A 72,089-nucleotide genomic window follows, 5' to 3' on the forward strand; every position below is an offset into this window, starting at 1 on the left:
TGAAACCCATCAAAGTCAATTTACACAGCCCACCAAATTACTGCTCACTGATTGTTATTACATTATGACATTCTGCAAACACTTTAAAAATGTCAGTGATTTATTCTTTGTTGTAGTTCGATACAGTGGTTCCAGTATCTTTAAGATTCTTTTGCATTTTTCCTGCCCAATTGGATAAAACAGGCTTGACTTCAGGCTTGACAAAGCCCTGGCTGGGATGATTTAATTGGGAATTGGTCCTGCTTCGAGCAGGGGGTTGGACTAGATGACCTTCTGGGGTCCCTTCCAACCCTGATATTCTATGAAAACAGAGCATGCCTTCTCCTGAGATAAGCCACAAAGGGTAGACTGGAAGCAGTGAAAGCACAAGCAGAAGCCCAGATCCCGTGATCACATTGACCAGACAGGAGGTAAGAGTTTTACTGGCCATTCTTCTTCTGATGTGACTGCTATGCATAGAACAAAACTTTGCAATGGAAACAGTTGTGCCAGAAGAACATTATTACCTTGAGAACTGATTTGCTTCCCCTTTGCTAAAGATGTGTGGCTTGACAAGGAAGCAGCAGCTCATAATAGAAACAAGTGGGGAATCCTCTACTATTAAACTAATGTGTGTTGGGGTTTGGAGTGGGAGCTAGTTAACAACTGGAACATCTGCATAACTAGTCAATGTTGGTGAGACATTGGGGACCTCTTGCTAATCTTTAAGGGCCTGATACTGCAAACTGCTGAGATCTTTCAGTGGGCTTTGAGGGAACCCATCAAAAGCATCTCACAGGATTCGGGGGTCCCTAGTAGACATCCAATCATTTCCAGGTCTCCTTGTTAAACAGATGCACATTCAAGATGCTTGACTGGTTGAAAGATCAAGGGCATGATCCTGTGAGCTGCTGAGCTCCTCGACTCCCGTTGACTTCAGTAGGAGTGGAGGGGTTCTCAGCCCCTCCCATGAGGAGGTCCTGAGTGATCTCTGCTTTTAAAATTAATGGGTTTGTGTGTGAGAATCTGGCCTGGGGATGGTTAATTTTAATTTCCTAGTTTTCGCTCTGCATTTGAAACTGACCCAAATAGTTTTCTTGTCTGTGATACTGGCAGTTCTTGAGTAAGAGCCTTTCCTATTATTGATCTCTCAGAGGACCTTCCCTTAAGCCAGTGGAGTTAGATTAGGCCAGGGATGCTTTAAAAATTTTTTTGCAGATGCATGGAGCAAAAGCCGGAGGCTTCTGACATACTGAAAGTAATTTATAAATTCAGTGAGGAAACTATGTGATGAAAATCTGTTCTCTATTATAACATAAAACGATGTCTTAAAAGTTGATCGAAAACACTCTTTTTATGATGAAGATAATGTAGCTTGATGGGACTAATACATCTGAGAATTCTTTCCCCATGTGATGTTTTCAAATTAATATAGAAGTTTTCCTTTTTGTTCTGGTAACAATTTTGATTCCTATCTCAGCTTCAGAGCAGGTGAAAAATTTTCCTGCCTGGCTTTCAGCCCCCAGATCCTAATGGCATATTTGAAAAAAGTGGTGGCAAAACTGCATGACATTTTATTATCCACACCCCATTTATTGGGATTCAACATTTTGCAATGGTGGAGACATGATAATTTCTCAGACACAAATCTGTCCCTTTGGTAAACAGTATGTTTTGCTGCAGACTGCATCAATATGTGTGTGTGTCTGTACCCGCAGATAGTAGGGGTTTGCGTTGCAATCCAATATGTTCACATTTCACCAACCCTGTGGGTTTGTAAGATTCCTTAAAAGATCAAGGTTGGAATGGGCTACAGAGACTGTACTCCTCCCTTACCCCTCAAGGGGTCCTTCCAGATGAGGGTTGAGGCCCATCGGCTGGGTACATAGGGGGTTCTTGTGCACCTCCACTGCCCCTTGCTGTACCTGATCTCAAAGAATCAATCCTGAAGCACTTGCATGAGAGGAAAGTGATCAGGAACAGCCAGCATGGATTCACCAAGGGAAGGTCATGCCTGACTAATCTAATCGCCTTTTATGATGAGATTACTGGTTCTGTGGATGAAGGGAAAGCAGTGGATGTATTGTTTCTTGACTTTAGCAAAGCTTTTGACACGGTCTCCCACAGTATTCTTGTCAGCAAGTTAAGGAAGTATGGGCTGGATGAATGCACTACAAGGTGGGTAGAAAGCTGGCTAGATTGTCGGGCTCAACGGGTAGTGATCAATGGCTCCATATCTAGTTGGCAGCCGGTATCAAGTGGAGTACCCCAAGGGTCGGTCCTGGGGCCGGTTTTGTTCAATATCTTCATAAATGATCTGGAGGATGGTGTGGATTGCACTCTCAGCAAATTTGCGGATGATACTAAACTGGGAGGAGTGGTAGATATGCTGGAGGGGAGGGATAGGATACAGAAAGACCTAGACAAATTGGAGGATTGGGCCAAAAGAAATCTGATGAGGTTCAATAAGGATAAGTGCAGGGTCCTGCACTTAGGACGGAAGAACCCAATGCACAGCTACAGACTAGGGACCGAATGGCTAGGCAGCAGTTCTGCGGAAAAGGACCTAGGGGTGACAGTGGACGAGAAGCTGGATATGAGTCAGCAGTGTGCCCTTGTTGCCAAGAAGGCCAATGGCATTTTGGGATGTATAAGTAGGGGCATAGCGAGCAGATCGAGGGACGTGATCGTTCCCCTCTATTCGACATTGGTGAGGCCTCATCTGGAGTACTGTGTCCAGTTTTGGGCCCCACACTTCAAGAAGGATGTGGATAAATTGGAGAGAGTCCAGCGAAGGGCAACAAAAATGATTAGGGGACTGGAACACATGAGTTATGAGGAGAGGCTGAGGGAGCTGGGATTGTTTAGCCTGCAGAAGAGAAGAATGAGGGGGGATTTGATAGCTGCTTTCAACTACCTGAAAGGGGGTTCCAAAGAGGATGGCTCTAGACTGTTCTCAATGGTAGCAGATGACAGAACGAGGAGTAATGGTCTCAAGTTGCAGTGGGGGAGGTTTAGATTGGATATTCGGAAAAACTTTTTCACTAAGAGGGTGGTGAAACACTGGAATGCGTTACCTAGGGAGGTGGTAGAATCTCCTTCCTTAGAGGTTTTTAAGGTCAGGCTTGACAAAGCCCTGGCTGGGATGATTTAACTGGGAATTGGTCCTGCTTTGAGCAGGGGGTTGGACTAGATGACCTTCTGGGGTCCCTTCCAACCCTGATATTCTATGATTCTATGATTCTATGATCTGTAGAAAAAAGGATTTCAGTTCCCAAGGCTGTCAAGTTATCACCATCCACCAGCACTCGCCTTTCCTGTTTTTGCATTCTTTGTCCCATGTCATTACTTGACTCCTGTTCTTTTGTAGCTTTTGCCTTCCTTATTTTTTTGTTTGGAGTGGGATGTATTTCTGTTCCTTTTGGATGGAACTCCTTTGGGATCTCAACCCATCCCGACAGGGATCCAATAGGCCGTCTCCTTTCACCAGCCCTGAATTCACAAAATTCAAACTTATATTTACTACCAAGAAAATAAAAAGTTTGACATCTTGTTTCCACTCGCCCAGTTGAAATGTTACTCTCCGTCAAATATCTTATAAAAATAAAATGAGAGAGAATTTTCAGGAGTTAATAATAATTCCCCAGCTGGAGTTATGTCTCATATGTTTACATCCTACATGAATGTCTCGTGAACAGACTCAAACCCAGTTGCTAGATTTCATTTGACAGATGTTGGGGCTCTAACCAAGGTGTTTGTATCTTACTCGCTGTATGTTGTGGGACTCATGGAAACAATCCACTGGGCGACCAGGCAAGTGGATATTTTCCTTAGGTTTAAAAATAATAAATAGGCTCCAGATGGCATCAACCATTAAAACTATCTTGATGTGTAACTTGAAAGGGGATTAAATTAATTTTTTTGGTCTTCCAAATGCTTCAGATTTGGCTGGAAACAGAAGCCATGGTTTGATGTCAATCGTGACTGAACTGGATGATTCAGTTTGAAAGGAAACAAAATCTAATTCACCTTTTACAGTGTGTTGTGTTATGTGGATGATGCACTGGTAAAAGGTGGTGGCTTGACAGCCCTGCCTCTTTTTGATCTCTAGAATGGGAACAGCACAGGCTGCAGTGGTACAGGCTTCCCAATCACTGCCACATTAGAGGTTTTAGAGTAACAGCCGTGTTAGTCTGTATTCGCAAAAAGAAAAGGAGTACTTGTGGCACCTTAGAGACTAACCAATTTATTTAAGCATGAGCTTTCGTGAGCTACAGCTCACTTCATCGGATGCGTACCGTGGAAACTGCAGCAGACTTTATATATACACAGAGAATATGAAACAATACCTCCTCCCACCCCACTGTCCTCAGATGTCAAGAATTATAACATTCATAAACCAGTCGGAGAACACGTCAATCTCTCTGGTCACGCAATCACAGACATGAAGGTCGCTATCTTAAAACAAAAAAACTTCAAATCCAGACTCCAGTGAGAAACTGCTGAATTGGAATTCATTTGCAAATTGGATACTATTAATTTAGGCTTAAATAGAGACTGGGAGTGGCTAAGTCATTATGCAAGGTAGCCTGTTTCCTCTTGTTTTTTCCTACCCCCCCCCCCCCGATGTTCTGGTTTAACTTGGATTTAAACTTGGAGAGTGGTCAGTTTGGATGAGCTATTACCAGGAGGAGAGTGAGTTTGTGTGTGTATGGGGGTGGGGGAGATGTGAGAAAACCTGGATTTGTGCAGGAAATAGCCCAACTTGATTATGTAAAGAGTTGTCACTTTGGATGGGCTATCACCAGCAGGAGAGTGAATTTGTGTGGGGGGGTGGAGGGTGAGAAAACCTGGATTTGTGCTGGAAATGGCCCACCTGTTGATCACTTTAGATAAGCTATTACCAGCAGGACAGTGGGGTGGGAGGAGGTATTGTTTCATATTCTCTGTGTATATATAAAGTCTGCTGCAGTTTCCATGGTATGCATCCGATGAAGTGAGCTGTAGCTCACGAAAGCTCATGCTCAAATAAATTGGTTAGTCTCTAAGGTGCCACAAGTCCTCCTTTTCTTTTTATTAGAGGTTTTGATTCTCTACTGCATTGTGCTCTATGAATGCAGCTGCATCTGGCAGAATCAGGGGCCTGATTCTCCAAGATGTGCTTTGTGTGGTTATTTACACCTGTGCAAAGTGGTTGTAAAATACCGTCAAACCAGACTTCTCCATTCTCTTACCCTAATAGTAATATTTTTTACCCACTTTGCACAAGGGTAAATGACGGCACAGGGTGCAAGACAGTGTATGTACAGGTTCTGTGGGCTTGATCCTACAATCTTTCCTTTGAGTGCTACATGCTCAGACAGGTAATCTAATTAATGAGACTGCTTGCGTAGTGCTACTTAGCATGAGTAAGAGTTGTAGAATCAGCCCCAGGAGCATATCTGACCATGTTACAGTGTTCAGTCTTAGCTATGGACACAAGAACCTATTTTGCTGAGCGAAGGAATATTAGCCAGGATGCTAAGGTGTTTGATAGATGTCCTGGGCACTTTAAATTCCACCTGCAGCAGCCCCTAGAGATGGCCAGAAAGGACCTTGCTGTAACAGCTCAGTCTTAGGATGGCATCTGTAAAGGCTGGTCTGTAGTATGAAATGTTACCATGTTTGAACATGGCTGTGAATAGCTGAGTTAGGTGACAGAATGCTGACCACAACTTTGTGGTTAGTGTACATGGAACAAACCATGTTCAGCAGCTAACTTAATTCTTCACATAGAATCATAGAATATCAGGGTTGGAAGGGACCTCAGGAGGTCATCTAGTCCAACCCCCTTGCTCAAAGCAGGATCAATCCCCAATTTTTGCCCCAGATCCCTAAATGGCACCCTCAAGGATTGAATTCACAACCGTGGGTTTAGCAGGCCAATGCTCAAACCACTGAGCTATCCCTCCCACAGCACTGAAATAATTTAATGTAGTCCTACACTGTCAGTGCAGTGTTGTTCCTGGTACATTACTGCAATGTCTGCATTGGGCTGGAGTCATGCTCAGAGTAATGCTTAGAGAGGAGGAATGGTTTAGTGATCAGGACATTAGGCTAGTACTTGGGAGATGGGGGTCTGAGTTCCTGCTTCATCATGCACTTCCTGTATGAGCCTAGGTAAGATGCTTCGGTTCTCTGTGCCTCAGCTCACAATCTGTAAAATGGGGATCATAGCATTTTCCTACCTCAAAAGGGTGTTGTGAGAAGAAATACATCAAAGACAGCATCTGAGCACCTCACAGTGTAATGGGTAGGGTAGGTAGATGCACGTACAGCATGTGTTGGGGATGCCTTCGCTGTCTGAGCTTTAGGCTTGGAGTAGACAGAACTTCTTTGCTCCAGTCCTCGCGGGGTCAACTCAGCCCTTGGTGCCTCCAAGGCAGATAAATTGCCATCCATTTAGTCTATTGGCTGATCATCCTCAGTAAGCCTTAGCTACTGCACTACTACAAAAGGAGTCCAAAACATGACTGGGACTGATATGATTACAGCAGTCTTGAACGTGGTGTTTCTGTGCCGTTTGTACTTAGAAATGTATCAAGGGGGCTTAATTAGAAATAGCTTTTGCAACACTGGATCTGAGTCTGTCCCCAGTGAAGTGCATTTGCGGGTATGGGTTTAATCCCCAGTGGACATTTATGGCTATTGACATTGATCTAGGATAATACACAGCTCAATTGAGGATCAATAGACAAATTGACCACAAACTTCTAAAAGACTGTTCTTTATATAAAGGTCTCTCTGTACTGGCTGCAGCATGTTATATATTTTTCTGTGCACTCTTTACCGTCATTATGACTTTATAAAGCCTGCTATAACAGCTCAGCCTTGCTGCTGAGAATCAATGTAATGATCTGGAACTGCTTTAAACCATCTTTGCATGGTAATGATGCATCTGTCAGTTGCTGACAGACCTGTGGCCTGTCTGGCACTTCCTGCTATCTTGAAGGTAAGATGTAAAACTGAAGTCTTGACTACTTGTAATCCATAAAGATCCCAGATTTCAGAGTAGCAGCCGCGTTAGTCTGTATCTGCAAAAAGAAAAGGAGGACTTGTGGCACCTTAGAGACTAACCAATTTATTTGAGCATAGGAATTCCTGAGCTACAGCTCACTTCATCGGATGCATAAAGTGGAAAATACAGTGAGGAGATTTATATACACACAGACCATGAAAAAATGGGTGTTTATCATACACATTGTAAGGAGAGTGATCACTTAAGATGAGCTATTACCAGCAGGAGAGTGGGGTGGGGGGAGAGAAAACCTTTTGAAGTGATAATCAAGGTGGGCCATTTCCAGCACATTTCCAGGAGTTAACAAGAACATCATGAAACAATGGGTGATACCATACACACTGTAAGGCGAGTGATCAGGTAAGGTGAGCTATTACCAGCAGGAGAGTGGGAGGGGGGGTGGGGGGGAAGGGAGGAAGACGACGACGACACCTTTTGTAGTGATAATCACGGTGGGCCATTACCAGCAGTTGACAAGAACGTCTGAGGAACAGCGGGGGGGCAGGGAGGAATAAACATGGGGAAATAGTTTTACTTTGTGTAATGACCCATCCACTGCCAGTCTTTATTCAAGCCTAAGTTAATTGTATCCAGTTTGCAAATTAATTCCAATTCAGCAGTCTCTCGTTGGAGTCTGTTTTTGAAGTTTTTTTGTTGAAGAATTGCCACTTTTAGGTCTGTAATCGAGTGACCAGAGAGATTGAAGTGTTCTCCAACTGGTTTTTGAATGTTATAATTCTTGACGTCTGATTTGTGTCCATTTATTCTTTTAAGTAGAGACTGTCCAGTTTGTCCAATGTACATGGCAGAGGGGCATTGCTGGCACATGATGGCATATATCCCATTGGTAAATGTGCAGGTGAACGAGCCTCTGATAGTGTGGCTGATGTGATTAGGCCCTATGATGGTGTCCCCTGAATAGATATGTGGACACAGTTGGCAACGGGCTTTGTTGCAAGGATAGGTTCCAGGGTTAGTGGTTCTGTTTTGTGGTGTGTGGTTGCTGGTCAGTATTTGCTTCAGGTTGGGGGGCTGTCTGTAAGCAAGGACTGGTCTGTCTCCCAAGATCTGTGAGAGTGATGGGTCGTCCTTCAGGATAGGTTGTAGATCCTTGATGATGCGTTGGAGAGGTTTTAGTTGGGGGCTGAAGGTGATGGCTAGTGGCGTTCTGTTATTTTCTTTGTTGGGCCTGTCCTGTAGTAGGTGACTTCTGGGTACTCTTCTGGCTCTGTCAATCTGTTTCTTCACTTCAGCAGGTGGGTATTGTAGTTGTAAGAATGCTTGATAGAGATCTTGTAGGTGTTTGTCTCTGTCTGAGGGGTTGGAGCAAATGCAGTTGTATCGTAGAGCTTGGCTGTAGACAATGGATCGTGTGGTGTGGTCTGGATGAAAGCTGGAGGCATGTAGGTAGGAATAGCGGTCAGTAGGTTTCCGGTATAGGGTGGTGTTTAAGTGGCCATCGCTTATTAGCACGGTAGTGTCCAGAACTGGATCTCTTGTGTGGACTGGTCCAGGCTGGAAATGGCCCACCTTGATTATCACTACAAAAGGTTTTTTTCCCCCTGCTCTCCTGCTGGTAATAGCTCACCTTACCTGATCACTGTCGTTACAGTGTGTATGGTAACACCCATTGTTTCATGTTCTCTGTGTATATAAATCTCCCCATTATATTTTCCACTGAATGCATCCGATGAAGTGAGCTGTAGCTCACGAAAGCTCATGCTCAAATAAATTGGTTCGTCTCTAAGGTGCCACAAAGATCCCAGAGGCATTTATGCAAGAGTAGGAGGGTTAACCTTGCAGAACTTGGGGCAACATTTTCAAAAGTTAAGGTCATAGTAGGTTGAGATGGGAAAGACCTGTTGAGTGGTTGAGACCATGCCTTTGCCAGTGCAGTGAAACACATCCATAGCTATCTAAGACTTCACCTTTGTCGCTATGCTGCAAGCCGTGGCAATTTCAGCGGGGATAGAACCCAGATCTTGTTGCTCAAGTAGCTCAGACCTCTTGTATTTGAATTGAAGGAGAGTTTTCATTAACACTCTGTGTCTAGGCCCTGGTCTGCACTAGGAGTTGAGGTCGAATTTAGCAGCGTTAAATCGATTTAACCCGGCACCAGACGACGAAGCCCTTTTTTCGACTTAAAATCGATTTCCTTACTCTACCCCCAACAAGGGGATTAGCACTGAAATTGGCCTTGCCGGGTCAAATTTGGGGTACTGTGGACACAATTCGACGGTATTGGCCTCCGGGAGCTATCCCAGAGTGCTCCTTTGTGACCGCTCTGGACAGCGCTCTCAACTCAGATGCACTGGCCAGGTAGACAGGAAAAGGCCCGCGAACTTTTGAATTTCAATTTCCTGTTTGGCCAGCGTGGCAAGCTGCAGGTGACCATGCAGAGCTCATCAGCAGAGGTGACCATGATGGAGTCCCAGAATCGCAAAAGAGCTTCAGCACGGACCGAACGGGAGGTACGGGATCTGATCGCTGTATGGGGAGAGGAATCCGTGCTATCAGAACTATGTTCCAGTTTTCGAAATGCCAAAACATTTGTCAAAATCTCCCAGGGCATGAAGGACAGAGGCCATAACAGGAACCCAAAGCAGTGCCGCATGAAACTTAAGGAGCTGAGGCAAGCCTACCAGAAAACCAGAGAGGCGAACGGCCGCTCCGGGTCAGAGCCTCAAACATGCCGCTTCTGTGATGAGCTGCATGCCATTTTAGGGGGTTCAGCCACCACTACCCCAGCCGTGTTGTTTGACCCCTTCAATGAAGATGGAGGCAACACAGAAGCAGGTTTTGGGGACGAGGAAGATGATGATGATGAGGAGGTTGTAGATAGCTCACAGCAAGCAAGCGGAGAAACCAGTTTTCCTGACAGCCAGGAACTGTTTCTCACCCTGGACCTGGAGCCAGTACCCCCCCGAACCCACCCAAGGCTGTCTCCCGGACCCGCCAGGTGGAGAAGGGACCTCTGGTGAGTGTACCTCTTAAAATACTATACATGGTTTAAAAACAAGCATGTTTAATGATTAATTTGCCCTGGCATTCGCGGCTCTCCTGGATGTACTCCCAAAGCCTTTGCAAAAGGTTTCTGGGAGGGCAGCCTTATTCCATCCACCATGGCAGGACACTTTACCACTCCAGGCCAGTAGTACGTACTCGGGAATCATTGTAGAACAAAGCATTGCAGTGTATGTTGGCTGGCGTTCAAACAACATCCATTCTTTATCTCTCTCTGTTATCCTCAGGAGAGTATATCATTCATGGTCACCTGGTTGAAATAGCATGCTTTTCTTAAGGGGACATTCAGAGGTGCCCATTCCTGCTGGGCTGTTTGCCTGTGGCTGAACAGAAATGTTCCCCGCTGTTAGCCATGGGGAGGGGGAGGGGGGAGGTGCTAGCCACGCGCTGGGGGAGGCAAAATGCGACCTTGGAATGAAAGCACATGTGCTATGTATGTAATGTTAAAAGCAAGGTTTACCGTGAAAGAGTGTACCCATTCTTCTATAAAATGTGTCTTTTTAAATACCACTGTCCCTTTTTTTTCTCCACCAGCTGCATGTGTTTCAAGGATCACAGGATCTTCTCCTTCCCAGAGGCTAGCGAAGATCAGAAGGTGAAAAAAACACACTCGCGATGAAACGTTCTCTGAGCTCATGCTGTCCTCCCACACTGATGGAGCACAGACGAATGCGTGGAGGCAGACAATGTCAGAAAAGCACAGAATGACCGGGAGGAGAGGTGGCGGGCTGAAGAGAGTAAGTGGCGGGCTGAAGAAAGGGCTGAAGCTGAAAGGTGGCAGCAGCGGGATGAGAGGAAGCAGGACAGGGGAAAGCAAGTCACAAAGTTCCATGTAAGTGCCCTTACGCATGCAAAAGTTTCGCAGCCACTGGGAATCGTCCCAGACCTGCAACACTATGCGATCCCACCAGTCTGTGCTTGTTTCCCGAGCCCAGAATCGGCGTTCCACCGCATGAACCTGCACCATTAGCACCATGATGCCCCCATTGCCAGGGCCCGTGCTTTGAGAGAAGTCTGTGTTCATGTCCTCATCACTCTCGTCACTGCGCTGACGTCACCTACTCGCCCGGTTTTGCTTTGCCAGGTTCTGGTGCTGTATATATTGCTGGATAATGTGTGTGGTGTTTAATGTGCTCCTAATCGCCAAAGTGATCTGAGCGGGCTCCATGCTTGCCGTGATATGGCGTCTGCACAGAAAAAAGGCACGGAACGATTGTCTGCCCTTGCTTTCATGGAAGGAGGGAGGGAAAGGGGGGCCTGACGATATATACCCAGAACCACCCGCGACAATGTTTTAGCCCCATCAGGCACTGGGATTTCTACCCAGAATTGTATGGAACTTAGACACTGTGGTGATAGGAGGCCACTGCTGGATGGATAGAGGAAGTGGGCAGGGGAGAAGAGGCAAAGCCAATGAGGTTAGCTTGAGAATATTCATGGGAGGTTTAAAGGACAATGGCCAAATTCAGCTAGGGGGCTGGAACAATTTTTATAGTGGGGGGTGCTGTGAGCCATTGAACCAAACTGTAAACTGTGTATATAATAAAAAGAAAAGGAGTACTTGTGGCACCTTAGAGACTAACCAATTTATTTGAGCATAAGCTTTCGTGAGCTACAGCTCACTTCATCGGAGCACTTGCATCCGATGAAGTGAGCTGTAGCTCAGGAAAGCTTATGCTCAAATAAATTGGTTAGTCTCTAAGGTGCCACAAGTCCTCCTTTTCTTTTTGCGAATACAGACTAACACGGCTGTTACTCTGAAACCTGTGTATATAATGGAAATCCCTTCAAGCCTGGGGGTGCAGCACCACCCCCAGCATTCCTAGTTCCAACACCTATGAATTCAGCCCTGATGTAAGTGGCTGAAACTCCATTGGCTTGGATGGAGTTGCACCTGTTTACATCAGGGAGGGTTGTGGTGCAAGGAGGGCAATATTGAACTGATTCCTGAAGTGAGCCAGTGAGATTAGTTCTTGGTTGCAGGCCTGTCAGCACTGCTGTTCATCCAGAGCTGCTCCCTTAGCCATAAATGAACTTTGAAAGTTTCCGGGGTTTAGTTTAGAGAAAATCAGTCAAATGTTTGGATTGCTTCTCCGACTCCAAATGTCTTTGATTAAGGAGTTAGGTTTGGAGTTTTGTGAGTACAGGCTTTCTTGTAAGGAAAACCAGGCCTGAACTAAAACCTCAGATCCAAACACCCTTCATCTTTATGGTGTTTTTTCTCCAGATGTGAACCCTGTAGGTCAGGCCCATCTCCATTCATAAGATTTCCAGTAGATCCTGGTTTTGGATGGGCCAAAACCCCAGTGACAGAATTTCTGTTGAGCCAACTTCAATTCTAGCTAAAGCCAACAAAAGCAGAGGGAGGAGAAAGTGAATCAGCTTTGAACCTCAGAACCATAAGGTGTGGGGTTGTGTTGGGTTTGAATTTCTAGGCAAAGGTTCAGGTTGGTTTTTATTTAACCCCAGCCAGCCTGTTCCATCTTTATTCTTCATTGCATGGCATGCTGATAATTTTAAACTCTCTGAAGCAGTTTTCTGGGGTTTTTTGGCTTTGCCAAGAAAGAGCTGTTGCCTACATCAAAAGCGAACAGAGAAAAGTGAGTAATTTCCTCCTTTTGTGTGGTTGAAAAGCTAAAGGTGCCACCTCCTAATTCTCAGCATCCACTGCTGCAGCTGGCACACAAGTGGCTTTGATCTCACCACTTGTCTTTGAACTACTCCCTATCCCAAAATCCCTTCCCGTCTCCACTGAGTGGTGTCACTTTCAGAGCTTATGCCAATTAGCTGACCCCTGGGACCTAAAAGAACCACAGGTAAACTGCTCATAAGGGTATCTAGTTTCAAAGCTATGGCTCCCCACCCAGTAGCTCTCCCACTTTCCTATTGCATTTCTGTGGTGGAATGTTAACTGCAGGCAATACGGGATGTATGGAGCAGGGGGAATATGGGGTTTACATTGATTCAACAGGTCAGTGTTAAGAGTGGAATCCAACTCTTTTGCAAAGAATTGCAGGCCTTGGTCAGGCATTTCCTGCCCCTCAAGGCTACAGATGAATCCAGGGGCCTGGCCAGCGCTAGGATTTGTCAGTTACCAACAGGTACAGCTCCACCAGTGGTAGCTCTAGGGTAGACACAGGTCCGATGGGCTCAGGCATTTTTACTACAGTTTCGTCTAACTCTGCAGCACATGGGAAACGTGATCTGAGATATTTACCAGAACCTCCAAACCAAGGCTTGACATTCTTGATCTTTCTAAGGTACAAATCAAGCAGAGAACGTTTCCTTGCTGGAGGGGAAAGGAGACACCTCTGAGGCTGCCTTTGTCCATCACAATGATGCAAAAAAAGGCACAATCCCCAGTTAAAAGAAAATCTTTTGCAGGCCACCTTTATCCTTAATGTCCCAGCCAAGTTCTGAGTTTGGTAATAACATTCTGCCTCCATGATCTTGCCCTCTCTTGGAGATTCAGTTGTGTACAGGATTCTTTTTCTCTTCCTGTGTGTGTGGGTGTTGTACTCTGCTAATGGGGACCTGCAGTAGTTTTTCTAGCGACCTTTATGATCTAGTAATGGGACTTGAAAGGATTTATTTTTTTAAATTTTTTCCCTTTCTTATTTTTCCTTAGAAGTATCAGGAACATGAGGTCTGCTCTTCCCTATCTTTTCTGGAGAACGTTTGGGAGCTCAGGGATGTTTTATTGTGAGTCACTAGTTTGCAAGGTAGGGGTGTGTGTGTGTGTGTTCTTTAACAAAGTCTTCCTTTCTCCAGATTGTTAATTAGTCATTGAGGTCAAGTAGGGGTTAAGAAACAAAATGTTTTTAACAGTCTGATTTGCCTTCCCTTTCCCTTTTTACAGATCAGTTGTTACTCTCTTGCCTCTTGTGATGTCACCATTTTGCTAGTTTTTCAGCAATCATAGAATCTTTCAGCCTAGACAGGACCTATATTTCCAATGTGAAAAACAAGCAGAAATCCCTTTGCAGGTGATGTTTAAGCAGCTACCATGTTTTGCGGCTGCATTTCAGTATTGGGTGAAGTGATTCGTATGTATATAAGGGACAAAACCATGGTTAACTTTAGAGCCTGCTCTATACACAGTATTTTGTTTGGGTATCTATGTTGGTAGGGGTGTGATATTTTCTTTTAACCTAACTAGTTATACTGGTCCATCCCAGCTAGTGTGGGCAGAGTTATACCAGTGCAAAGGTGTCTTACACTGCTTAGCTTATTTGCCTTCCCATACTGGCATAAAGCATCCTTACACCAATATAATTGCATCCATACTAGGGGAGGTTGTACTGCTTTATACTGGCATAGATTTAGAGTGTTACACCTTTTGTTTGCAGAAAAGCCCTAAGTGAAGAGAGGAAGAATAGTTCAGTGATTAGGGCACTAGCTCAGGACTAGGGAGACCAACATTCAATTCCCTACTCCACCACAGACTTCCTGTGTGATCTGGGGCAAGTCACTGGGTATTTATCGCTCTGTATGAACAATGGGAATAGCAAGAGGAAGAAGCAACCACATGACTCTTTCCCTCTGGGGCCTGCAGTTCAGCATGGCCAGTTTTGCAAGATTCTGCAGTAAAAGGCAACCTTTCCCAGGCTTCTGTGTTCCAAATGCAATGGCCCTATCACAGCAGTCTGGTGGGCAGTTGCAAAGAAAGGCAAGGAGGGGAATGGTCAGCTTCCTTTCTTCATGCAGTTGGCAGTCTCTAGGAGGTTCAAAACTTCTCCTTGCCCCACTGGGCGCAGCTTCCTGGGGAAAGCAGCCGCTGCCAAAATTAATTTGGGTAACACGCTGCTGCCCATCCCTACTGGAGTTACCATCAATGCCCTTAAGGCTCCATATCTGATCTGGCTCAGGTCTTCTAAGCAGCGGAAGTTCCAAGCCACCATCTGTCAATGTTAACGCTACTCTGCCTCCCTTTTCTTCGGCTGATGCCTTGGTGAGTGAGTAAAAGGAATGTTGTTTGCTTTGGACTCCATCCCTTCTCCAGGTGGAGGAAATGTGCACTGACAAGACAGGAAATTCTCCTGAACCACAAGGACCTGGAACTTGGCTACTAGCTTCCTCTGGGCCTTGTCCAGATCTCAGCCCAGATATTTAACATTTATTAATAGTAATAGTTAAATTAATAGGGGGGTTTCTAACCATCAGGTTATTTCCTCATGCTGGACCGACCAGGTCACGTAGTTGTTTAAAGTGCCTGCAGCAGCCCTGAAAATGTTGATAGGTTGAGGCACAACCTTCCTTTCAAAGAAACTGGAAGCCAGAGGGGATTTTGTCTGGTAGAAGATTCTCACAGCTGGGTTTGGACAGACTCCTGTGAGATATGGAAAGAGTAACTCCCGGCTGGGACAGGCTCAGCACAGCTAAGCTCAGAGTAGGGGTACTTCTCTTGTGGCCTGCCTGTGGGTCAGAAGGATCTCAGAATGATCCTTCGACTAGTGGTGAATGGGATGAATGCACATGTGCGTGTCTAGAGACACAGACACACAGAGCTGGTCTGGCACTGGATGGAAGGCTGGTCTATTTGCTTGGGTCCTCATGGTGGGCACTGCCCTCTTTTGAAAATTCTGGCCATGGTCAGTGGCCTCAGGTTGTCGATGGAGGAGCTAGTTAAAAGAAAGGCCGGAGGCGTGTTGGGTTTCACTAGACTGCTGAAGGAATGTGGTTCTTTCATTGTATGTCGACCCAGCAAAGAAAAACCCACAGTTGGCCCTTGCTAACCGTCTCGGGCTGTGGGACTGTTTCATTGCTGTGTAGGCTTCCAGGCTTGGCCAGGAGCCTGGGTTCTAGAACCCTGCAGGATGGGAGGGTCCCAGAGTCCAAGTTAGCTGGGATGGGCCCGCCAAGGGTTTTTCTGTGCTGTGTAGACATACCCTAATACGGCTTCCCTCATCACCTTTTGGAAGGGAGGAAGGAGTCTTTAGGGAGGATTCCCCCAGCCAGAATCACTATCTTGCTGCACTGGAATCCGGCAACCTGGTAGTAAAAGCCTTTCTAGCCCCCATCCAATCTCCCGAGCCATCCCGTTCTCCTCATTTTCAATGTCTCAGCAATTAGTGCATTAGTTTAATGCTTAAAACCAGGAATGTGTGTGAGAGAGATAGATTGGGGTGGGGAGAAGGACAGATACTGACCACTGCAGGAGGGGCCCGGGCCATTGTCGGAGACAGGCTATCCAATAAGTTGGGGCATTAGTCTGACCCCATGTGGCAATTCCTGCACTGCAGATGGGTGTTGTGGAATTTGTATGGGGTACCTTGGTGACATCTCAGAGGCAGCCCAGATATATATTCTGCCCATCTCTTCTTGGGGAATGAAGGGCCCGATTCCCCAAAGGGCTGAGCTCCTCCTGCAAGATACTGAAGCACCTTGCACATTGCCCCAGCTGGAATTGAGAGTGCACAGCACCTTGCAGAATTGAGCCCTCGCCGACATCTAGGCATTAATCCAGGGTGCTTGGGAGAAAGTGTGTTTTGGCTAGCTGAGTGGTGGAAGGAGCATTTGGAAAGAGCTAGAACTGACTGCCCAGCTTATTGGAAGATTAGAACCATAAAATGAATTGTGTCCTGCCTAAGAAAAGAAGAGATTGAGCATTGGGGCTTCCCCAGAAGATCTGACTATCTTCACCCGGGGAAGATTTAAATGGGGTGTAGGCGTCAGGCTGGCCCTTTATTGGACAGACTTTCCATAGAAACAGGGGCCAGTATTCTACTTTGCTTAATAACAGTTTATTCTGAAGTGTGTTCTCTGTATACAGAGTAACTTTCTTTTGGCAACAGAGCATGTATGGAGCCACTCCTGTTTCTTTTCCTCTACTGTAGTCATTCACACTTAACCCATTGTTCTGGGGATTTTCCCCTTCCCTTTCCCCAAGTGTTAGAACTAAGAATAAGCTTGTCTAGTCATTTTCCTCACTTTAGGATGGGTGTTTGTAATTAGATGGAACAATAACCATACCTGGGAACAAGCCTAACATGACCACCCTGCTTATGTGCTACTGTTACCTCCATGTAGAAGAGTCAAAGACTTTATCCGTAACCTGAGCAACCTAAACAAATTCAGTGTTATGATAAAGAAAGATCCACCAATTCCCTTTATGAGGTGGCTGGAACATGGGCTTCCTTCCTTCCTTTAGGCTCCGTGATTTGGAGTGGTGAATCACTGCTTTGCAGAGGAGGCTGGGACTGGCAGGTCAGAGGCTTCATTTCTCATGATATGTACGAAGCTCTATTTTGTTGATTTCAGAGTGCATGGGAGAGCAGCTGTGGCTGCCCCCAGAGACTGCACTTGACCCATAACAAGGCTTCCTTTCTGTTGATATCTTAGCTGACCTTAATTCCACTATTAACTTGTCCTGTCAAGTTAGTAGCCCCAGGGCATACCGTGACTTCCCTGTGCCTCGCTGACTGGGAGCTTTGCCAGGGATTGAATCACCAGCAGCACTGCTTGCAGCGCTTGAGTGTTCCATAGAGGTCAGGTCTTCTCTCTGGATATTGAGATCCTGATCAGCTGGATCCTGATCAGCTGGTGAGATCCACTAAGGTCCAGCCCAAGTGTGATAAGGCTTAGGGCTATAACAATGACATGGAGTATGCTCATGGGTTCGTGGCTAGCTTGCTAAGATTAGGGGATTGTAATCAGTGGGACAACGTGACACTGGTGTGCAGTCGCACAACTGTATCATCACAGCCTCACTCATATAGTTGGTGGGTTCTCTACCACCAGCCAACTTTGGGGCTTTATCTGTCCTGCAGATGAGCATGCAGGGATGTGGGACAGGCCTGTACAAACAGAAATTGTTCTTGACAATTTCTACTAGTGCTTTCAGCACTTGACTCACTGTGTCTGTATAACCAGCATCAGAATTGGTCTGAAATCAATAAGTTAAAATAATTCAATAAAGACAAGTGCAAAGTACTACACTTAGGAAGAAAAATCAAATGCACCACTACAAAATGGGGAATAACTGGCTAGGTGGTGGTACTGCTGAAAAGGATCTGGGGGTTTTGGTGGATCACAAATTGAATATAAGTCAACAATGTGAGATAGTTGCAAAAAAAGGCTAATATCATTCTGAGCTGTATTAACAGGAGTGTTGGATGTAAGACCCGGGAGGTAACTGTCCCATTCTGCTCAGGACTGGTGAGGCCTCAGCTGGAGTACTGTGTGCAGTTCTGGGTGCCACACCTTAGGAAAGGTGTGACTAAATTGGAGAGAGTCCAGAGGAGAGCAAGAAAAATGATAAAAGGTTTAAAAAACCTGACCTGTGAGGAAAGGTTAAAAAATGGGCATGTTTAGTCTTTAGAAAAGATGACGGGGGCAGGGGGGACCTGATAACCGTTTTCAAATAGGTGACAGACTGTTATAATGAAGACGATGATCAATTGTTCTCCATGGGCACTGAAGGCAGGACAAGAAGCAATGGGCTTAACTTGCAGCAAGGGAGATTTAGGTTAGAGATCAGGGAAAACTTTCTAAGGGGAGTTAAATTCTGGAAGAGGCTTCCAAGGGAGGTTGTGGAGTCCCCATCATTGAAAGTTTATAAGTGCAGGTTGGACAAACACCTGTAAGGGATGGTCTAAATTTACTTGGTGCTGCCTCAGCACAGGTAGCTGGACTTGATGACCTCTTGAGGTCCCTTCCAGCCCAGCATCTGTGTGATTCTATCTCTGGCTGTCAGATCTCTCTGTGGAAGTATTATGAAGTGGAGCACGCCTAGTGATGACAGCCTGATGGCTGGGTTTAGGAATTATTCAGAAGGGAGGTGGCTAAGGTATCGACCCTGCGTTGCATAAGAGAAACTGAAGATTTCCTGGATGGATGTCAGGATAGGCTTCTATGGGCACAAGGTTCTGAAGATTCAGAGGAGGCTGCACATCGGGGACAGAAGGATGGTGAAGAAATTTGGCATCATGTGACCTCCAGAAGAAAAAGGGAACATCCATGTACCAGCAGGGCAGATACAGGTAAGTAACCGTTTTCATGTTCTCTCCACAGGTACTAATGCAGAGAGTGGACTAGATGATACATCTGAGGGAAGGGAGCAGAAGGAGACTCTGCCGATTGGAAGGCATGGGATGCACTGTCCTAGGGTTGGGGGTTCCACGACCACCGCTCCCAAGAGAAGGAGGCGGGTGGTGGTGGTCGGGGACTCTCTCCTCAGGGGGACTGAGTCATCTATCTGCTGCCCCAACCAGGAAAACCAAGAAGTCTGCTGCTTGACGGGAGCTAAGATTCACGATGTGATGGAGAGACTGCCGAGACTCATCAAGCCCTCGGATCGCTACTCCTTCCTGCTTCTTCACGTGGGCACCAATGATACTGCCAAGAATGACCTTGAGCAGATCACTGCGGACTACGTGGCTCTGGGAAGAAGGATAAAGGAGTTTGAGGTGCAAGTGGTGTTCTCGTCCATCCTCCCCATGGAAGGAAAAGGCCTGGGTAGAGACCGTCGAATCGTGGAAGACAACGAATGGCTATGCAGGTGGTGTCGGAGAGAAGGCTTTGGATTCTTTGACCAAGGGATGATGTTCCAAGAAGGAGTGCTAGGCAGAGACGGGCTCCACCTAACGAAGAGAGGGAAGAGCATCTTCGCAAGCAGGCTGGCTAACCTAGTGAGGAGGGCTTTAAACTAGGTTCACCGGGGGAAGGAGACCAAAGCCCTGAGGTAAGTGGGGAAGTGGGATACCGGGAGGAGGCACGAGCAGGAGCGCGTGAGAGGGGAGGGCTCCTGCCTCATACTGAGAAAGAGGGGCGATCAGCAAGTTACCTCAAGTGCCTATATACAAATGCACGAAGCCTGGGCAGCAAGCAGGGAGAACTGGAAGTCCTGGCACAGTCAAGGAATTATGATGTGATTGGAATAACAGAGACTTGGTGGGATAACTCACATGACTGCAGTACTGTCATGGATGGGTATAAGCTGTTCAGGAAGGACCGGAAGGGCAGAAAAGGTGGGGTGTTGCACTGTATGTAAGAGAGCAGTATGACTGCTCAGAGCTCAAGTATGAAACTGCAGAAAAACCTGAGTGTATCTGGATTAAGTTTAGAAGTGTGAGCAACAAGGGTGATGTCGTGGTGGGATTCTACTATAGACCACCGGATCAGGGGGATGAGGCTTTCTTCCGGCAACTAGCAGAAGTTACTAGATCGCAGGCCCTGGTTCTCATGGGAGACTTCAATCACCCTGATATCTGCTGGGAGAGCAATACAGCGGTGCACAGGCAATCCAGGAAGTTTTTGGAAAGTGTAGGGGACAATTTCCTGGTGCAAGTGCTGGAGGAACCAACTAGGGGCAGAGCTCTTCCTGACCTGCTGCTCACAAACCGGGAAGAATTAGTAGGGGAAGCAAAAGTGGATGGGAACCTGGGAGGCAGTGACCATGAAATGGTCGAGTTCAGGATCCTAACACAAGGAAGAAAGGAGAGCAGCAGAATACGGACCCTGGACTTCAGAAAAGCAGACTTTGACTCCCTCAGGGAACTGATGGGCAAGATCCCCTGGGAGAATAACATGAGGGGGAAAGGAGTCCAGGAGAGCTGGCTGTATTTTAAAGAATCCTTATTGAGGTTACAGGGACAAACCATCCCAATGTGTAGAAAGAATAGTAAATATGGCAGGCGACCAGCTTGGCTTCACAGTGAAATCCTTGCTGCTCTTAAATACAAACAAGAAGCTTACAAGAAGTAGAAGATTGGACAAATGACCAGGGATGAGTATAAAAATATTGCTCGGGCGTACAGGAGTGAAATCAGGAAGGCCAAATCACACCTGGAGTTGCAGCTAGCAAGAGATGTTAAGAGTAACAAGAAAGGTTTCTTCAGGTATGTTAGCAACAAGAAGAAAGTCAAGGAAAGTGTGGGCCCCTTACTGAATGATGGAGGGAACCTAGTGACAGAGGATGCGGAAAAAGCTAATGTACTCAATGCTTTTTTTGCGTCTGTCTTCACGAACAAGGTCAGCTCCCAGACTGTTGCACTGGGCAGCACAGCATGGGGAGAAGGTGACCAGCCCTCTGTGGAAAAAGAAATGGTTTGGGACTAGTTAGAAAAGCTGGACGAGCACAAGTCCATTGGGCCGGATGCGTTGCATCCGAGAGTGCAAAAGGAGTTGGCAGATGTGATTGCAGAGCCATTGGCCATTATCTTTGAAAACTCATGGCGATCGGGGGAGGTCCCAGATGACTGGAAAAAGGCTAATGTAGTGCCCATCTTTAAAAAAGGGAAGGAGGAGGATCCTGGGAACTTATGATGAGATAACTGGTTCTGTGGATGAAGGGAAAGCAGTGGACGTGTTATTCCACGACTTCAGCAAAGCTTTTGACCGATCTCCCACAGTATTCTTGTCAGCAAGTTTAAAGAAGTATGGGCTGGATGGATGCACTACAAGGTGGGTAGAAAGTTGGCTAGATTGTCGGGCTCAACGGGTAGTGATCAATGGCTCCATGTCTAGTTGGCAGCCGGTATCTAGTGGAGTGCCCCAAGGGTCAGTCCTGGGGCCGGTTTTGTTCAATATGTTCATAAATGATCTGGAGGATGGTGTGGATTGCACCCTCAGCAAGTTTGCAGATGACACTAAACTGGGAGGAGAGGTAGATACGCTGGAGGGCAGGGATAGGATACAGAGGGCCCTAGACAAATTAGAGGATTGGGCCAAAAGAAATCTGATGAGGTTCAACAAGGACAAGTGCAGAGTCCTGCACTTAGGATGGAAGAATCCCATACACCGCTACAGACTAGGGACCGAATGGCTTGGCAGCATTTCTGCAGAAAAGGACCTAGGGGTTACAGTGGACGAGAAGCTGGATATGAGTCAACAGTGTGCCCTTGTTGCCAAGAAAGCCAATGGCATTTTGGGATGTATAAGCAGGGGCATTGCCAGCAGATCGAGGGACGTGATCGTTCCCCTCTATTCGGCATTGGTGAGGCCTCATCTGGAGTACTGTGTCCAGTTTTGGGCCCCACACTACAAGAAGGATGTGGAAAAATTGGAAAGAGTCCAGCGGAGGGCAACAAAAATCATTAGGGGACTGGAACACATGACTTTTGAGGAGAGGCTGAGGGAACTGGGGATGTTTAGTCTTCAGAAGAGAAGAATGAGGGGGGATTTGATAGCTGCTTTCAACTACCTGAAAAGGGGTTCCAAAGAGGATGGATCTAGACTGTTCTCAGTGGTTGCAGATGACAGAACGAGGAGTAATGGTCTCAAGTTGCAGTGGGGGAGGTTTAGGTTGGATATTAGGAAAAACTTTTTCACTATGAGGGTGGTGAAACACTGGAATGCGTTACCTAGGGAGGTGGTGGAATCTTCTTCCCTAGAAGTTTTTAAGGTCAGGCTTGACAAAGCCCTGGCTGGGATGATTTAGTCGGGGATTGGTCCTGCTTTGAGCAGGAGGTTGGACTAGATGACCTCCTGAGGTCCCTTCCAACCTGATATTCTATGATTCTAAGCTCCCATGTCAGGGTATTTGCTACACCACATAGAGAGACATCATTGGCTAGTGGATGGAGCACAAGGGTAGGGGCCAGGCTTTCTGAGCTCTAAACCCAGCATCACCGCTACATTATTGTTTGAGCTTGGACAAGTTGGTTTACCGCTCTGTGACTCAATTTCCCCACCTGTGAAAGGAGGAGACTAATTCTTACCTACCTCACAGGAGGGTTTTGGGGGGATAATTAGTTGGTTTGAAAAGTGTTTTGGAAATGTGAAATCATTCATAAAAAAGATTTAGAGTGGATCAGATTGTGGGGCCATTTAGTCCAGTATATAGGAATATATACTGTTCCCCCAGTGCATGAGGCTGGCTGTGCAATGCTGCACAGACCATAGGTTTATTATGACATGCAGGGTGCATGCCTGCCCACCATCAGCCTGTCATTGTGGGCCACCACTACTTTAGCGTTCATCCCCACCCATGGGGCTAATTCTTCTTCCCCTGGGCTTTGCTGCTAAGAGAAAAGAACATGACCCAAAAGAGGGGGTTCCTTGAACTTCCTGCAGATGTTTCTATACATCCTTGCTTCCCCCTTTGCAGAGAGCACAGCATTCTCCTCCTCTCACCAGAAAAGCAGCTCTCAGCTTTGTCGTCCTCTGAAAAGGGTCATGTGCTAACCAGTCAATGCCAAGGGATGTCTGCAGCACTGACATTTCCCTCCTGTAAGTGGCTGGGGATTTCTTTTTCTCTTTTCTGCCGTGTCTCTTGCAAAGGTAAGGGATCTTGTCTTGCAAAGCAGATCCTATCTCTCTCAGTCCAGTACCCCCAGCTGGCCCACCCCACCTCTTTTCAGCAGCAAGAGCCCACCCATCACTGCTGGAAACTCATCATTGCTGTAGGCACATAAAAAGATTCAAGCTTGGTGTTAAATGTCCTAGAACGAGAGGGCATGACTGACGGTTACATCTTGGTATGGCCTATTCAAGAACATGCAGCCCACTGGCAACAAAGCAGAGACGGACTTTTAATCACTGTGAATTTCTTTTGTTAGAAAAGAAGAATATTATGTGCTTAGGTTGCAGTTTTCGTATGAGGATCTGTGATGGGGTGGGGAGACCCCGTCCAGTGCGGGGTGAGTTCACCCCATCCTTTGAGCTTCCCTCTGTCTCTAGGCCATGAGACCTAAGGGCTGCTGAAGTCCATGGAGTTCCCTTGATCCGCAGAGCTGTAAGGCCCAATGGCCAGAGTCAATTTAATTGTCCTGATCCACAGGGTGGTAGGGTCATGTGACCTAGGTCAGGGGGGGTAGCCCTTCTCTGCAGGGCAGTGAGGCCTAGCGGCCAGAGTCCGCAGGGATACCCTAGGTTCACAGGGTAGTAAGGCCTGGTTGCCAGGCAGAGTCAATAGAGTTGCCCGCCAGGGCAGGACTGTATGGCCTAGCAGCCAGAGTCAAGAGAGTTGCCCTGGGTTTGTAAGGCAGTAAGGCTTGGCAGCCAGAGTCAATAGCAATACCCTGGGTTTGCCAGGCCACTAGGTCAAGCGGCGAGAGTCAATAGAGTTGCCCTTCGGGGCAGGGCTGTGTGGCCTGCCACCCAAAGGAGAGTGGCGGCCAGGTAAGGGGATCCGGGCTCTCCCTGCTCCACTGGGTCCCAGCCCAGGGCCCTGTCAATGGCACATGTGTCTACCACTGGGTCAGCTGGGATCCATCTGCAACACGATGACCATCATCAGGACAATGGCTAGTCCCCCACCACAGGCTACTTCCTACTGTGTCACTCCTGGTGGCGGTCTGTGCGTCTTCGGGGTCTCCGGGTTCCTCAGCCAGTGCAACTTCCTGTAGCTCAGACCTCCCTGGGGCATCCACAGGTAGCTGGGCATCTGCTTGGGTCTCGGCACCTCTGGCTTTCGCGGTCCGCGGCGCCAGTGGTCCCTGGGAAGGAGCCAGCAAGGAGCATCTTTCATCTCCGGCAGTCAGCATGGCCAGTTTTGCTGGGCTGTTCCCTCTTATACTGATGCTACACCTGGAGCATGCCCAGTAGGGACATGGGGGCATGGCTTTCTCTGCCCACGGTGTGGAGTTAACCCTTTCCTTTCCAGTGCAGGATGAGTTCACCCCGTCACGGATCTCAAAGTACAGTACGTTATAGGATGGTATTACTCCCATTGTACACAGAGGGGGAAACTGAGACACAGAGCGATGCCATGGGCCAGAGCCACATAACAAGTCAGTGTCTGAGATAGGGGTGGATCCCAAGTCCCAGTCCCCTGCTGCAGACAGCAGTGCCTCTCTCAGGATACATCTATATTGCAGCTGGACGTGTAACTTCCAGCCTGGGTAGACATACACATGCAAGCTTTGATCACTGCTGTTTTTAACATGCTAGCTTGAAGCTGTGGCAGTGTGGGTGGTAGGATGGGCTAGCCACCTGAGTACAATCCTGTCCGAGACCCTATCATAGAATCATAGAATATCAGGGTTGGAAGGGACCTCAGGAGGTCATCTAGTCCAACCGCCTGCTCAAAGCAGGAACAATCCCCAATTAAATCATCCCAGCCAGGGCTTTGTCAAGCCTGACCTTAAAAACTTCTAAGGAAGGAGATTCTACCACCTCCCTAGGCAACGCATTCCAGTGTTTCACCACCCTCCTAGTGAAAAAGTTTTTCCTAATATCCAACCTAAACCTCCCCCACTGCAACTTGAGACCATTACTCCTTGTCCTGTCCTCTTCTACCACTGAGAATAGTCTAGAACCATCCTCTCTGGAACCACCTCTCAGGTAGTTGAAAGCAGCTATCAAATCCCCCCTCATTCTTCTCTTCTGCAGACTAAACAATCCCAGTTCCCTCAGCCTCTCCTCATAAGTCATGTGTTCCAGACCCCTAATCATTTTTGTTGCCCTTCGCTGGACTCTCTCCAATTTATCCACATCCTTCTTGTAGTGTGGGGCCCAAAACTGGACACAGTACTCCAGATGAGGCCTCACCAATGTCGAATAGAGGGGAACGATCACGTCCCTCGATCTGCTCACTATGCCCCTACTTATACATCCCAAAATGCCATTGGCCTTCTTGGCAACAAGGGCACACTGCTGACTCATATCCAGCTTCTCCTCCACTGTCACCCCTAGGTCCTTTTCTGCAGAACTGCTGCCGAGCCATTCGGTCCCTAGTCTGTAGCTGTGCATTGGGTTCTTCCGTCCTAAGTGCAGGACGCTGCACTTATCCTTATTGAACCTCATCAGATTTCTTTTGGCCCAATCCTCCAATTTGTCTAGGTCCCTCTGTATCCTATCCCTGCCCTCCAGCATATCTACCACTCCTCCCAGTTTAGTATCATCCGCAAATTTGCTGAGAGTGCAATCCACACCATCCTCCAGATCATTTATGAAGATATTGAACAAAACCGGCCCCAGGACCGACCCCTAGGGCACTCCACTTGACACCGGCTGCCAACTAGACATGGAGCCATTGATCACAACCCGTTGAGCCTGACAATCTAGCCAACTTTCTACCCACCTTTAGTGCATTCATCCAGCCCATACTTCTTTAATTTGCTGACGAGAATACTGTGGGAGACCGTGTCAAAAGCTTTGCTAAAGTCAAGAAACAATACATCCACTGCTTTCCCTTCATCCACAGAACCAGTAATCTCATCATAGAAGGTGATTAGATTAGTCTGGCATGACCTTCCCTTGGTGAATCCGTGCTGACTGTTCCTGATCACTTTCCTCTCATGTAAGTGCTTCAGGATTGATTCCTTGAGGACCTGCTCCATGATTTTTCCAGGGACTGAGGTGAGGCTGACTGGCCCGTAGTTACCAGGATCCTCCTTCTTCCCTTTTTTAAAGATGGGCACTACATTAGCCTTTTTCCAGTCATCTGGGACTTCTCCCGTTCGCCACGAGTTTTCAAAGATAATGGCCAATGGCTCTGCAATCACAGCCGCCAATTCCTTTAGCACTCTCAGATGCAACTCGTCCGGCCCCATGGACTTGTGCACGTCCAGCTTTTCTAAATAGTGCCTAACCACCTCTTTCTCCACAGAGGGCTGGCCATCTACTCCCTATGTTGTGATGCCCAGCGCAGCAGTCTGGGAGCTGTCCTTGTTAGTGAAGACAGAGGCAAAAAAAGCATTGAGCACATTAGCTTTTTCCACATCCTCTGTCCCTAGGTTGCCTCCCTCATTCATTAAGGGACCCACACTTTCCTTGGCTTTCTTCTTGTTGCCAACATACCTGAAGAAACCCTTCTTGTTACTCTTGACATCTCTTGCTAGCTGCAGCTCCAGATGCGATTTGGCCCTCCTGATTTCATTCCTACATGCCCGAGCAATATTTTTATACTCTTCCCTGGTCATATGTCCAACCTTCCTCTTCTTGTAAGCTTCTTTTTTATGTTTAAGATCCGCTAGGATTTCACCGTTTTTTAATTTCACCGTTATTTCACCGTTAATTTCACCATTATTCTTTCGACTCATCGGGATGGTTTGTCCCTGTAACCTCAACAGGGATTCCTTGAAATACAGCCAGCTCTCCTGGACTCCTTTCCCCTTCATGTTAGTCCCCCAGGGGATCCTACCCATCCGTTCCCTGAGGGAGTCAAAGTCTGCTTTCCTGAAGTCCAGGTTCCGTATCCTGCTGCTTACCTTTCTTCTCTGTGTCAGGATCCTGAACTCAACCAACTCATGGTCACTGCCTCCCAGATTCCCGTCCACTTTTGCTTCTCCCACTAATTCTTCCCTGTTTGTGAGCAGCAGGTCAAGAAAAGCTCCCCCCCTAGTTGGCTCCTCTAGCACTTGCACCAGGAAATTGTCCCCTACGCTTTCCAAAAACTTCCTGGATTGTCTATGCACCGCTGTATTGCTCTCCCAGCAGATATCAGGAAAATTAAAGTCACCCATGAGAACTAGGGCGTGCGATCTAGTAGCTTCTGCGAGTTGCCAGAAGAAAGCCTCATCCACCTCATCCCCCTGGTCCGGTGGTCTATAGCAGACTCCCACCACTACATCACTCTTGTTGCTCACACTTCTAAACTTAATCCAGAGACACTCAGGTTTTTCTGCAGTTTCGTACCGGAGCTCTGAGCAGTCATACTGCTCCCTTACATACAGCGCTACTCCCCCATCTTTTCTGCCCTGCCTGTCCTTCCTGAACAGTTTATAACCATCCATGACAGTACTCCAGTCATGTGAGTTATCCCACCAAGTCTCTGTTATTCCAATCATGTCATAATTCCTTGACATCACCAGGACCACCAGTTCTCCCTGCTTGTTTCCAAGGCTTTGTGCATTTGTGTATAGGCACTTGAGATAACCTGCTGATCGCCCCTCATTCTCAATATGAGGCAGGAGCCCTCCCCTCACAGATGTTCCTGCCTGTGCTTCCTCCCGGTATCCTGCTTTCCCACTTACCTCAGGGCTTTGGTCTCCTTCCCCCGGTGAACCTAGTTTAAAGCCCTCTTCACTAGGTTAGCCAGCCTGCTCGCAAAGATGCTCTTCCCTCTCTTCGTAAGATGGAGCCTGTCTCTGCCCAGCACTCCTCCTTCATGGAACACCATCCCATGGTCAAAGAATCCAAAGCCTTCTCTCTGACACCACTTGCGTAGCCATTTGTTGTCTTCCACGATTCGGCGGTCCCTGCCCCGGCCTTTTCCTTCCATGGGGAGGATGGACGAGAACACCACTTGCACCTCAAACTCCTTTATCCTTCTTCCCAGAGCCACGTAGTCCGCAGTGATCCGCTCAAGGTCATTCTTGGCAGTATCATTGGTGCCCACGTGGAGAAGCAGGAAGGGGTAGCGATCCGAGGGCTTGATGAGTCTCGGCAGTCTCTCCGTCACGTCGCGAATCTTAGCCCCTGGCAAGCAGCAGACTTCTCGGTTTTCCCAGTCGGGGCGGCAGATAGATGACTCAGTCCCCCTGAGGAGAGAGTCCCTGACCACCACCATCCGCTGTCTACACTGCTGTTTTTAACTTGCTAGCTCGATCAACGCTCGCACAAGAATATCTACCCACGCTGGGAAGTACATATCCAACTGCAGTGGTACACGTAATCTAAAAAGAAGCTGTTTTGTATCTGAAACAACTCACACCAGCAAAGACGATAGCACAAAGGCCAAAGACTTTCATATAGACAACAGATATATTCAGTGCTTCCCATGTGTTTATTTTTGTGTGCCATAAAATTGGAGATCCATGTAAGATGCATACAGCGGTATAGAAAAGATCTCACGCAAGCTTATGCTCAAATAAATTTGTTAGTCTCTAAGGTGCCACAAGTCCTCCTTTTCTTTTAACTGGTGGTGGGTCTCTATTTAATTTCAAGAGCACAGCTGTTCATCTAAAGACCACCACAATCTGGCATTTATTGGCTCCACCAAATCAGTTTGCATGAGACTCCAGGCAGCCTTGGATGGTAGCCAGTGGCAAATGTTCCCTATCTGGACTGGATTTGAAGTGATGACCTTAAAGTGTAGTGTTAGAATTCCTCACCACTGAGCTGAGATGTTCTGTCACCTCTGGGTAAGGCATCTTGTACAAAACCTAAATGAACAGCTGCAAAGAAATGCCTTGACCGAGGTGCAAAGTTTTGGGCCTGGTTCTCCTGTCAGTTGCACTAGTAACAAATGTGGAACAGCTTCATTGAAATCAGTGGAGTTACACAGGTGTGAGAGGGAAATCAGCCTCCGTGTGTTCCCTAGAAAGACCCCCTGTGTTTTCTTTGTCAGAGGAAGCAGAAGCTGTGGGAATATGCTCTACCCTCTAATGAGGCAGGGAGCAAAGAATCGTAACAGCAGGGCAGCCAGAAGAGAAAAGAACATCCAAGTGTCACATCCTCTTCCCAGACAGGATGGGAAGCCCCATTTGTTTCCTCCTTGTAATTGTGGTCCCATTTTGTCGATGCCTTCGTGGGTCATGAAACATAATGGGAAAAGACAAAGGCCGACAATGGGTGAACCAGAGCTCCCCACATGTACTTGGGATTACTCAGTGCCCCAGCTGTCAAGGAGCTGCCAAATACAGCCTTTCATCCTGGCACTTTTCAAGTTTGAAGGAGGCTAGAGAGAAAGCGTATGTAATAAATATGTGTGGAAACAAATGGGCTTTGTCTTCAGCCTAGTTTACAGCAGGACAGTTGTTTTCTGTGTGGGGAAGTTCCTCCAGCCTGTGCTGTACCTCATTCTTTTCTCACATATACTGGTCTAACCCTGGAGTAATTTCACTGGCTTCTGTGGAGTGATTCCTCTTCTACCCCTGTATAAGTGAGAGGAGAACTGGGTCGCCTATTCTGTCAATAAACAGAGGACTTTTTTCACCTTTGTCTGCAGCATGGGGTGTGGGTCACTTGCAGGTTTAAACTAGTGTAAATGGTGGATTCTTTGTAACTTGAAGTCTTTAAATCATGATCTGAGGACTTCAGTAACTCAGCCAGAGGTTAGGGGCCTATTACAGGAGTGGGTGGGTGAGGTTCAGTGGCCTGCAATGTGCAGGAGGTCAGACTAGATCAGGGGTTGCCAAACACGGCACGCGAGCCAATTTTTAATGGCACGCTGCTGTCTGCCAGACCTGGGCAGACAGCAGCATGCCACTAAAAATCCTGCCCGGCCCGGCCCGCTCTTTTCCGCCCCCGGCTCTCTCCTAGCAGGGCAGGCAAGCTTCCCCCTCCCCTGGCCTCTTCCCCCAGCGTGCTGGATTCCTGCCCCTCGTCCTCTCCCTCCCTGCGGCCGATCAGCTGATGGCCCTTGCCAGGGAGGGGGAGAGCTAAAAGCCGGGGAGAAGTAAAAGCGGAGCCGCAGAGCGCGCTTTGCTCCGGGAACCTTGGGGAAGGGAGTGGAATCAGGGCATATCCCCTCCAGCCCCCTGCCGTGAGCCGCTATGGACAGGGGACTGGGAGCACCCCCATGACCCCAGCCCACACTCCCAGTCCTCTGCCCTGACCCCTGCACCCCCCTCACACACTCCGGTCCCTCTGCCCTGACCCCTGCATCCCGCTCACACCCCTCTGCCCTCACCGCTGAACCCTCCTCACACACACAGCCCTCTGCCTTCACCCCTGCACCCCCCATCCACCCCAGCCCTGACTCCGGCACCCCCCACACATACCCAGCCCCCTGCCCTGACTCCTGTACCCCTGACACATACCCAGCCACCCCATGCCCTGACTCTTGCACCCCCCACATCTCCACTCCCACCCTGAGCACCAAACAGGAGCTCCTGCACACACACACCCCCACATTCCCACTTGCACCAAATGGGAGCTGCCCAGGTAAGCGCTCCACACCCAAACCTCCTGCCCCAACCCTGAGCCCCCTGCCTCATTATAGCTCGTGGCTAGACCCTGCACCCCAACCCCCAGCCTGCTCCTTCACCCCCAGCCCTGTTCTCAGCACACTCTCACCCTCATTTCAGTGCAGAGAGAGGAAGAGAATGGCTAGAACCAGGGAGAAGATAGGTACCCACTCTATGTGGACAGGGCTGGGACCCTGGCTGGCAGGAGCTGGTGGATGGAACCCCCGCTCAGCCCACTGCTGGTCTGGGGTCCCGGCCACCAGCCCCGCTTAGCCCACTGCTGGTCTGAGGTTCTGGCTGCCTGCCCCTTGCCAGCCGGGGTCCCGGCCGCAGGCCCTGCTCAGCCTGCTGCCAGCCTAGGTGAACGGAACCCCAGGCCGGCAACGGGCTAAGCGGGCTGGCAGTGTAAGATCAGCATTTTAATTTAATTTTAAATGAAGCTTCTTAAACATTTTGAAAGCCTTGTTTACATATGACAATAGTTTAGTTATATAATATATAGACTTACAGAATGAGACCTTCTAAAAAACGTTAAAATGTATTATTGGCAAGCACAACCTTAAATTAAATTGAATAAATGAAGACTCAGCACACCACTTCTAAAAGGTTGCCGACCCCTGGACTAGATGATCGTGATGGTCCCTTCCAACAGTGCTTAATTTGTGCCAGGGCTTGCCAGAGCTGAGCCCCGGCACTTAAAGACTTGGCAGTTCATAGACCCAGCACCTCTGGGCTTGCCGCATTAGTTATGAAAGTAGAAAAATTGCTTGAGCCCCAGTACCTAATTGCTTGAGCCCTGGCACCTCTTTCATTACAAATTAAGCACTGACCTTCTAACCTTAAAGTCTATGAGTCTACAGTCTCCCTGGCTGTCAATCCAGCACCTCACTAGCACTAAGGTTCACTTAAAAGTACTTTAAGAGGGGCATTATTTCTCCAGCATACAATATAGGAGAAATCGTGTGAATGGAGTGTGGAACCTATCTTGAGCTCGCACACTACTAACAGTGCAAAACCCGTGATCTGAGGCCTGCCCAAGTGGCCCCAATATCCCTGGATCTGGACCCCAACAATCTATGTGGAAATTCAGATTCACATTCCAGTCTGAACATTGAACTTTGGATCTACCTTTGGGACATGTGGGACAAACCCGCAAGGCCAGGAAGCCAGTCTTTACCAGATTTTTTGGGTTTGTGGCAAGAAATCCCACTGTACTCACATACAGCAAGCTTTGCACAGCTAGCCAGGTGCCTCTGGGCAGGGGGGAAAGGATTCCCTTAATGCATCAGAGGCTAGTTACTGCCACAGGTTTATTAGACCAATGGTGTGATCCGGATCAACAATTCTTGTGTTCCACAGATTCCTGGTCAAATCTTTTGTCTTATCTCAGCACCACTTGAAGTTGCTGACTCTGGAGAAATGGGAGGACTGGCCTCCTGCGGAGCCTGGTCCCACAATGCAGCCTGTGTAGGATGGATGGCCCCTACTCCATGGCCAAGGAGTGTGTGTGTGGTGGGGGGAGCTTCTCTGGCAAGCTACAAACTAGTCCAAATAAACAGAGGTTGAAAACAACCTGTCAACAGCCCCCTGAGAAACTGGGAGGCAGATGTTAGCAATTACTATAGAGCCTTGTTGGGAATCCCACGGATAATCACTGGCAGCAGGGAAACACATGGCATCATGCTCAACTCAGAAAGGAACCTCTTTGTTCACTTCATTCACAAGGAGCCCATCTTATCAGTGTCAGTGAAGATGCACTGACCAGGGATGGAGCAGATCTGCGTTCTATTCTTGGCTTTGCTGCAGACGCTTTGTGTGGCCTCAGGCAAGTCATCGCGCCACTCTGTACCTCAGTTTCCCCAGTTGTAAAGTGGGGTTAGTCATTCCCACTTCATCAGGGATTTGTGACTTAGTTCTTAGCCTTTGCAAAGCGTCTTGAAGATGGAACGTGCTATACACAGCATCAATAAGTGCTCAGCGCTGGTATAATTATTTCTTGTTATTCAGAGGCTGTGAAAAGGCTGAGAAGCTCAGGCTGAAAGGCTGCGTGCTGTAAGGCAGGAGTTCAGAATCCGAAATGTAAACTTCCAGGTGCCATCTAAAAGAGGAGAATTGAAGGAGAGGGAGAGAGGGATGTGCTGGCTGGGCATGATCAAAGGGGAAGCCACAGAGAGAGAAGGAGGGATTGGGCCCATCTTATATCTGATCAAAGCTTTTCATTCTTTTTGCTGCATCATAATTTCATCGTCTTGGGCGTTATTCCTGGGGTGATCTAGGGGTCAGCAGTGAGAGAAGTGTGAGGCAACCGGGACAAGAGTAGCCACTGTAGGAAGGCAGTGCTCTGGTATGTGTGTGTTGGAGGGGGTGGGGAGAGAAACTCAGGCTTGGATCAGAAAGTGGGCGTGTCGGGTCAGGACTGTGGCACATCGGCAGAGCTGTGTGAGGAAACACCCTGCTGTGTTTGAGTCTGTACATTGCTGTCGGGCACTACATTCAAACAGAAAGTAAATGTCAGTTCACTTGAATACCTGCCAACCTTTTAAAAACTACGTGGGTGGGAATCTCTAGCATCCAAAGGAATGCGGATCGAGTTCAGTGCTCCCCAAACTTTTTTCATCGCGTCCTCCCTTACCCATAATGGAACTTGTCTGTGTCCCCTCCCCCAGAAACCGTGGTTAGGAGCCAAGGCTGGGGGCTGTGGCTGGGGCTGGGTGTGAGGCCGGAGTGGAGCTGGGGGTAGAGCGGCACTCTCTCCCTCCCTCCGTGGGGGTTGGCCCCACCATGCCCCCGAACATTCCTCCATGCTCCCCTAGGGGGCCTGCACCCCCTGTTCAGGGACCACTGGTCTAGATGTTGCCTCCTTCCCATCCAAAGAGGGGAACATTTTTCAGATGTCTCCTTACTTGAAACAGCCAGATGACAGTTGAGTGATTAAGTCAAATTGTTGCATAAAGCCTTAAAAACTTGGGACTACTCACTGACACTATCTGAGTTACCCCTGCTTCCTCTGAGCATCTCACCAGCTTCTATGTATTTATTCTCACAATGCTGCTTGGGGCAGGGCAGTGACGTCATCCCCAGTGTACTGGGGCACAAAGAGGCTCAGGTTTCAGAGTAACAGCTGTGTTAGTCTGTATTTGCAAAAAGAAAAGGAGTACTTGTGGCACCTTAGAGACTAACCAATTTATTTGAGCATAAGCTTTCATGAGCTACAGGCTCAGTTACTTACCCAGAGTCACACAGGAGGTCTGTGGTAGAGCAAGGGCTTGAACCCAGATTGCCCAAGTCCTAGCCTAGTGCCCTAACCACTGGACCATCCTCATCAAGGCCAGAGGATGGGTCTGGCTCCCTCTTCAAATACAAGGCCACAGGTGTGACAGCGTGAATTTGCAGGCGTTGCTCTCCACATGCAGGTACATTGCAACCCTTGTTTTCCCCTGCATCCATGTTGCCCTCCCTATAAACCCATCATTACCCCTGTCCTCTCAATGGCTCATTCATGGAACAGTCCATTCATAGCCTGGGGAGGTATTTTTAACCATTTGCTGAAAGCTATGTTTCATGGTTCAGGGAAATTTTAAAGTTCAGGGGGCCTAGAATAGTCACTGCAAACATTTTGTGTTTGGGGTCAGGAGTAAAACAGCTGTCAGTACATGTGTGCTAGGGAGCTTCCTACAGAGGGGCACCTGTGAGGAAGGATGTGTTTCTGACAGGTGTTTATTGTCAGAATATACAGACACACATGTGGGCCCCAGAATCTTCAGCAAGCTGGCACCAGTGTTTTCCATAGGCAGACTTGTTCCCCTTACTGCTTCACCTTTTATCCCTTATTGGGCTTTTTATCCACATCCTTAAAAGAGCCCTAAAGTTCTGTTCTCCTCACCCCGCCATCCCTGGTAGCCACAAGGTACCTTGTTGCAACCAGTATCTGTCTGGTTGATGGGAACCAGATATGATTCCCACGAAACCCCATCACCGCTGTTACTTATTCAGCCAGAGAGGGCAGACTTGGGCCCTGACTGATCTCACACCAGTAGAAATCGGGAGTAATGGCAATGAAGGGAGTCGAGTTAAACTTGTGTTAAACCAGAGCCAGCAAGAGGAGAATCAGGTTGCATGGCAGGCAGTCAAACCTAGGTGTTTCCTGTAACAGTTATTGCAGAGCATTTACTTTCCTTGCTTTCAGTGGCTTTACTTCTGATTTACATTGGTGTGTGTGAGAAAAGAAGCAGGACCATACTGTATTTAAGATAGTGAGTTCCAGTGGGTTAGAACAAGGAAGAGACTGGTAGCCAAGAGTCCTAGGCTTAAACTGTCAAAAATGACTCATGATTTCATGTGACTCCTATTTAAGGCTATTCAATGTGAGATACCTTAAAAGGGACCTGATTTTTCACAAGGTTGATGTCCAGCATTTTCTGAAAATCTGGCCCCTATAACGTATCTGAGGTCGGACACCCCAAAATTGAGGCACTCAAAATCACTAGTCACTTTTGAAAATCTAGGCCCTAGGTCCTAGCCTGTCTTTAGAGCTGCCACTGCCTTGCTGGGTAACCTTGGGCATGTCACTTAACTGCTTTATTGCCCCATCTATAGAATAGGGATAATACTTATTGACTTTTGGTTTGTGCTTTGAGATCCTCATATGAAAGGAATGTGGCCATCTTAAGTATGGATGAAAGACTGGTAGCTCCTACTTGTTAATTTTCTAGTTGGAGGATACAGTCCACTGCTGTCAATAAAGATATATATTGCTCAAGGCAGAGGGAACTGGGCACCTGGAGCAGTTTCAGGAGCGTTACTCCTCATTTACAGCAGCCTGACATCAGAATCAGGCCCATAACGAGTAAAAACCAATTTTCTGGTTGTGCTCTGTGCAGCCTTGACTATGCCAATGACTCTGACTGAAGTCATCTGTGGTGGATAATCCAGGAGAGGAGGCGTCCTCCTAGCACAAACCCTGTTTTGAAAGACATTGGCTTTCATTTGCCCATGAAGGTTATAAACACTGTTCCCAGGACGATGTTTCTCCATGTCAGGGAGCAAATAAGCTGAACATCTGCTCTAAGGTTCTCCACCTCTGACACCAGTAAACACTCAGCCATGTGAGAAAGATTTTAACATGCCCCAACACTCTGGTGTGTGTACGTTTGGTGTGAAATGTAGTTCTCCTGCCGTAGCCATTTTGTACCTTCTGAGGAAAAAATGCGTCACTGTTTGTCTCTAAGACCTGTAGCTGCCAGGACAAGGAGCCATAGACCATAATCTTATTTATACTCATGTAACTCAATTGTCTTTAATGAGTTACTCTGCATTTACAGCAATGAGAGCAGAAATTGGCACAAACTTGTATTTTAGGAAAGTGTTCACATTTTTGAAAGCATCCCTCTGATATTTGCTCGGAGAGGGCCAGATTAACCGATATACTTTGTCTGCTTTGTGCCACTCCAGCGAAACAAAGCAGCAGCAAATCCACTTTAACTGGCTGGCTAAACTGAGTTTATAGCTGCTTTGCATTGCCTGACCAATGGAAAGCAGCTGGAGTGTATTGCTGAATCTGGTCCAAAGTTTAAACGAATTTTAAACTCGCACTGGGCACCATTTGAAGAATCAAATAGCTTTGCAGCACAAAAAGTCCAAGACCAAATTCACCGGTGACATAAACCAGGGTGAAAGTTACATCAGGTGTAAATTGGTCAGAAAATGGGTGTAAGCAAAAAGGCAATGTAACTTGTGACTATTAGGTACTCAGTGAGTGTACAAACAAGGTGTAACTAAGGCCATGTCTACACTACGAAATTAGGTTGAATTTATAGAAGTCGGTTTTGTAGAAAGCGTTTTTATACAGTCGATTGGGTGTGTCCCCACACAAATGGTCTAAGTGCATTTAGTCGGCATTTAGTTGGTGGAGTGTGTCCACAGTACCGAGGCAACTGTCGACTTCCGGAGCATTGCACTGTGAGTAGCTATCCCACAGTTCCTGCAGTCTCTGCCACCCATTTGAATTCTGGGTAGAAATCCGAATGCCTGATGAGGCAAAAAAACCCTGATGGTTCTGGGTACATATCATCAGGCCCCGCCCCTTCCCTCCCTCCCTCCGTGAAAGCAACGGCAGACAATTGTTTTGCGCCTTTTTTCCTGGGTTACCTGTGCAGACGCCATACCACGGCAAGCATGGAGCCTGCTCAGCTCACCGTATGTCTCCTGGGTGCTGGCAGACACGGTACTGAATTCATAGATTCATAGATATTAAGGTCAGAAGGGACCATTATGATCATCTAGTCTGACCTCCTGCACAACGCAGGCCAAAGAATCTCACCCACCAACTCCTGCGAAAAACCTCTCACCTATGTCTGAGCTATTGAAGTCCTCAAATCGTGGTTTAAAGACTTCAAGGAGCAGAGAATCCTCCAGCAAGTGACCCGTGCCCCATGCTACAGAGGAAGGCGAAAAACCTCCAGGGCCTCTTCCAATCTGCCCTGGAGGAAAATTCCTTCCCGACCCCAAATATGGCGATCAGCTAAACCCTGATTATATGGGCAAGATTCACCAGCCAGATACCCAGAAAAGAATTTTCTGTAGTAACTCAGATCCCACCCCATCTAACATCCCATCACAGGCCATTGGGCCAATTTACCATGAATATTTAAAGATCAATTAATTACCAAAATCATGTTATCCCATCATACCATCTCCTCCATAAACTTATCGAGTTTAATCTTAAAACCACATAGGTCTTTTGCCCCCACTGCTTCCCTTGGAAGGCTGTTCCAGAACTTCACTCCTCTGATGGTTAGAAACCTTCGTCTTATTTCAAGTCTAAACTTCCTGGTGGCCAGTTTATATCCATTTGTTCTTGTGTCCACCTCGGTACTGAGTTTAAATAATTCCTCTCCCTCTCTGGTATTTATCCCTCTGATCTATTTAGAGAGAGCAATCATATCTCCCCTCAGCCTTCTTTTGGTTAGGCTAAACAAGCCAACCTCCTTGAGTCGTCTTTCATAAGACAGGTTTTCCATTCCTCGGATCATCCTAGTAGCCCTTCTCTGTACCTGTTCCAGTTTGAATTCATCCTTCTTAAACATGGGAGACCAGAACTGCACACAATATTCCACGTGAGGTCTCACCAGTCCCTTATATAACGGTACTAACACCTCCTTATCTCTACTGGAAATACCTCGCCTGATGCATCCCAAGACCGCATTAGTTTTTTCACGGCCATATCACATTGGCGGCTCATAGTCATCCTGTGATCAACCAATACTCCAAGGTCCTTCTCCTCCTCCGTTACTTCTAATTGATGCATCCCCAGCTTATAACTAAAATTCTTGTTATTAATCCCTAAGTGCATGACCTTGCACTTCTCACTATTAAATTTCATCCTGTTACTATTAGTCCAGTTTACAAGGTCATCCAAATCTTCCTGTATGATATCCTGGTCTCTCTCTAAATTGGCAATACCTCCCAGCTTTGTATCATCTGCAAACTTTATTAGCACACCCCCACTTTTTGGGCCAAGGTCAGTTATAAAAAGATGAAATAAAATTGGTCCCAAAACTGATCCCTGAGGAACTCCACTGGTAACCTCCCTCCAGCCTGACAGTTCACCTTTCAGTATGACCCGTTGTAGTCTCCCCTTTAATCAGTTCCTTATCCACCTTTCAATTTTTACATTGATCCCCACCTTTTCCAATTTAACTAGTAATTCCCCATGTGGCATGGTATCAGACGCTTTACTGAAATCTAGGTAAATTAGATCCCCTGCATTTTCTTTGTCTAAAAAATCTGTTACTTTCTCAAAGAAGGAGATCAGGTTGGTTTGGCACGATCTACCTTTTGTAAAACCATGTTGTATTTTGTCCCATTTACCATTGACCTCAATGTCCTTAACTACTTTCTCTTTCAGAATTTTTTCCAAGACCTTGCATACTACAGATGTCAAACTAACAGGCAAGTTACCCCAATCACCTTTTTTTCCTTTCTTACAAATAGGAACTATGTTAGCAATTCTCCAGTCATACGGTACAACCCCTGAGTTTACAGATTCATTAAAAATTTTTGCTAATAGGCTTGCAATTTCATGTGCCAGTTCCTTTAATATTCTTGGATGAAGATTATCTCCCCCCCCCCCCCCCCCCCCCCCGATTTAGTCCCATTAAGCTACACAGCAGCAGCTCATTGCCTTTTGTCAGCAGACAGTGCAGTATGACTGGTAGCCATTGTTGACATACCCCAGGGTGCTCTTTTAGCCGACCTCAGTGAGGTCAGTCAGGGGCTCCTGGGCAAACAAGGGAGTGACTCAGCCAGGTCATTTCCCTTTTAAGTTTCATCTCATGGCGATTCAGTCCTGCCGGCAGTCATACTGCACCATCTTCTAATGAGCAGCCAGGAGACGACAATGGCCAGCAGTCATACTGCACCGTCTTCTGAGCACCCAGGACATGACAATGGCCAGCAGTCTTACTGCACCATCTGCTGCCAGCAAGATGTATAAAGATAGATGAAGTGGACAAAACAAGAAATAGACCAGATTTGTTTTGTATTCATTTTCTCCTCCCTTTCTTCCTCCCTCCGTGAAATCAACGGCCTGTTAAACCTATGGTTTTGAGTTCTATCCTTGAGGGGGCCATTCTGTTTCTCCTTGATGCAAAGCCACCCCCTTTGTTGATTTTATTTCCCTGTAAGCCAACCCTGTAAGCCATGTTGTCAGTCGCCCCTCCCTCCGTCAGAGCAATGGCAGACAATCGTTTCGTGCCCTTTTCCCTGGATTGCCCAAGCAGATGCCATAGCACAGTAAGCATGGAGCCCGTTCAGCTCACCGCAGCAGTTATGACCATTGTAAACACCTCACGCATTATCGTACAGTTTGTGCAGACCCAGCACCTGAAAAACCAGGCGAGGAGGCGACGGAAGCGCGGTGATGAGGACATGAACACAGATTTCTCTAAAACCATGGTCCCCAGCAATGTGGAGATAAACTGGGGCAGGCTCATGCCGTGGAATGCAAATTCTGGGCCCGGGAAACAAGCACAGACTCGTGGGACCGCATAGTGTTGCAGGTTTGGGATGATTCCCAGTGGCTCCGAAACTTTCACATGCGTAAGGGCACTTTTATGGAACTTTGTGACTTGCTTTCCCCTGCTCTGAAGCACAAGAATACCAAGATGAGAGCAGCCCTCACAGTTGAGAAGCGAGTGGCAATAGCCCTGTGGAAGCTTGCAACGCCAGACAGCTACCGGTCAGTCAGGAATCAATTTGGAGTGGGCAAATCTACTGTGGGGGTTGCTGTGATGCAGGTAGCCAGCGCAATCATTGAGCTGCTGCTATCAAAGGTAGTGACTCTGGGAAATGTGCAGGTCATACTAGATGGCTTTGCTGCAATGGGATTCCCTAACTGTGGTGGGGCTATAGAAGGAACGCATATCCCTACCTTGGGTCCAGACCACCAGGGGCAGCCAATACGTAAACCGCAAGGGGTACTTTTCAATGGTGCTGCAAGCACTGGTGGATCACAAGGGACGTTTCACCAACATCAACGTGGGATGGCCGGGAAAGGTTCATGACGCTCGTGTCTTCAGGAACTCTGGTCTGTTTAAATGGTTGCAGGAAGGGATTTACTTCCCAGACCAGAAAATAACTGTTGGGGATGTTGAAATGCCTTTAATGACAGGTTTCAAAGTAGCAGCCGTGTTAGTCTGTATTTGCAAAAAGAAAAGGAGTTCTTGTGGCACCTTAGAGACTAACCAATTTATTTGAGCATAAGCTTTCGTGAGCTACAGCTCACTTCATCGGATTTCCGCTGAATGCATCCGATGAAGTGAGCTGTAGCTCACGAAAGCTTATGCTCAAATAAATTGGTTAGTCTCTAAGGAGCCACAAGTACTCCTTTTCTTTTTGTGAAATGCCTATAGTTATCCTTGGGGACCCAGGCTACCCCTTAATGCCCTGGCTCATGAAGCCATACACAGGCACCCTGGACAGTAGTCAGGAGCTGTTCAACTATAGGCTGAGCAAGTGCAGAATGGTGGTAGAGTGTGCATTTGGAGATTTAAAGGGTCGCTGGCGCAGTTTACTAACTCGGTCAGACTTCAGCGAAACCAATATTCCTATTGTTATTGCTGCTTGCTGTGCGCTCCACTATCTCTGTGAGAGTAAGGGGGAGATGTTTATGGTGGGGTGGGAGGTTGATGCAAATCTCCTGGCCGCTGAATATGAGCAGCCAGACACCAGGGCAGTTAGAAGAGCACAGCAGGAAGCGGTGCACATCAGAGAAGCTTTGAAAACCAGTTTCATGACTGGCCAGGGTACTGTGTGACACTTCTGTTTGTTTCTCCTTGATGAAAACGCGCCCCCTTGGTTGCCTCTAAATTCCCTGTAAGCCACCCGCCCTCCACCCTTCGATCACAGCTTGCTTGCAAAGGAAATAAAGTCACTATCATCTAAAAAACATGTATTCTTTATTGATTGACTATAAAAATAGGGAGATAACTCACAAGGTAGCCTGAGTGGGGTGTGGAAGGAGGGAAGGAAAAGGCCACCTTAAAACTTGTTGAATGCCAGCCTTCTGTTGCTTGGGCTGTGCACTGGGGTGCAGTGGTTGGGTGGCTGGAGCCTCCCACCCTGCGTTCTTGGGCGTCTGAGTGAGGAGGCAATGGAACTTGGGGAGGAGGGAGGGCGGCTAAGCAGGTGCTGCAGAGGCAGTCTGTGATCCTGCTGCTGTTCATGAACCTCCATCAGACGCCAGAGCATGTCCGTTTGATCCCGCCCCAGCGTTGCCTCATGCCTCCTCTGATCTTCCTGCCACCACCTCTCCACACGTTCATTGGCCACCATCCTGTACTCTGCTATTATGTCCTTCTACACAGATTTGTCAGTGCCGGACGACTGCATGAGCTCAGAGAACATGTCATTGCGCGTGCGTTTATTTCGCCACCTTATCTGAGATAGCCTTTGGGACGGAGGAGGGAGGCTTGAAACATTTGCAGCTGCTGGAGGAAAAAAAGGGAGTGAAGTATTTTAAAAGATACATTTTACCGAACAATGGCAAAACTCTTTCATGGTGAACGACACTATTCACATTACAGAGCACGTGTGATTTTGGTACAAGGTCGCATTTTGCATCTTATATTGAGTGCCTGCGGCTTTGGTGTTAGAGATCACACACGCAATGCCGGGCAACAGAATTCGGCTTGCAGGCGGCCATGGTAAGCCATAGTCTTTCAGCTTCTGCAACCTTCATAACAGCAGCGTCCTCCTCTCCCATACCAAGCAAAGCACGTTGCGTTGGCCATTTTAGTGCTGTGGTTTTCATGTTAACGTGCAGCAGCAGAAACCAAACTAACCCCCACCCCCATCCAGTTCTCTGGAATGATCGCTTTTCCCATCCCCCCACCACATGGCTGGTATCAGGGAAGATTGCTGCTAGCCAAATTCGAACAGCTCTGCGCCAATGCCTGCCCCCTTCCCCCCCGCACCGTGTGGCTAACTGCAGGGAGGATTTCTTTTCAGTCACAGGCAAACAGCCCAGTAGGAACGGCCACCTCTGAATGTCTCCTTAATTAAATTCCCCTATTTCAACCAGGTTACCATGAATGATATCACTTTCCTGAGGTTTCAGAGTAGCAGCCATGTTAGTCTGTATCCTCAAAAAGAAAAGGAGTACTTGTGGCACCTTAGAGACTAACAAATGTATTTGAGCATAAGCTTCCGTGAGCTACAGCTCACTTCATCGGATGCATGCAGTGGAAAATACAGTGAGGAGATTTATATACACAGAGAACATGAAACAATGGGTGTTACCATACACACTGTAACAAGAGTGATCAGGTAAGGTGAGCTATTACCAGCAGGAGAGCGGGGTGGGGGGTGGGGAGGGTGCCAATGCCTGAGATGATGGGGCGTCCAGGATTTCGTCTTTTGGAACGTAGTTCTGATAGCACGGATTCCTCTTCCCATACAGCGATCAGATCCAGTACCTCCTGTTCGGTCCATGCTGGAGCTCTTTTTCGATTCTGGGACTGCATGGTCACCTGTGCTGATGAGCTCGCCTTGCCAAACAGGAAATGAGATTCAGAAGTTCCCAGGGCTTTTCCTGTACACCTGGCCAGTGCATCGAGTTCAGAGTGCTGTCCAGAGCGGTCACAATGGTGCACTGTGGGATAGCTCCCGGAGGCCAATACCTTTGAATTGCGCCCATGCTAACCCTAATTCGAAACGGTGATGTCGATTTCAGCGCTAATCCCCTCGTTGGGGAGGAGTACGAAATCAGTTTTAAGAGCCCTTTATATCGAAAAAAATGGCTTCGTTGTGTGGACGGGTGCAGGGTTAATTCGATTTAACTCTGCTAAATCCGACATAAACTCGTAGTGTAGACCAGGCCTTACACATTCAGAGGAAGAAGAGGGAGTGTTCAGGAAAAGGAATTAACCCGGGGTGTAGGATAACGCATAGGATGGGCTGCAGCTGCTATTCCAGCAGATAGGTTATTGTTGCAGCCATATGGGTGAGAAGAACAAGGGACCTTTGTGGCATACCTGAACCCTGGCCATGCTTTGGAAGGGTTATGAGCCCCCTGCTTCAAGGTCTGTCTATATTATCCATACTTCCCAAACTTCTGATCAATGTTAAAACTGGTTCTGTGAAACTGATTTAAAATCCAGTTGGAGGTACAGTGGTGAGGTAGGCTCTGGGTTTCCCAACCACCTTCAGGAATTAGATTTTGTTCTCAGTTACACTTGTGTCAATCTGGAGTGACTCCATCTGAACTACTCTGGAATCATTCTGGTGTAACTGAGAGAAGACTCTGTTCCAGTAAATGGAACTGAGTCAAACAGCAGATCTCAGACTGTGGGAACCACAATCCCTCATTCTGACGCCTGACTCATGTTGCATTAAACCCAAATGACCATTCAGACCAAGTAACAAAACACCAAGGCAAAGAGGTAAACAGGACCTGTTCATTCATGCTCTTAGCAATAGTATGTCCTAATAAGGAGGAGAAACTAGGACATCTTAGAATGAATGGTTTTGTTTTTCTTGTATTGGGTTTAAAATAAAAGAGTCCCTGTTGCGTAAGTGCAAATTGCTGTGACTTCGAGAAATGTGTCCTGAGGCCCTTCTTTAGTTTGTTTGTCATTTATCACTTCAAAAGTCTAGGAAAGGTATTTGGTTAATTTTCCATAGTAATTTAAGGCCAGATTCTGATCTCAGTTATGCTGTTGTGTATCTGGAGTTACTCCAGTGGAGTAAAAGGAGTGATTTATACCAGCGTAAATGAGAGTGGTCTGTCCCTTAAAATGTACTCATTCCTGTAGCACCTGGAGAGCATCACATGGTTATAAACCACCTGCCCCTAAATATTCAGTGATAACTGCCTTTTAATATCCTAGTTGCAAAATTCTCCCTCGGGAGAGATTGTGTAAAGGTGGGAAGAGAGCTAATGCTGTCAGGAGTGGGTTATGGCGGCAGGAGGGGTGGAGGGAATTAAAAAATTTGGCCCCAAGTTATTGAAAGGGTTGAGCCTGATTTTCGTCTCAGACTGGATTCACCCTGCTGTTGGCTCCTGTGGCTTCAGTGGAGTTACTCTTGGTTTGTGACGGTTGGAATGGAAGCAGCATCGGGACCATTTTCTTGAGCAAACCAAACATTTGTTACTTGGAAATAAATAAAAACAGAAGAGTCTTGGAATGAGCTGAACAGAATTTCTCAGTGACTCAGGCAAATTTGGGTTGCTGTAGCCTGTAAACAAACAAACAAACAAAAGGAACCCTTAGAGGGAGCGTGTTGATTATTGCAACTTTCTTCTGAGCATGGGGGAAGATGCAAGGGCTGCTACTGTGCCCTGGATCTGGATTTTGGGCAAGTTCAGAGCAGGATTCAGGTTGGAATTTGGCCACTGGCTCTATAAACTGAGTCAAACCAAAACCTGGAACCAACCACCCCCAAATATTGGGAGAAATTTGAAACACAAGCCTGAATCTAGGGCCAGATTTTCAAGGTAAGCAGGTGCCTTAAACTGCAGATAGATGCTTGGAGAGATTTTCAAAAGTGCCTAAGCAGGTAGGCTCCTAACTCCCAATGGGAGGTGGGGCCAAATCCTCAGCTGGTGTAAACCAGTGTAGCTCCATTGAGGCCTGTTTCTTGATAATGTGTCTTTCCACCTCCAGATCTCAGGCTTTTGTGGTCTGGTCGAACCATTTAGTGTGCCTCAGACATTCCCTGATCAGCAGTGATGGATGGGGTGAGAGACAAAAGTAATGCTGAGCCAGGACTTTCCAGAAGGAGGGGAGGGAATTCTACCTGAAGGTCAGTGCCCTTGAAGGAGGGGGACACAGCTTGCAGCCAGAAGGGCCCACCAGATCATCCAGTCTGACCTTCTGTATGTCACAGGCCACCATCACCCGCACAGTAAACTCAGCAACTGAAACTGGACCGACTTATTACAGCCCACAGGAGACTAGACTGTTACATGCCACAGGTGGAGAACAGGAGGGACCAAGGCCCTGGAGTGTCAGGGAAATGATTACGTGAGATATACCCAGATAATCCCCCATGCTGCAGAGGTAGGCAAAAAAACCCTAAAGGTCCCAGCCAATATGACCTGGGCAAAAATTCCTTCCTGACCCCACATATAGTGATCAGTTAGACCCTGACCATGTGAACAAGAACCAGCCAGCCAACTACCTAAGAGAGAGAATTGATCTCAGAGCCCTGGTCCACCCCGCCCAATGTCCCATCTCCAGCCATGGCAATCCCTGATGCTTCAAAAAGAGATTAAAAAAAAACCCAGCCTTGCAGAATACATTGGGCAGGGGTGGCGTGGGAGGGAGAATCCCTTCCTGACCACTGCAAGTGGCCGTCTGAAACCTTGAAGCATGAGCTTTAGGAACACAAGACATCTTGCATGGTTTCCCTTCCAAAGTACTGCTTTGAAATGTTCACAGAGCCCGAGCTACATTGCAGAGAGCTGGCCAACTCTGCAGCCATCAGTCAAAGAGCGTACACCCAGAAAGAGCTTCCCTCCAGCAAAGGAGGAGAAATATACACACACACAGCCTGCTTAGCACAGTCCATTAAACTCAGCATGAACTCCAGGCCCAGCCACAACCCAGGATATTTATGGAGTGAATATCTTCCTGTAAAGGATGTGAAAGAACAATGCAACTTCTGTGCTTATTGTACCCTCCCCCTCTCATGCACACAGGCTCTTCAAGCCATTTCATTGAGCTAAGACTGTGGGTCTCCTCTTGGCTGCTCCTGCATGATGGATGAGAAAAGAGAGAGCACAGAGTACTCTTTTCCCCACTCCTCCACGTGTCGGTGGCCCCGGTGCAGGGATGTGGGGCATGCATCCTGCATGTCTGAAAAGGAGGCTTAGAAGTTGCAGCTGAGCCGATTGCTGCTCCCAGCCCAGGAGAGGCTCTAGCTGCCTCGGCACATCACAAGCAGAATGTCTCTGGCCATGCTGCTGCTGGAGCTGTGCAACCGTCACACACCTTCTCCGAAAGGCCACAGTGGAGCCCAGAGAACAGGAACAGGATATCTGGGAATAGTCATTACCATGCAGCGGCTTTTTAGCAGCTTATCTGACGTGAGTTTGACCATCCCAGTCTAATTTTCCAGTGTCTACATCACCAAAACCAACACCCAGTATGTGGCCCCCTCTGTTCATCTCAGCAGCGAGGTGGGGGGCTGAATAGGCCATGGAGACAGAACTACCCTTTCACTACTAGAGCTGGTTCCCCCAGGGCAAGACACTGCAGCAGTATTGGGAGAGTTTGCTTTGTTGTGGCCTGTTTTGTGGGTAAGTAGAGTCCTCAGGGCTCTCAATCTGATACCTATCAAAATCCTAACGTATGCTAGACTCACCGCCATGATTCCTGAGGCAGGACAACCCTGGCTGCTGAAGGGGTGGGATCCATAAGCGTTGCTCTCTCTAATATCTCTGAGTGGAATGGTCCATCGACAAGGCCTGATTCTGGTCTCACACTGGTGTTGGTGACATTGGGCACTACACTAGGTAACTCGGGAGGGTGGAAGACCATGAGTGTCGATGAAGCCCTCTTGCTCTAGGCCCAGACGAACTGAAGCCCCTTGAACTTCAGGCAAAGGTATAAAATGTATACTGGAATCTGCATGCGGGGCTGCAGGATTTGAGACAGCTTAGCCTCCCTGCGCCCTATTTGAAGCTTCAAATAAATCTTTCTGCTTCTCCACCCCGTTGTGGTCATTGGCGCGACGCACACCGGGCAACAAACCCAACTGTTGTTTGCCTCGGGCACTCTGTGCCGGCAACAGTTCTTGGCGCCCAACATGGGGCATCGAGGCTGCTATTTAGCCTTGCCCGGACCCCTCCTGGTGGCCAACGGATTGCGGTGACGACCGACGCCCAACATGCACCGGTGAGTTCATTAGGAGGCCTCGGAGGAGACGCGATTTGCTCGATCCCGGAGAGCACAACGGTGCAACGCTCCCCTATACAACTGCAGGCGATGGTGAAGAACCAGTCCCTTGGAAAAGGTAGGAACAGTCCAATGGTCTGGACTTTCTCTGTTAAGACCTGGGGACACCCAGTGTCGTCCGGGAATATGGGACAGGGACAGAGTACTACAGGCAGGGCACAGTGCACGCCCCTAGAATGCATTCTAGCAAACTGGAAAGTGTTTGGATCGGATCCAATGACAAAAAGCAAATTGAAAAGGTTTTGTACAGTAGACTGGCTTCAATATCGGCTAGAGGACCAGGAACAGTGGCCACCGGGAGGGTCCGTCAATTATAATACGATCCTCCAATTAGTTCTGTTTTGTCAGCGAACGGGTAAATGGAATGAACATCTGTATGCGCAAGCATTTATGGCTTTAAGAGATAGAACAGACATTCTGCAGAGATGTAATTTGACTCCAACAGGACCAGTAATAGCTAATGTTAGCCCCCAGAACCCCCCCAATGTTGTAATGGCAGATTCGGTGTCCCCTTCGGCCCCCACACCCCCACCTTATAAGGGTAGAACGCCATGGGTTACAGAGAGTGCCCCCTCGGTAGGACCCTATTCTTTGATTATCAAGACTGTTGTGGTTCGCCCAGGGGCAGACGGATGCCAGGCCACCACCATGCAAGTTTACACCCATGTGCCATTCAATCCCATAGACTTGGCAGCTTTTAAAACACAGGCTGGGGAATTCTCAACGAACCCTAGCTGGTTTATTTCAGTCTTTGAGGGGTGCCTCAGTAGTCACAAGCCGGATTGGGACGACTGTAATATCCTCCTGAGAACCCTGTTGTCTGAGGTGGAGCGGAATCAGGTTACAGCTAAGGCAAGGGGAGTGCCAGCTTTCAAATGAAAGAAAGGAAGCTATCTGTCAAGTCCCTACCCCAAGCACTCGTAAACGGCTCAGGGTTTTTCTGAGTATGGCGGGCTTTTGCAGGATCTGGATCCCAGAGTTTGGACTATGGGCTAAACCGTTATATGACTGTGTCAAGGGAACGGATCACGACCCCTTTCACTGGTCCCCAGAAGCCGACAAGGCATTTAAAATCTTAAAAACGAAGCTGATGGAAGCTCCAGCCCTGGATCTGCCAGATCTCTCTAAGCCATTTCAATTGTATATACATGAACGAAAAGGGGTGGCCCTGGGAGTGCTAACCCAGTTGTTGGGGACCTGGAAACGTCTCGTGGCTTATTTTTCCAAACAACTGGATCAGGTTGCAAAGGGTTGGCCGGCATGTTTACGGGCAGTCGCAGCTACTGCCCTAATACTTGAGGAAGCCGAGAAGCTAACATTGGGAGGGGTTATGCAAATCTATACTCCCCATATGGTCTGAGCCCTGCTGGACACCAAGGGTGGGCTCTGGCTCACTCAGGCTCGGATAGCTCGGTATCAGGCTAAGCTGTTAGAGAACCCCAAGGTCACCCTGCAGTCTTGCTCCACCCTTAACCCAGCCACCCTCTTGCCAGAAACAGAGGAACAGGAGCATGACTCTTTAGAGATTATAGATGCCCAATACTCCAACCTCCAGGACTTAAAGGATCAGCCGGTCCCAAATGCGGATTATGAGTGGTACACTGATGGTAGCAGCATTGTCATGGAGGGGCAAAGGAGGGCGGGTTATGCTGTCGTGACCCTCCATGATACCGTAGAGGCCGAGGGGTTGCCCACCGGGACCTCTGCCCAGCTGGCTGAGCTAGTAGCCCTGACCTGTGCACTCGAACTGTCAAAGGGAAAGTGGGTCAACATTTTTACCGATTCAGAGTATGCTTTTGGGGTGCTACATGTTCATGCTGGCCTGTGGAAGCAAAGGGGAATGCTAACGGCCCAAGGCTCCCCAGTCAAGTACGGGCCCCAAATTCTCCGGCTCCTCGAAGCCGTACAACTCCCCTCGGAAGTAGCGGTGGTGCACTGGAGAGCCCATCAAAGGGAAAATCAAGACGTGGCCAGGGGCAATGCCAGGGCGGACAGAGAAGCCAAGCATGCCACCACCTCGACTCCACCGGAAGCTGAGGATGCCCACATGCATACCCTTATCCCATCAGTGGGAGCTTCCGACCCCTCAGTGCTCTGGGGAAGAGAGGAAACTAGCTGACAAACTCAGTCTTCAGGAAAAAGAGGGATGGCTTCATTCCCCAGAAGGGAAGATCCTCCTACCGAAGGGCTTGATCCGGCCAGTACTGCAGCAGCTATACCAAACCACTCACGCCGGCAGGGAGGCCCTTATCCAGCTAATGGGAAAATACTTCTTAACTTCTGGACTCCGACCCCTGGCTACCCAGATACAAGCTGACTGTTTAGTCTGCCAAAAGAATAACCCCCGGCCAGGACATCCAGTAACACCAGCTACCCTGGAACCCACTCCAGGCCCCAGACTGGTGTGGCAAATAGATTTTACTGAGTTTCCCCGAACTGAAGGGTTCAGATATCTCCTCGTCTTGGTGGACCGATTTAGCGGATGGCCTGAAGCCTTCCCATGCCGTAATTGCACTGCCAAAACAGTGGCCCTCAAGTTCGTTAGGGAAATTATTCCCTGCTTCGGACTCCCCCAATGGATGGAATCTGACAATGGGACGCACTTCACATCAAAAATCGTTCAAGACATCTCAGATGCCTTACAGATCCCTTGGAAACTCCATACACCATGGAGACCGCAGGCCAGTGGTGTAGTGGAGTGTACCAATCAAACCCTTAAGTGACACCTCTCAAAAGTGTGCCAAGAAGCCTCCCTGCGATGGCCTGATGCTCTGCCCCTTGTTCTGCTCCGCGTCCGCGCTCTCCCGAAGGGTAGATTAGGGCTTAGTCCCTTTGAAATTATGTTCGGAAGGGCATGGCCTATGAATGGGACACCGGTTCTGGCAGGGGAGTGGGAAATGGGGTGTGGTTTTTTGTTTCAGTACATGTGCTCTCTGTCTGCAATTCTTTCTTCTCTCCACAGATATACCAAAGACTTCCAGCCTCTTCCACTGGATGCCCCGTCCACTCCTTGCAGCCAGGTGACTCCGTGCTTGTTCGTACCTGGAAGGACGAGCCTCTCCAAGAGAAGTGGAAGGGACCCCACACCATCCTGCTGGTCTCCCACACGGCAGCAAAGGTCGAGGGACACAAAAACTGGATCCATCACTCTCGCCTGAAGGCGGTGCCTACTCCTCCACCAGCGGAACGGTGGACCGTCCAGCCCATCACCATGTCACCCTGCAACGATCTTGGACTCAAATTATTGTTTAAAAAGACATAAGAACCCGGGGGGTGGGGAGACGGACGGTGACGACTACAAGGGCATATACACCATGAGGTCCCTCATAGTGGGTGTCATTTGCCTAGTATTCCCCATCTCTCTCTCTCTCTGAAGAAGGGATGGATGGGGACTGTTAATTTGAATGTAAATACCTATGAGGCCCTCAAAATCGCATTTGCCCGGGAATTTAATCTTTCCAACTGCTGGATATGTTCCCAGATCCCCTACCAGGCGGCCAGTTTCCCTTGGAGGGCAACCCGCCCACAACTGGTCAGACCTCTGTGACGGGTGGATAAAAGCAAACACCACTCGGTTGCAAACGCGGCCCACCTTAACAGAAAACTGCACTAAAGAGGCCAAATTTAGCAGCAACATTGATCCCTGGAAACCCTACTGGAATGCGACCCATGCCCCAAACCCATCCAGCTACGCTCCGTCCCCATGGGCCTCCTTTTTTATCGCCAGGAAGCCACTGCTAACCATACCTGGTTTGCTGGTAATAGTACCTGTCAGTATTATTTGTCCCCATCCGCAAATACCACTATTCCTCTACGTAATAGTTCTGGCCAAGATACAGGCGAAGGGCTTCAATATTACACCCTCTTAGAAGCCGCAGCCGACAAATTGGGCAACAATGGCAAGGTAGCCAATGGACAGTCCTTTTATGTCTGTGGTAACTCAGACATAAAATGGCTACCCCACCACTGGTATGGAAGCTGTTATTTGGGATACCTTACTCCTTCCCTTCGGGTCATGGCTCACCTCCCATCGGGCCAGCCCCGGCATCAGCGGTCCCTGTATGCCACCCCCGAACCCATTAGTGAGGAAGATAGATTCGGTATGATCCTTCTCCCAGCATAGGGGGTGGGTAGATTGGCCAAGCTCTATTGCCAGGTCTCTATATTCCTCACCAAGCTCGCCAATGATACCTTGGCCATAGAGAGGAGCCTCAACACGGAACTTTATCAACTCCGGTTGTTGTCCCTGCAAAACCGCCAGGCCCTAGATTACCTTCTGGCTGCACAGGGTGGGGTGTGTGCCCTGATTGGGGATGAATGCTGTACGTATGTCCCAGAAGATTCACAGGATATTAACAAGCACATCCTGTCAGCCGAACAGGCTCTTAACCAGTGGAAAGCCCAGGAAAGAGAACCCACTATTCTTGACTCAATCTGGGGATGGCTGCCCGACCTGGAGGAAGGCATTGTTCGTCTCCTGGTCACAGGTGCCGTGTTGTGTATTATCATTCTCCTCTTGCTTGCCTGTTGTAAAGCACTCATATACAAAATATGTACCTCCTGCTCCACAGAAACCCCATTATATCCTCTTGTTGAGGATTCTAACTCCTCAGCACTTAATCACTTATTGTCCTTGGAATATGAGAAAACTCATTTGCAAGCTTGTTGAGTGTTCTCAAAGGAGGGAGTTGTTGGTGACACTGGGCACTACTCTAGGTAACGCGGGAGGGTGGAAGACCACGAGTGTTGATGAAGCCCTCTTGCTCTAGGCCCAGACGAACTGAAGCCGCTTGAACTTTCTGTGACCCTGCACAAACAGACAGGTCTGCACACGACTCGCTAGCCAAGGCCAGCTTTGGCCTGGAAAATGTCTAGATAAGGCAGGAATGTTTAGCAAAAACGAGTAACAAATAGACCCAAATAAGGCAAGGCTCGGGCAATGCTACTGAGGAAAAACACAACTGGCTGCTTTAGCTGATTGGCTACGGTATTGTATGGGGCAACAGGTAATTGGTTGCATAAGCTTGTGTAGTGACGTAGGAAAGGTATAAAACGTATACTGGAATCTGCATGCGGGGCTGCAGGATTTGAGACAGCTTAGTCTCCCTGCGCCCTATTTGAAGCTTCAAATAAATCTTTCTGCTTCTCCACCCCATTGTGGTCATTGGTGCGATGCATACCGGGCAACGAACCCAACTGTTGCTTGCCTCGGGCACTCTGTGCCGGCAACACTGGGATAAATCAGGGGTAACTTCCCTGAAGTCAACAGCTACACCACGGTGAAATCAGCGTGAGACCAGAATGAAGCCCATTTTTGATCTTCAGATTTATAGGATCCTATCACCGTGACGTGAACCTATAAATCTGGGGCAGACTATGGGAAAATACCTTTGGCCTTCCCCCTCCTTGGCTGAGTGACCAAAAGAGTGTAGGATGATGCAGACACAGAGCTGCAGAAGTTGGTGAAGGCAGTGGGGAGAATACCATAAATATGTGGCCCAAAGCGCTTGGCCAGATGAAGGTCTCTGAGCAGCTCATGGCTAGAAAAGGAGACAGGAGCAAGATGATGCCCTGTCACAGGTGCTTTCTTACCACACTCATTTTTCTTCCATCTAAAGTATGGAAATTTAAAAAATTAATTTTTAAATCAATTTAACCTTAAATCATAATTAATTTTAAAATCAATTTTAAACTTTTTAAATTGAAAAAAAAATAAATCTTTAAGTTTTTAAACTCATGGTTTTTATCTACCTTGCCACTTATGAATACGTGCTGCCCTTGAGAACAAAAATCATCTCTCCCCTATCTTGTATGCTTTAATTGACAGTGAAATCATTAACAAAAATGATTTTTAAATTGCATCATTTCACTCCAGAATCAACAATCCCTTTGGCTGGGTGGGAGAAGTTATATTTCTTTCAAGCTGTCTATAGATTCAGACCAACAGAAGAACATTACGTTGTACTTGGTTCACATTTTGAAGGTTACCTTTACCCTAAGGGCTAGAAACTTAATTTTCTTTCCCACTGAAAGCTGAGATTCTGTTGTACAAGACAACAGCCAGCAGGCAAAGGGTCCCAGCTTGCTGAGCTTCTGCATGCAGAGCCAATGCAAAACTCTTCTCTTTTTTCTGTCTCTGAACCCTTCCTCTCCTCTCGCTGTCCTCACCACGTGGTTCAATGAGGGAAGATGTAGCCTGTTCTCTATCCTCTAATTCCGTTGGTGCAGAATGAGTGACCTGTGTTTGCATTGGAGTAACCTTTCCAAAAATGTAAGAGCACCCCCTTTAGGCAGTGTGAGGGGTACAATACCTAAATACCCAGGCATCCATTCCCAGCCCTTTCGGGTCAGATTTCCCCTTTGCTTCGAGCATTAGCTGTTGTGATTTGGCAGTCAGTATTTTAAAGCACCCTGTGGGGAAGGGAAGATGAAAGATTTGGGATGACAAAGCAAACTGCATAGGAAACATCAGTCAATAAGGGCACAGGGCAGGTGGACTAGTATCTACTTTGTTGTTCCCCCTATTGGCTGCTGTCATTATTATGCCATAGCAAGCAAGCTTAATTAATGTTACTATTTCTTGAGCTCATCAAAGCCCCTGTGTAAAGCATTTGACTCAGCGCCTTTATCCCCTGCGTAGTCTCCCCAGATTTGCTTTCTTTTAGGTAAATGTGGGACACACAACCCTCATTACACCTTTTTATTTTTAAAGCTACAGGTTACATAAAAAATGAAAGGTGTATCCAGAGCGCACCTCAGGGTGAATGGTACAGGCAGAGAAACAGCATCACAGCCAAATGTGGCTCTGATGGGCTGGTGCGGGTACATCTTGTCCCAGTACCTCTCTCTGCCAACCTCCACATGCAGCTTCAGAGTTGTCCTTTGGCATTACAAACATAAACCTCCCGCTAGTGAACTTGAATTTTCATGGGAAGGGTGTGGGTAACATCCCCATTGCAAACCTGCATCTCTAGTGCAGCAATCACATGAGCCCAGACTATGCGGCACTCAGACGGCATCCTCCTGACCTTGGTGGTTGCCCACGCTGGTAAAAGGATAGATGTATATGGGAGAAGGGATTGACAAATGGGGAACTGAGGCACAGAGAGCAATGCCTAAGGTCACACACAGTGTGTGGTATGGTAAGGCCACAAGGCCATCCTGTGTGCCTAGTATACATAGGAATGTTTTATCTGCTTGCAGCAGTTGCTGACAGTGTTTCAACCCTGCTGTGGCCAGTATAATTTAAGGTGATATTAATAGCTCTGAAGATAGGTGCTTTGCCAGACTCAGGGACAGGGCTAGTAGCATGAAGGCTAGTACCAGAAGGGAGGAGAGAAAGAGATGGCAGCAACCAGCCATCAGACTCTACACTGATTTGAAAGCATGGGGCCAAACCCTGTGGTGTTGACTCAGGCCAGCTTCCCATGCTGCAAGATCTGGCCCATTGTAGGGGGTGACATTCTTCAGGCTGTCTTGTGCAGGAGCTCAGACCAGGTGACCAAAATGGTCCCTTCTGGATTTAAGAACTGTGAATCAACTAAAATGCCCTGGATTTGGAGTATGGGCCAAATTTTCCCAAGAGCCTACGGTCAGATTTTCAAGTGCTCAGCACCCATGACTGGGACCCGATTTTCCAAAGAACCCAAACATCCAGCACGCTGGGCTCTCTTGAAAATCTGGCCCTAAATGTTTTTGCTTCATATTGTTTTACCTGCCTGGAAACAGGAACCACCAGTGTTTTGATAAAACAGTATGTGCTATGTCATTGTAGCCCCTGTAAGTCCCTACATACGCTCTGCCAAAGTGGCATTTTATGCCATAGGACCCATTGCCAGGCCTTCTACAGAAAACATACACCAGGGGGACTAGTTCCCCCTTCCTTTCCCCAAAGCGCAGGCACGCCTTGGTTGCAAAGCTCTGCACATCTGAGATTTGGCTCTGAATGAGGGATGCTAGAATGCTTTAATGTCTTTATTTCATTTATAAGGATGTAAATAGACATCCGCCCATCCCAATCTCTGAGTGCCCCAATAGAATTGAATCTCACAATAAATACTCAAATACAATGGGCTGCTCCTCCCAGCACCAATGTAAATATATCACATATTGCATAACCTCTTAGCCAAGGACACAAGCTTACTGCCCTTGGCTTGCCCAAAAAGTGGATGCTGCAGCGTGCCCCGGAAGCTAACAGGTCCTGGCCCTGTTGAAGTCAATAGGAGTGGAGACAGGATCATCCCTGGGCTCTGGTGGACAGGGGATGGGTGACCTTTCCCACCCTTTCCGTCCTTAGAACTGTGTTGCCTTTCCCATCTGCGGGTGAGTCAGAGAGAGAGCAGTCTTTACCTGCTGCTGTGCTCTGAGCCTGCCTTTATGTATTGCTTTTGCCTGCCCACTTAAAGTGCGGACACAACAGTGAAGGGAATTCATATGCCAGGTTTGTTTTTCATTTCCATTTAAATGGGATGAATTTTTTAGCTCTCATGAGAGAGCTTCACAGCGATAGACTGGCTATGTTGCACAACCACACAGCCCTAGTAACCACAGAAGCATTGCATCTTTCTTGAGGTTTTCTCTGTTCGAGTCTCCACTGTGTCATCTGAGTTTATGATAAAATGGATTAAATTAATCCTTGGTGGGTAACCCTGTGGGATGAGTCTCCTGAGCAGAAACTGTGCAGTAAGAACATGTAGAAGGTCAGACCAGATGATTGTAGGGATCCTTTCTGGCTTTATAATCTATACTTTCTAATCTATACTATAATCTAGTTCAAGTGGGACTGGGCTGAACTCACCAAGATAGCTGTAATTGGCATCGAATTTGGACTGGATCCTAAATCTGGGGAAGAGGAAGACAAAGGAAAGAAATCCACATGCTTCCTGGATTCTCTGCTTATAAATTTCATCCAGCTGGATGAAATTCAGCATGTTCTATTCATAGGGGCAAATTCATCCTTGGTGTAACTCCATTGAGGTCATTGCCAACTCAGAGAGTTTACTCCAACATAGGTTCTTTCTAATAATTTCTTTTGCCTTTCCTCAGACCTCAGCATTGTTTTATTTTATTTTTATTTTTGCTGGTAAAAAGCCATGTGTCCTATTGCCAGGTATCAACTTTCAAAATAATGTGAATTGATTTTAAGGCTGGTTAAAGTTGACTGCTTTGGAAAATGAAATTCTCCACTGCCATGCACGTGTAACTCATCCCTGACCCAGAGGAACTCCTACATAGGGCTTGAGAATAAATTTGGAAAAATACAGAAATCCTTTTGTTTTTACCAAGTCTAGTCAAACAAGTTTTCTTTTTGTAAGACCCATCTGGCTCACGTTTTATCTGAACATTCTGATGCCCAGCTCTGGGTTTGTTCCACTTCTGTTTCAAATAGTGGTGGTTAATACAAAGGGTGCTTTTGGTTTGCCTGTCAGGTTGGATTTTGTGTTGCAGCTGGTTCAGATCCAGGTTCCCACTCCTATCAAATGCTTATATACGAATGCACAAAGCCTTGGAAACAAGCAGGGAGAACTGGAGGTCCTGGTGATGTCAAGGAATTATGACGTGATTGGAATAACAGAGACTTGGTGGGATAACTCACATGACTGGAGTACTGTCATGGATGGTTATAAACTGTTCAGGAAGGACAGGCAGGGCAGAAAAGGTGGGGGAGTAGCACTGTATGTAAGGGAGCAGTACGACTGCTCAGAGCTCTGGTACGAAACTGCAGAAAAACCTGAGTGTCTCTGGATTAAGTTTAGAAGTGTGAGCAACAGGAGTGATGTAGTGGTGGGAGTCTGCTATAGACTACCAGACCAGGGGGATGAGGTGGATGAAGCATTCTTCCAGCAGCTCGCGGAAGCTACTAGATCGCACACCCTGGTTCTCATGGGTGACTTTAATTTTCCTGATATCTGCTGGGAGAGCAATACAGCGGTGCATAGACAATCCAGGAAGTTTTTGGAAAGCGTAGGGGACAATTTCCTGGTGCAAGTGCTAGAGGAGCCAACTAGGGGGGGAGCTTTTCTTGACCTGCTGCTCACAAACAGGGAAGAATTAGTGGGGGAAGCAAAAGTGGACGGGAATCTGGGAGGCAGTGACCATGAGTTGGTTGAGTTCAGGATCCTGACGCAGGGAAGAAAGGTAAGCAGCAGGATACGGAACCTGGACTTCAGGAAAGCAGACTTCGACTCCCTCAGGGAACGGATGGGTAGGATCCCCTGGGGGACTAACATGAAGGGGAAAGGAGTCCAGGAGAGCTGGCTGTATTTCAAGGAATCCCTGTTGAGGTTACAGGGACAAACCATCCCGATGTGTCGAAAGAATAGTAAATATGGCAGGCGACCAGCTTGGCTTAACGGTGAAATCCTAGCGGATCTTAAGCATAAAAAAGAAGCTTACAAGAAGTGGAAGGTTGGACAAATGACCAGGGAAGAGTATAAAAATATTGCTCGGGCATGTAGGAATGAAATTAGGAGGGCCAAATCGCACCTGGAGCTGCAGCTAGCGAGAGATGTTAAGAGTAACAAGAAGGGTTTCTTCAGGTATGTTGGCAACAAGAAGAAAGCCAAGGAAAGTGTGGGCCCCTTAATGAATGAGGGAGGCAACCTAGTGACAGAGGATGTGGAAAAAGCTAATGTACTCAATGCTTTCTTTGCCTCTGTCTTCACGAACAAGGACAGCTCCCAGACTGCTGCGCTGGGCATCACAACATGGGGAATAGATGGCCAGCCCTCTGTGGAGATAGAGGTGGTTCGGGACTATTTAGAAAAGCTGGACGTGCACAAGTCCATGGGGCCGGACGAGTTGCATCCGAGAGTGCTAAAGGAACTGGCGGCTGTGATTGCAGAGCCATTGGCCATTATCTTTGAAAACTCGTGGCGAACGGGGGAAGTCCCGGATGACTGGAAAAAGGCTACTGTAGTGCCAATCTTTAAAAAGGGAAGAAGGAGGATCCTGGGAACTACAGGCCAGTCAGCCTCACTTCAGTCCCCGGAAAAATCATGGAGCAGGTCCTCAAAGAATCAATCCTGAAGCACTTGCATGAGAGGAAAGTGATCAGGAACAGCCAGCATGGATTCACCAAGGGAAGGTCATGCCTGACTAATCTAATCGCCTTTTATGATGAGATTACTGGTTCTGTGGATGAAGGGAAAGCAGTGGATGTATTGTTTCTTGACTTTAGCAAAGCTTTTGCCACAGTCTCCCACAGTATTCTTGTCAGCAAGTTAAAGAAGTATGGGCTGGATGATTGCATTATAAGGTGGGTAGAAAGTTGGCTAGATTGTCGGGCTCAACGGGTAGTGATCAATGGCTCCATGTCTAGTTGGCAGCCGGTGTCAAGTGGAGTGCCCCAGGGGTCGGTCCTGGGGCCGGTTTTGTTCAATATCTTCATAAATGATCTGGAGGATGGTGTGGATTGCACTCTCAGCAAATTTGCGGATGATACTAAACTGGGAGGAGTGGTAGATACGCTGGAGGGCAGGGATAAGATACAGAGGGACCTAGACAAATTGGAGGATTGGGCCAAAAGAAATCTGATGAGGTTCAATAAGGATAAGTGCAGGGTCCTGCACTTAGGATGGAAGAACCCAATACACAGCTACAGACTAGGGACCGAATAGCTAGGCAGCAGTTCTGCAGAAAAGGACCTAGGGGTGACAGTGGACGAGAAGCTGGATATGAGTCAGCAGTGTGCCCTTGTTGCCAAGAAGGCCAATGGCATTTTGGGATGTATAAGTAGGGGCATAGCGAGCAGATCGAGGGACGTGATCGTTCCCCTCTATTCGACATTGGTGAGGCCTCATCTGGAGTACTGTGTCCAGTTTTGGGCCCCACACTACAAGAAGGATGTGGATAAATTGGAAAGAGTCCAGCGAAGGGCAACAAAAATGATTAGGGGTCTGGAACACATGACTTATGAGGAGAGGCTGAGGGAACTGGTATTGTTTAGTCTGCGGAAGAGAAGAATGAGGGGGGATTTGATAGCTGCTTTCAACTACCTGAGAGGTGGTTCCAGAGAGGATGGTTCTAGACTATTCTCAGTGGTGGAAGAGGACAGGACAAGGAGTAATGGTCTCAAGTTGCAGTGGGGGAGGTTTAGGTTGGATATTAGGAAAAACTTTTTCACTAGGAGGGTGGTGAAACACTGGAATGCGTTGCCTAGGGAGGTGGTGGAATCTCCTTCCTTGGAAGTTTTTAAGGTCAGGCTTGACAAAGCCCTGGCTGGGATGATTTAATTGGGGATGGGTCCTGCTTTTGAGCAGGGGGTTGGACTAGATGACCTCCTGAGGTCCCTTCCAACCCTGATATTCTATGATTCTATGATTGGCCTATTTCACAGTGCTTAACTCTTCTACAGCTTAGGGATGTTCTGAATCCAAATCTGGATCTGGATGCAAATGTCATGGCTTGAGCCATTTTAGTTTTATTCTCATCCCCAAAGTTCAGGGGAGTTAGGTAACTGGAGTAGTTTTTTATCTCATAATTAGTTGAGAGGGAAGTCCAGCCTCCGGCCCATTCCCACCTTGGACACTGCTATCAAGGGGGCCAGTTATGATGGTAATTTTTATGCTGTGGACCCCTTCCCACAAGGAATTGTCCTGAGATCCACCAACATTTCACACAGGCCACTGAACACCCTCCAGATGGGACAATATTTTTTAAAGCAAGGGCTGAAGGAAACAGTGACATCTTATTGATATCACTTCAGCACCTGAGTGCTCCAAGGAATTGTACCAGGGTGCTCTTGTTCTTGTTTCTGATGGCGTTTATTTGCCTGATATTCACTCTGCAGCGTTACATAAGTTTTTAGCAATTATCCAAATTTCTTTTTAATAAATTTAATAAAAACAAATTCAAGAGAAGCCATTGGCAGGACATTGAGGGTGAAGCACAGAAGAGCATAACAATTAAATGAATTAAACACCAAGCATTCTTCGCTCCAGGGAGATATTAAACTGGATTGATGTCTTTATCCCTTCATTACACATGGCTCAGGCAAAAAGAAGAGACACAAATTGCTCCTAACTTGGGTGTTTCCTGACTTTGAAGGTTCTGAGTCACTCAGCCTTAATGTTCTTCTCTTGGCTTTTGGCACTGGAGGTGAATAGCTCAGCTGATAGTACCAGGCGTGGTTTTAATTTGTCCAATGCCCCGAGGAAGAACTCCGTCCTTGAATTACTGATGGTATATGCAAGAGATCTCAAACAGTCACTAGTCCTTGTGTTTAAGGTCTTCTGCTCCAATCCTGCTACCAGAAGAGGGTAGATGTTGTCTGGCAGACCTTCTCCTTTGATTTAGCTCCTGGAAGAGGGAAGCTATTCACGAGGTGCGGTATGCAAAGGCCCAAAGCAGCCATTTGTCTTGCTTGGACTTTTAATGGGTCTGCTGTGAAAAGTGACTCAGCAAGAGTAACACTGTGGGGATTCCAGACTCCAGATCTAACTTGCTCAGCTTATAAGTACAAAGCTGCTCTTCACCTTACTGTCTTTGGTGCAGGTTCACCCTGGGATCTGAGACTCATGGGTGGGTTCTTTCATCCCCAGGAACCCTCATGCAACTAAGATGGAAACTTCTGAGCACTTTGAAGTAAAGATTCTGGAACTGAGTTATCTATTCGGTTACTGATAGAGGAGCCAGAATAGAATCCAGTTCATGCTGTTTTAGCAAGGAGGGGAAGATAGGAGGCTGGCAACTATACAAAGCCAGGATTAAGGTGGGTCATATGAGAAGTGCTACTTTCATAGAATATCAGGGTTGGAAGGGGCCTCAGGAGGTCATCTAGTCCAACCCCCTGCTCAAAGCAGGACCAATCCCCAACTAAAGCATCCCAGCCAGGGCTTTGTCAAGCCTGACCTTAAAAACCTCTAAGGAAGGAAATTCCACCACCTCCCTAGGTAACGCTTTCCAGTGTTCACCACCCTCCTAGCGAAAAAGTTTTACCTAATATCCAACCTAAACCTCCCGCACTGCAACTTGAGACCATTACTCCTTGTTCTGTCATCCGCTACCACTGAGAACAGTCTAGATCCATCCTCTTTGGAACCCCCTTTCAGGTAGTTGAAAGCAGCTATCAAATCCCCCCTCATTCTTCTCTTCCGCAGACTAAACAATCCCAGTACCCTCAGCCTCTCCTCATAAGTCATGTGTTCCAGTCCCCTAATCATTTTTGTTGCCCTCCGCTGGACTCTTTCCAATTTATCCACATCCTTCTTGTAGTGTGGGGCCCAAAACTGGACACAGTACTCCAGATGAGGCCTCACCAGTGTCGAATAGAGGGGAACGATCACGTCCCTTGATCTGCTGGCAATGCTCCTATTTCTACAGCCCAAAATGCCGTTAGCCTTCTTGGCAACAAGGGCACACTGTTGACTCATACTCAGCTTTGTTGACTTTAACTCAGCATTGCCTGTTTTTAACATTGTGAGCATTTTATTAGCAACATTCTCGCAAGGTAATATGCACACAGACCACTGACAAAGGCCTGCACTGGTAACTTCACCTTGACAATATTTTTTTCTGGAGAGGGATTATTTTTGCTCTGTGCTGAAAACATGCCTAGTGCTGCTTAACAATAATTATGCTGATAGTATTTCTATAGTGATGCCTGCTCCACCGCACATCCCTGATAGGTAGGTAAGTATTATTATCCCCGAGTCATGGCATGGCTGTAGCTTGTTCAGGGTCATGCACAAGTTTGTATCAGACCCAGGGTTAGAACTCAAGAGCTCCCAGCCCCACCTCAATAGACGGTGCGGCCTTTTATACCGGGGTGATCGCCGTAAGTTATTGAGCAATAACAAAGGTGTCTAGGATTTACAGAAGCACAGATGTCACAGCTACAAAGTGGTCAAAATGATTTGCAATCCAGATGTGGGTTATTTCCTTGTTGCAGGAGGAAAATGAGAACAGAGGTGCACAGTGCCCTGCCCTAGCCTCCCTTATTTTCATGTCCTCCAGAGTACATGTCCTCCAGAGTACGATTCTGAGCAGCTGGTATTAGACAGCACAACTAAAGCACAACTTAAAGGTGTGACAGCTTCCAAGCCCAGATCTGTATCAGTGTCTGGCTAGACTGCTTTTGTCTTGTAACTGCTCCTGGGCACTGTGTGTTTATACCACTTCCAGTTCATTAACTCCTCTGTGCAGAGACTTAATCCTCTGTTTGTGGTGTCAGAACCAGCTGCTATGGAAATGATTGTGAAATCACAGATCTTCAGGTGGGAGAAGAGCAGAAGGAGCAGAGAATGCAGTTAGCACTTTACTGGTGCCTTCCATGCAAGGATCCCAAGGGATTTTACAAGTCTGAATGAAACGTCACAACACCCAGTCTTACCGTTGGCAAAACAGAGCGCAAGTGACTTGCTTGTCTAACTCACTTTGCAACTCTGATCAAGGAATAGAATCTAGGATCCTATTCTGAGACAGGAAAGGGGGAGGAGGGATGATGTTCCTTTAGGCCACCTTTACACTCCCTATATTCTGAGGCTGTAGAGGGCCCACAACTGGACCTGGAGTAAGTTGGAGCAGCCTCAGGACTGCTCCTACTTATGTTCTGCTTTCCCGGCCCCTCTGTGAGTGTGGGAGGCAGAGAATGGCCATGGTATAGTGCATTTTGTCCACACCCCCTATAGTTGGGGTTGGAAGCAGGGCTGAGGTAGGGCCAGGGAGGTCCCCTGCACAGGGCATATTGTCAAAGGGCTCCTTCTTCCACCCCCTTTATGGCCCCTTTACACTGGGTTCTGGTGTAAATGAGAATCATGCCCCAGGTCTCCAGACTCTTGATTTAATCACTGTGCACCCTTCCTCTCTGTATGCATTGAAAAGAAATGAAGGTCCTGCTTTCACACAGTTGCCCTGAATAAACAGAGAAGGATGGAGAAAAGCATAGAACATATGATAATGTGTGGGGAAAACTGTTTCTGATCTAAACAGCACATTTTGCATCAGGCAACATTGTTTGCAGCTGCCCCGTATATTAAATCAGTAGAGATAATCTTGTTGCTTAAATATCAGCTTAACTATTGCTTTTGAGAATTTACAGTGATGAGATATAGCTGCTAAGCAGCTTCATGGAACAGTAAGGCGAAGTTTTGATGGGTGATTGTTATTTTCCATAGCAGTTTTGTTTCAGGTTTGCTATGTTAGCTATAAATGGCATGGGTGAGTTGACTGACCCAGAAATTCCTGAATTCTAATCCCAGACATGATTAGTTCTGGGACAGTTTCCCCATCTCTACAGTGGGATAACTATATTTGATGAGCCCCCGTGGAGGTGGTGAGTATTGGCTAGTCAATGTTGGCGCAGTGCTTAGAAAATAAATGGCTGCTCTGTTGTTAGGAACCCTGGTTAAGTAGAAAGAAAAGGAGTACTTGTGGCACCTTAGAGACTAACCAATTTATTTGAGCATAAGCTTTTGTGAGCTACAGCTCACTTCATCGGATGCATACTGTGGAAACTGCAGAAGACATTATATACACAGAGACCATGAAACAATACCTCCTCCCACCCCACTCTCCTGCTGGTAATAGCTTATCTAAAGTGATCACTCTCCTTACAATGTGTATGATAATCAAGTTGGGCCATTTCCAGCACAAATCCAGGTTTTCTCACCCTCCGCCCTCCCCCACACAAACTCGCTCTCCTACTGCTAATAGCCCATCCAAAGTGACCACTCTCTTTACAATGTGTATGATAATCAAGGTGGGCCATTTCCAGCACAAATCCAGGTTTTCTCACCCCCCCCTTTTTTCCAAAAACCACACACACAAACTCACTCGCCTGCTGGTAATAGCTGGAAATGGCCCACCTTGATTTAGATAAGCTATTACCAGCAGGAGAGTGGGGTGGGAGGAGGTATTGTTTCATGGTCTCTGTGTATATAATGTCTTCTGCAGTTTCCACAGTATGCATCCAATGAAGTGAGCTGTAGCTCACGAAAGCTTATGCTCAGATAAATTGGTTAGTCTCTAAGGTGCCACAAGTACTCCTTTTCTTTTTGCGAATACAGACTAACACGGCTGCTGCTCTGAAACCTGGTTAAGTAGGGTTCTCATATTGGTGTTGTATGTATGTGTAATTTTATTACGCTTTTATTTACTAACAATACTGAGTGTTTTACCTTTGAAAAGCAATGGAGAAATATTAATGTATACATTTAAACTCCCAGCACCCTTGGTAGGTAGCATATTATCTCTGCCCTGTTGTCTTATGCTGTATTGCAGATAGAGAAACTCAGAGACAGAGGTGAAGGGACTTAACCAAGGGCACACAATGACTCACCGGCAGAGCCAGAACGACCCACCTTCCTACCTGTGCCGCCATTTCCCAGCTTTCTGAGGCCAGACCAATCAAAAGTGCCACCTCGTGCCGCTCTTGGAATGTTCACAAGCCGAGAGACCTGATTGGTGCAAAGCAGAGTATGCTGTTCTACAGGGTTCCTGGGTCCAGTTCCCAGGCCTGGTCTGTCACGCCCCAAGCCAGCATGGACTCTGGGCTCGTCTAACCTACGGGGGCTATAGCAGCCTACCTACAGTGTCAGAGCTATGTCTCTATAACCCTGTAGTGTAGCTGCAAGCTGCAGCTACGGAAGGGGCTTTTCATCACAGTAGGAACTCTGCCTCCCCGAGCGGCAGTAGCTAAGGTGATGGAAGCATTCTTCCCTAGACCTAGTCACGTCTACACCAGCGGTTAGGTCAACATAGTTACAGCACTCCGGGGGGTGGGTTTTACAGACTCCTGAGCGCCACAGCTGTGTATTCAGTGTATGCCAGACCTGAGATTGCTCTTCTCTGTCATATACATATCCTGAGTTCATTTCCCAGCCTTGCTCTCCTATCCTGCTCATCTCCTGCGTGGTGGGAGTGCTCTGCCTTGCCAGGCAGGTGTAAGCAAAACAACTGTCCTGGATTGTAAAGGCTGTCACTTTATATGACCCCACGCTCTGTCTGTATAGGAGACACTAGGTCCTGTATTTCAGCGATAATCACCCAAAAGATCATACACTGTGATACAAGTGTGTGTAAGGTGACCAGATAGCAAGTGTGAAAAATCAGGATGGGGGTGGGGGATAATAGATTCCCATATAAGACAAAACCCCGAATATTTGGGGTCTGTCCCTATAAAATAGGGATATCTGGTCACCCTCGGTGTGTGCTCTTCCCCTCTAGCCATTTTGTGACCCAAATTAAAACATTGTGGGAAGCTGCCGTCCCTTAAAAGCAAGCTTGGCCCTATTGCCTTTCATTTCCTTGAAGCGGAAGAAGCCACCCTAGCCAGTAGCACTAGGTTCAGGGCTTGTTGTCTTGTAGCTTTGACTCCCCTGGGCCGGGTGTGTCTGCAGGCCCTGTGGACGCACTATCACGTATGGTACCGAACAGCTTCTAACAAGGCTAAACTTTCTGTCCCTTCCTCTTGCAAGGGGAAAAGATTAGCCCAACAAAGCTTCACTTATTTAAGAGTACAGCTCTTGTGGCCAAAAGGAAGGTGGAGAGGGGGAGTGGAGGAAGCTGTTTCAGGCTTCATACTTTTAGTATTAAAGAGGGGGTAATAATAAAATCCGAGCACAAAGGTTTTTTTCCAAGATTTGATTTCCCCAAGTGGAATGCAGCTGAGTCCCAGACTCCACCAGCAGCCCCGTGACCACCAGGCGCACAGGAATCTGCTAATGTTCTCTGGAATTCGGACACTTTTTGGTTCACCCAGTTTGGGCTGTTCTCCAGCTTGTCACTCAAGTGCAGGGCACACCCCGTCAGGAGGCTATTTAAAGAAGAGCCCGTGTGCAGCATTCTCCAAACAGAGCAGAAAGCCAGCGAGCTGTCAGTCTGAAACCCCACCCCTCTCACTCAGGATGTGTGACAGCTTTGGGATAATAACCTGGTCTCTGTTCCTTCTCCTCCTTGCGCCTGGCTGGGTATGTACCGTACTGCAGTTGTTTTATTTACTGGAGGAGCTTTGCAGCTTCTTTTTTTGATGCGGGCAGAATGCTTTCAGCAAGCCTAACTGTTACAGCTGTCACCTGCCTCTGACAGCGCCTAGGAGGAGTTAGCTGTTAACTTGGCATCCCAAAGCACTGCGTCGATAAATAACACTCAGAACGGCATGCTGCAGACATACAGTGACCTGTGTAGTGCCCTCTGCCCAAGGATCTCAAAGCACTTCATAAACGTGTGGATGAAGTTCCCCTGTGCTCTCCTGTGATCCCCAATTTACAGGAGGGAAACCCAACGCACAGAGAGGTCAAGCAACTTAACCGCAGCATTACCTGCCTAATGTGTGGCACTTCTAGGAGGAAAACCCTGATATCTCAGCCATGTGCCCCCTTTCCTGCTAAGAAAAACAGCTGTTATTGAAATGCAGCTGTTTGCTTCTGGAAACCATGAGCTTGAAATCTAAAGGAGAAATTGGATTGGAAGCTCTGTGTGGGGGCAGGGACTGTGTCTCGCTGTGTTTTGTGCAGTACCTATGGGGGTCTGATTCTGATGGGGCCTTTGGATGTGACCACAATCCAAATGACAGCAACAGGGGCATTATTAATGATTATGATGATTTGTTATTATAGGGCCCAAACTGTACTAATCACCTTGCAGACCAGTAAGGAGACGAGGTCCATGCCACCAGCTGCTATGGATCTAAATAGATTTTTGTGGCTTATTGCACTGATGTATGCAAAATGCTTTAGGTAGACGAACTCTGTGTATTGATTCTTGCTGGTAGCACCAAAAATGTGCCCCATGATTTCCAAACAGAAAGAATGCTGATCTCTGTACGGAGATGCTTATAATATAATGTTATCAGGGGCTGGGCAGTTTCTGTGCTGAGGGGAAATTAGCAAACTCTTTGGGGCAGGGACTGTCTTTTTCTTCTGTGGTTGTACAGCGCCTTGCGCAATGACCCAGGTTCCTGGGTGTTACAGCAACACACATAATATATAATAATAATAACAAATAAAAAACATAGTTTCTGAAACACTTTACAGTCAAACTTTGGTCACAAATTTGATTTATCCAAATGAGATCATGTTCTCAAGCATCTGCTGAGTGCTTTGAAAATGGGACTTTGGACTCCTTTTCTCTTCTTAGGTCTAGGAGGGGAGCAAGGATCTGATTAGAACAGAAGAACAGGAGCTCCTAGGTCTGCTCCTAGGTCTTGAGGAGGAGTGTTGTCTAGTGGTTAGAGTGGAGTGCTCAGATTCAGGATTCTTTGGCTCTGTTCTCAGCTCTGCCACTGACTTTTGTGACCTTGGGCATGTCACTGCCTCTCTCTGCCTCAGTTTCCCTATTTATGAAAAGGGGATAGCGATTCTTACTTAGTACACAAGGGTGTTGCTTATCAGTGCCTTGAAATCCTGTAATGGAGGGTAACGCAGTGTTATCCAAACTAATCCAGTGTTAGGACTATTGGAATGATCACACTTTGCCCCCTTTATCCTTGTCATTGTCCGACCATACAAAGAGCATTAACCATACCTGTCTTGCACCTTTCGTCCCAGGCACTCAGGGTCCTTTGTAAACATTTAATTGAGCCTTACAGTACCCTTTCCCACCTCTTTGAATGGGATCATGAGCCAAAAAGCAGGGTTCTTTAAAATAAAGAACGCTTTGTCATTGCCTGCGTTTGCCCTTTCCCTGGTGTTAGAGCCGCTTGGTTCACTGATCGGTCCCAAGATTTCCCTGCTGTCCATGCTGCAGAGCCAGCAGCTGCGGAGATGTGAGTTGGTTTCTCCCACCCCACCCCAGATTCTTCACCAGTGCTAAGAGTTTTGTGAAGCAGAAAGAACATTACTCGTCTCTCTTATTCCAGGTACCTACGTTCAGCCTGCAGTGCTGGCAGTTAGGAAAATCTTGTTTTGACTTGTAAGCTGAGGAGATGGGACCTGGGAGCCAGTGATGGGGAATATATATGCAGCTTGGAGATGTGATTCTGCTAGTCAGCTTTTTGCCCACAACTGCAGCTCAGTCAGCGCTCAGGGCTCCTGGGAGTGGCAGCTTTGCAAATGATGTTTGTGGTGTATGCAAGAGCTGCCAGCAAAACCAGCGCAGGGGAGTCATCTTTTTTGGCTTCTTTTTCTTTTTCAATTCCAGTAGCTCTGATCCATAATATTGGCTCAATTCTGTTTCCACTGAAGTCTGTAGACGTTTGCCACTGACTTCAACAGAAGCAGGATCAGGCCTTTAAAGGGAAGTGGGGCCCCTTCCATTGAAAACTCCAACAGCATGGAACTTTAGGGCCAGCGACTTTTGAGGGTGGGAGGAAGATGAAATGTACATTGCCTGATCCTGGGTTCCTTTTCCACCCACCTCTGCAGCACAACCTGCTAGAAAGGGACTTTGTATTATGCACAGGTCTGTTGCAAAGCCCCTGCTCAGTTCTTTGGGGAAGTTTGGATCTGGAGCTGAACTTCAGACCCTGGGTTCATCTTCTTTGTATCGAGGCAAATTCTAGCAGAAAGAATATGGGCAGGAATGAGGAATTGTCTTCAGGCATGTTGCAGAATAATTCATGCTCGTCGTCTTTTAATATTTCATGAAAGTGGAATAACTAATGGAAGGTGCTCGCGAGGCGACTCCAGGTAGCCACTTCAACCCTGCCCAGTCTGTACTAGCTGTTCCCTACCTTACATGGTCCTTCTCTCTGCTCACTGGTGATAGTGGATGAGCCAGAAAAGACTCCAGCTGACTTGCTGCTCTGTTGACTCTGTAAAGCTAGCAGGCAGGGCTGGCCTTACCATGAGGCGAACTGAGGCAGCTGCCTCAGGTGCCAGACTGTGGGTGGATGGGTGGGGGGGAGCCACTGGGACCCAGAGTTTCAAAGTTTTGGCCCAAGTGAGGGGGCATGGGGGCATCATTTGAGCTCCCCACCTCAGATGCGAAAATGTTTTGGGCTGGCCCTGCTAGCAGGAGTTAAAAGACGCAAAACCAGAGCAGATTGGAGTCTGGATACACACTGGGGCCAGGTGTACTGTGAACCAAAGTGAGGTGACATGAGTGGTGTGAAGTCACACAGCAGTTCTGTGGCAGAGCTAGGAAGAGAACTTAGCTTATCTGGGTCTGTGCTGCTGTAGCCACCAGACCATCCTTTCTCTGCAACCCGAGAATGGAAAGTTAACCTGCCTATAAACAAAAAGTAAAACAGAGCAGTTCAGTTTCTCTGTGTGAAGTTGGGAAAGGAGGCAATCAGCACTGACAGTGACAAGGTCAGGGAATGATTCAAATTCCGTTGGGTTTCATCTCAGATTGTCGTCATTGGGAATTTAAAAAAATCAGACATTTTGAGAGTGTTTTTTTACATAGGCTGCTGCCACCACAGTGTTGGAGAATGCTGGCTGCTGCCAACTTTTTCAGTGCACGGACCACATCTTAATATAGATATTGTGGCAGATGCACATCACCCCCATTCATGATCCTCCCCTGTACCCACCTCTCCACCTAGTCTTGATCGAATATCTTGCCCCTTTGGCAATTACAGCAACTGAAAAATAGAGGAAAGCACTGAAATACCGTCAGCTTCTTGTAATGCAGCTTCACAGCTGGAAACAGGGAGGATCCTGCCAGCTCTTGACCACGATTTGAGAATGGGTGTGTTACAGGCAGTAAGGTGGTGTTAGAGGCTTTATTACAAGAAGATTTTGCACTAGGAGTTTTCAAAGAGAATTAGATTAATTCCTCTTGAATGGGGTAAGACTTGGTGAGGTCTTGTGGGTTACGATTCAGACAAATCCCTGTGCTATACTATACTGTGCTGATTGTTGCAAGAGTATAAAGCAGCTGGCATCTCCTAGCCCCATATGAGCTTCAGTTAGGACAGTGTTTGGGAACAACATGCAAAGCAGCTGGAAAAGTTTTACTACTTTTACTTGGTCACAAAACAAACCATGCAAGGAAGCTGCTTTACCAACAAGGGCTGGGTATGAATCAAGAGCAGATGTGTATGAACTTGGTTGCTTTGTTACTTTACATTGCTATCTCAAAACATGTAAAAAGAAAAGGAGTACTTGTGGCACCTTGGAGACTAACCAATTTATTTGAGCATAAGCTTTCATGAGCTACAGCTCACTTCATCGGCTGCTACTCTGAAACCTGTCAAAACATGTACTAAGCTTAGACTGACGCATGCAAATAAGACACAAAAATCATTTTCTCACTGCAATTGCAGCCACCTCTGGGGTGGAACATAGCAGATGGCTAGCGATGCACAGAGGCATGACACAGCAAGTAGACATGGGAAGTGAAGAACTACTCCATATCCCTGTTGAAACTACATAGTGGGAATGTTGGTAGGCAAAATGTAGTTACCCAAGTGGGATTAACACAGATTTTTTTTTTAATTAAAAGGGGGATCTTTAATGACTGCAAATTTAGCACCTTTAATGACCTTAGTTTCACATCTCATCCAAACCATGCTGTGTACAGCAGCTGGGGGGCTGGTTCAGCACTGGCTCTGGGGGAAGGTACCATCTACTGTACCACCACCATCATTTGCAGCATCCTGGGTTTTCCGAGTTCATTCCCATCCTTCAGACCCAGCCCAACCTTGTTCACCATGTGAAATCAAACAGCAGAAATACTGAAGTGTGGGGTTTTGAAAGGAGGGAAGGGCAACCTGAAGTCCTTTGAGCAGGGATGGCATTACTTTTGTAAGGTCCCAAGGAAGGAGGTTACATTAAAGTCCCCAGAAAGGTGGGGCTCACCTCTCAGGGCCTACTTGGAGAGTAATGTGGCCTTTTGAATATAGCACTGCACTGGGATTTGGAAAACCTGGGTTCTATTCTTGGCTGCGCTGCTGGGTGACTTTGGGCCAATCCATTCCCCACTCTGTGCCTCAGTTTCCCAATCTGTAAGATGGGAATAATGATGGTGACCTCCTCTGTGGAGTCCTCTGAGGTGTACTGATGACAGAGCCAGGTGTGTTGTTGTTGATACAGTCAAAGGGAAGGGGACCGATTCCACAGAGTGGGGAACTCCAAGCATTTGCTCGCCCTGTTAGTGTTTAAAGCTGACCCTGCCTCCCAGGGGGATTCCTCTTTCCTGGACTCCACTTGATTTTAGGGTAAGAGGATTGCTCAACTGGAGCTGCATGGAAGGTCCTTCATGGCACCCAGACTGGGGAGGGGGAGAGAAAGGTGGGTTTGTCCTGCTGGAGCTGGGGCAGCAGATTGATTCACTTTTAATCTCTCCACTTTGCTGATTTGTGAGAAGAAGGGTCTTATTTTCATGGCTTGTCTGTCCTCTAGGCAGAGTCACAGCCGTGCTCGTACCCATGCCAGTGCCCCTCTGAGCCGCTGCAGTGCCCTGTTGGCACCAGCCACGTGTGGGATGCCTGCGGATGCTGTAAGGTGTGTGCCCAGCAGCTGGGTGAGCTGTGTTCCCTTCAGGCACCCTGCGATCACCACAAGGGACTCTACTGCGACTTCTCCAAAATCCACAGAGACGTCGGGATCTGCTTAGGTGAGCAGCTGTGTATCCCTCCAGCGTGAAGCTGTCCTGTCCCGAGGCCCCACAGACCATGGGAGAGCCAGAGGGACATCAGAACCTCCCTTAGGGGACACACAATGGCAGACCAGACAAGTGCATGGCCAGGAGGAACCATCTGATCGTATTCTCTGACCTCCTATGTCACAGACCAGACACTAGTTAGACCAAAACATTTCAGTCCTCAGGCAACTAATCCATTGTGAGCCACGGGCAGAGAACAGGAGAGGCCAGGATGCCCCCAATGCTTGAGGCTATTTTATTATTGTAAAGTATTGTTACTTTTGTAATCAGAGCAGAATTCTCTACCCTATCACATTAATGGTAGCATTTTAAATCCATTGTACACACGTGTTCATAGATTCCAAG

The 72,089-nt window shown here is 47.5% G+C and overlaps 1 protein-coding gene and 1 long non-coding RNA gene across 2 annotated transcripts in view; both read left to right on the plus strand.

The window, feature by feature from the left end:
• Window positions 1-251: 251 nt before the first annotated feature.
• Window positions 252-52,405, plus strand: LOC142069596 (uncharacterized). The gene is made up of 2 exons (XR_012665511.1): window positions 252-410; window positions 50,218-52,405. It is a non-coding gene; the product is annotated as an uncharacterized LOC142069596 (long non-coding RNA).
• Window positions 52,406-66,058: 13,653 nt separating this feature from the next.
• Window positions 66,059-72,089, plus strand: part of LOC125624814 (CCN family member 2-like) — a 20,859-nt gene continuing 14,828 nt past the window's right edge. The window contains exons 1-2 of the mRNA XM_048826058.2: window positions 66,059-66,163; window positions 71,483-71,696. Coding sequence (XP_048682015.1) covers window positions 66,101-66,163; window positions 71,483-71,696 — 277 coding nt within the window. The 5' untranslated portion in view covers window positions 66,059-66,100. The remainder of the gene's footprint in view (window positions 66,164-71,482; window positions 71,697-72,089) is intronic.

The sequence above is a fragment of the Caretta caretta genome, chromosome 19 (genome assembly GCF_965140235.1).
Source record: "Caretta caretta isolate rCarCar2 chromosome 19, rCarCar1.hap1, whole genome shotgun sequence".
NCBI lineage: Eukaryota > Metazoa > Chordata > Testudines > Cheloniidae > Caretta > Caretta caretta.